Here is a 72,089-nt window from a genome sequence, read left to right as displayed (position 1 = left end):
TCAATAAATATAATATAAAATGGGGTTTAAAATCCTATGTATGGAAAATATATGTCCTTCTGATCATCTCCAAATTTAATCAGATTTTTCCAAAGCAGAAAAGTATTTTTCCATGTTGGAATACCAATTCTGACTCCACAAATGGGCAGGTTATTTAATTAGGAGAATAATCACAAAAATAATTTTTTTGTGGTTTTGAAATATAAAGATAGGTAAAAATCCGATTACCAAATATGAGTAGAAGCACTGCTTACTATCAAGGCCATGTAATGCAACTCAAGGTGGTTTTACTTTGGTCAGCAATAAGCAAGGGTTTTTGGAAAACAATAAAATACCAAAGGACTCTAGGGTTTTAATTCCTCACATGATGAAGCATACAAGCAATAAATGTCAATCATGGCACTCATTAGTTTTGAAAAAGTTTTAACAAGCTCAGAATTTCACAATACAGACAAGTGATAGCAAAAATAGGGTGTGACAGCGGAACTCTGTGGCACCGAAATTTTAGTATCCGTGACACCGACAGTGAGGGGTACTTATATCCGCGGACCCGGCATTTTGAAATTCCATCCTCAAACGTCAAGTCCCCAACCCAAAACTGCCGCACGAGGACCCCTTGGTCATCGCCATTGCGTCCCAGAGCTCCTTCGCTGTTGGGAATCTCCGCCACCGATGGAATTTTCACCGCCATCGCCGCCTAGCGGATTCATCACCAAGCTAGGGTATGAATCCGACCCCTTGTGCGCTCCTCTATACAATTCATGCGCATTAGGCTACTTCTATCTACAATCCACAGTCTGAAATCCTTCTATGCCACAAGAATATTCCATAGAATAGAGGACAAAGAATTTATGGATCTGATCTCCCGCAACATGCATCTCGGTGACACCGAGTTGATAAAACCGGTTCCACCGATTTAGTTTTTAGGGTTTCTAAGAACCAGTCCGGTGAGACCGAGTAGTCCTTTTCGGTTACACTCAAAAGGCTTCCCAAGTTTCTGTTACTCCAACCCGGTGCTACCAAAATACATTCTGCAGTAGATCATACCCAAAGTTTCTAACTTCAAATTTTGAAAAACTTCTATAATTTTGTGATGCTTATCTTTTCAAGCTCTTCCATATCTTTTCACACGGACAGCCAGTCTGTGTGTTATGTTGTCTTCTTGGATTGCAAGATGTCACATTCCGATTATAGTCAGAACAACTTCAGTGAGCCCCATGCTGAGTCTGATTCAGGCACTAGTCCTGAGAGGACCCCTTCTGATCCAGGTACCCCCAACTCCCATGGCATGCCCAAGGCAGCTACCAGGTCTAGGAAGAAGCTGAATTCTGATGAGGAAGATTTTGATTTTGCTCCTCAGGTTCTTGCTCCCTAGAAGCAGAAAGAGAAGGTTTCTCTTAGGAACGTTGTGCAAAAGGAGTACACCAAACCTTCTAAGGTAAAGCTTACTAAGAAGCAAGGTGCGAAGAGAGCTAGGAAGAGAACTATTCATGTCATTGGTAGACAAACCTCCATGTATGAAGATCGAGTAGAAACTGTTGTTGATGTTGAGGAAGAGGAAGAAGAAGTACCAGCTAAGGCCCCTCCTCCAAAAAAGAAGAAGCTTATGGCAGATGCTATGAAGCCTTCTGCTCCAAATCCTTCAACAACTAAGAAGCATGTAGCTCCCAAGAGGACTACAAAGGACATACTTGTACCTGCTAAAGAGAAAGGCACTGCTTCCAGAGCCTTTACTGCGGAGGAAGATGAGGATGCACCTACTCTCATGAAGCTAAGACCTCATTTCCCACTTTGCAATGAGGCTCCTCCAATTGCTGAAGACATAAAGAAGAGAAGAGATGCATGGTTAAGGAAGTGGAGAGCTATTGATCCCTATGCTGTGAGGAGAAGAACTGTTGTTGATCCCCGGTTTCACACAAGGGAAAAACAAGACTTCTATGAGACAGTTCTGTTTGACAAGAGTCCAACAGTCAGTGACATGAGATATGTCGACTTGAAATACATCAAAGCTAATGAAGATTTCTTTCCCCGTGTGAGAGAAAACATGAATCTTGATGACATTGAAGAGTTTGTTGGCAGAGAGATGATTGCATGGAATGATGAGATGATTATGCAATTCTACTCAACAGTTTATTTCTATGCAGATGGCACAATTGTGTGGATGACTGATGGTCATAGATATGAAGCAACAATTGAAGAATGGGCTACTATCATTGGTGCTCCAAAGTCACGAGCATAGGACTTGGATGTGTATTCAGAACCTAAGAAGAATCACAACTCCATGGCCAAGATGTACAAGCCAGTGCCAAATGACAATCTACTCTCTCACAAGCTTGGGTCTGTCTATTTCTTGCAAGATGGAATAACCACTACCAACACTATCTTGAGGCATACTCTGATGCCCAAATTAGATGATGACAAAATTATTAGAGTCTATGCCATCAATATGACGCATCATTTAGACACCACACTCGCTTGACAGTCATGGACTTTATTGCTGAGACTGTTAGGAGAACTTCTGCACACAAGAAGAGATCTTGCGGATATGCACCATACATTCAGATTCTCATCAATGTCAAGATTAGTAAGAATGCATATCAGCTTGATCATCCTCATTTGACACTTTAGCTAGAATTTGAGGATAATTAAGTTGTGATGGATGACACTCATCCAAGCTCAGCTACAGCTAGAGAGGCTATAGAGGTAGCAGCTATAGAGGCTGTTAGGAATGCTCCAGCTCCACCACCCCAACTCAAAACTAGAGATGGAGAGACGTCTTTATCGGTCAGCACCATCTGAGGGATGGAGAAGAATATTTCAGAGATTTTGCTAAACCAGAATAGCCTAGGGAGGATCATGGAAAAAATTCCATGACCTGGATGTGAAGGTGACAGAGTTGACCACCATTGTTGAGCAGCTTCAACATGAAGTTGACTGAGTGAAGATTCCATGCTCAGATGATGAAAATGATGATGATGATGATTCACCACTTCGTACTACCACATGGTTCATGACACAGACTAGGTCAGTAGTTGTACCGGTACTAGAAGATAGACCGTCTTCATCAGCTCAAACTTCAGCTCCTGCTACAGCGCCTCCAGTGTCTACACCTCCAGCTCCTGCTCCTGCGACATCAGTTGAAGCCTTCGTCGATGCTCTCTTTTCTACTCCAACTTCTGCTACCGGAGGAGATCGTGCCTAGAGAGACGCTTAGATTAGACCTTTGAACTTTTTCATACTTTTTGCGAAAAGGGGAGAAGTGTATAGATCATAGGGCTTCGAGAGAGGGTGAGCTTTTGACTTTATTTGCTATCATTTGTTTTTCAAAACTTTATTTGGTCTTTTAGACGACATTATCAGTTTACCTGTGTGTTTGATAATATGCTTTGATTGTTTGATGCTACCATGTTATTATCTTTGAGCTATCAACATCATGATCATTCACTTTTAGCACCAACAAGCAGGTGCTATGTGCTTGCTATTCATTCTTATCATTTATGCGCACCACCAAGTTATATGTGACATGGAAGAGTAACCCGTGATCCTAATCGATTGTGCATTTGCATTCATATGCAATTTTAAAATAATGCACAAATTTAGGGGATGCTCTTGCTTTTCATATACCTCTCGAAGCGTCGATGCTAATAATTGATTATATCTTTTGTCGAGGCTTTGATCTGTATGTTGTCATCAATTTCCAAAAAGGGGGAGATTGAAAGCACAATTGCTCCCTAAGGTGATTTTGGTAATTAATCACAACATATGCTTCATTGGACTAATGAATTTATCCATGTACATTTCAAAAAAGTTCAAAGATGCTTTGGATATAGGATTGTGTGGAGATGTCCCTTTGATGTAAGGAAGGAATAGGGTTGACTAAATCTTCAAGCAAGAAGACTCTTCATTTTACACCTTGTGAAAATCAATCCATAGGAAAGTCAATACTATTAAAAGGGATGAGGTACTATGATGAATTAGTTTCTCAAGTGCTTGGAGATGGCCACCAAAAATACTCAGCCACATTCCCACAAAATATATCTGTCCCAAGCCAAATATGCAAAATCGGTGCCACCAACATTTCCCACTCGTTATACCGATTTTACACTTAAACAAATCCTATGTCAATCCCATCATCTCGGTATAACTAACATTCCTATCGGTTCCATCGAGGTTGGGTGACCAACATTCTGTTGAGCTAACTTCACGTTTCGGAATTTCCGAGTCTGAAGTCGGTCTCACTGAGTTTGGAAACTAGTCGAGGTCATCATATCAATACCAGCAAGATTCTGATATCGGTCTCACCGAGAATTCAAAGTTTCCACATTTAGTTCAACTTGGTACCACCAAGATTAACATTTTGGTGTCACCGAGTTGGGAAATAATGTTGTAACGGTTGGATTTTGGGAGATGCCTATATATGTTGGGGAACGTTGCATGGGAAACAAAAAAATTCCTACGTGCAAACACGATCTAGCCATGGTGATGACCATCTACGAGAGGAGAGATTGAATCTACATACCCTTGTAGATCGCTTAGCAGAAGCATTCAAGAACGCGGTTGATGTAGTGGTACGTCTTCGCTATCCAATCACCGAGTTGGGTAATAATGTTGTAACGATTGGATTTTGGGAGATGCCTATATATACCCCTCCACCTACCTCTCACTCGCAGAGGAAGCACTGAGAACACACTTACACTTGCCAGATCCATTTTTCTGAGAGAGAGCCACCTACTCATGTGCTGAGATCAACAGATTCCATTCCAACCATTTGAACCTTGATTTGCAGCCTTCCCAAGTTGCTTTCCACAAGATCAATCTCTCCTACCCCTGCCAAATCTGAGAGAGAGTGCTTGAGTGTTGAGGGACTATATTTAGAAGCACAAGAGCAAGGAGTTCATTGTTCTACCACATCTATTACCTTTTGGAGGGTGGTGCCTCCTAGATTGGTTAGGTGTCACTTGGGAGCCTCGTACTTCGTGTTGTAGAGTTGAACCAAGATGTTTGTAAGAGCAAGGAGATCGCCTGCTTTGTGAAGATCTACCATGAGTGAGGCTAGTCGTATGTGGACGGAAGCCTTGGTAGAATAGACAAAGGCCGCTTCTTTGTGGACCCCTTATGGGTGGAGCCCTCCGTGTACCTCCGCACCTGTTACCCTCCGTGGGTTGAAGTCTCCACTAACATGGATGTACGATAGCACCACCTATCGGAACCATGCCAAATATTGTCGTGTCAAACTTTGAGTTTGATCTCCCTACCTTATCCTCTACATTACACTTGTATGTTTTACTTTCCGCTGCAATACACTTAGATATGCATGTGTAAGGTGTACTTGACAAGTCATTGTTGCAAAAACTGGCCCACACTATAAATTGGGAAAATACTAAGTTTTCATCTTGTTAAGTAGTCTAATCACCCCCCCTATAGACATACTTTCGATCCTACATCCTCTATCCTCTTTCTCGCTCACCTAGGCTTTGGGTTGTGGTCCGGAATTGGGGATTTTTATATGGAAATTGATTTGAGCAATTTATTTCTCTTGTAGCTCTCTAGGACCATCACTTATAAGGAATGGTGGGGTAACTAAAGGTGTGCCTGAGTGTTGTCAACATCAAACTCCATGCATGAAGTTAGTTGCTTTTGAATATGAGAACAGCGGGAGGAAGTTTGTGGTACGTGAAAAGAAGGTCAAACCCAGTCTCATTGTTAGAAATCATTTGTTATATTAGATGTGATGCACACACTTTCCGTCTTCTACTTCATTCTAGATGTGACTAAGATATTGTTAGTGCTCTAGGTACGTGAGGGGATATTTTCATTAATGTCATCATATCTATGTTATAATATTATGGATTTAACTAATGGCAGTGCAATTTTAGTTGATATCATAAGTTCTGTGTTATAAAAATTGTGCATGTACATACCTCTTAGTATTAATTTGATGTAATTCCAACACCGCGATGTGCATCCTATACTACAAATACTTTTGCATTTATATTTAGCTTCCTCATAAAATTAGCAATTTCTTCTTGCACATTACAGAACACAGGGGATGGGTGAGAACCAGGGCATCCTACTACAAAGATTCTTCGACGAGAACCATGGCATGTCCGATCAAGAAATTGACATGACACCTTCTAAGAATACAACAGACACATTTGAAGTGCGCAAGTACGAGATTGTAGAGCCATTTCTTGTTGGTGAATACTTTGTTGAGTGCGGTTCCAGTTCCCGCAAGTTCCATAAATATTGATGGAGAAACAGTCAGAAGGTAATAACATTCTGCAAGTCCGCCACAACAGCAAGCCTTTCTGTCACCTACCGGGTACCATCACTGTGGAATTCGAGGACTTTCATCTCTTCTTCAACTTCGATGTGCTCTCTGCCACTCTTCTTAAAACTTTTATGTTGTGAGTACTACACAAACTATCACAAACATACAATTTTGTTTGTAAATTATTATATTAGTGAGCATTCATGAATCATGGTTATTTCAAGAAATTTTAAATGATGAGGAATTTTTGGATCGTCGAACTTCAATAAAGGGCAAGAACCATGAAAATGCATTCAATGTTTCAAAAATGTTCCGCTCGAAGTTCTAAGACTTTTGGCAATGGTTGTGTGTAAAACAAAAATTTGCGAACATTTGTAAGGAATAATTTTGGGCATTTAAAATTAAACCATATTGCATTTCAATTGAATTTATATTCATACGATTAGAATATAATTGCAAAACTCCCTAAAATAATTTATGTGCATTTGGCTAGGTCCATTTTGCCAATAGAAATATTTCTGAGAACCATTTGGCATTGTTTTTTAGTTCGTTTTTGAATTTGTCAACTATCAAAAATTAAATAAAATAGAAAATAGTACATCAAATTATAAGGGAATAGAAAGCTCACGTGGGCCCAGCTAGTGGCCGAGGCCACCCCGACGCCTTCTTCAACCTCGTGCGAACAGGCATGAGGGCATGGCGCACGCGCACGACGTTAAGCTACCTCCTGTGTGCCACCTTCCAAGCATCCCCGTCCAAATCTGCATGCTAGGTGAATCCCCTTGACCCCCGCTCAGTTCACCTCACTCTGCTTGCTCTGGACCTCTCCACCTCTCGATTTTCAGCAAAACGAAGAGTTGTTGGAATCGGGGCTATTGGTACCCAAGAGGCTTGAACTCTGGGTGCGCAGGCTCTACTGTCCTACTCTACCATGAAACAAGCATGGGACACTCCGATGTGTCCGAGCTAAGGAGGAAGAACGGAGGACACAGTAGTTACCCAGGTTTGGGTCACCTTGCAGTGTAAGACCCTACTCCTTGTTGTCTTGATTTTTCAAGGGTGAGAGAGAGTACAAATGTGTGTTCTTGCTAGCTCTCGGACGATCCCATTCTACGGCAGCCGCCAGCCCTATCTTGTATTGGCCCTGGTCCTCTTCCCCTAAAAACACAAGGCGGAAAGGGATGACACAACGGCCAGTTTAAAGGGGGACAGGATCGAAGTCTACCCTAGCAAAAGGAGTTGCCACCTGCAAAAGCTTCCTCTGTGACGCGTAGATAGGCTCAGGTATGACCTACGGCCCTGGCAATCTTCCCATCCTGGTCTTCTTGCACCCAAAAGGAAAACCTTTGGGTGTTGCTTTGGGAACAGGCAGTGGCCCTGCTCCCTTAGCGCAATAGGGGAAAACCTTCTAACCCACGCCATCCTATGTGCCTCCTAGCTCCGCCTGGCATGGTGCGCATCAGCCATGTGACACCGTAGGGTCGTTCGACCCGCCAGGCCTCCTTTGCCCGGCCCGCCCCCCGAGAGTACCGAGGGAAGACTCGAGGGGTCTTCTCGCGAGGCGGGGCTTGATGTGGCGCCCATCATCATCAGCGGGGGTTCTCCTCACGAGGTGGGTCCCTCACGAGGGTTCTGGTCACGAAGCCCGAAAACGGTTCATGGTGGTCCTTGGAATGGTTTGTTCCTCGACGTACAGGCAGACGAGTCAGGATACCCCTGGTTCGACAGGCCCGACAAGAGTGACCAAAGAGTGTCTTTGTTGCAACCATTGCCACCTCTCACCCCCACACTTCACTTCCTTTTCCTGATGCTTCGTGAAGCTTGTTCTTGTCTGCACGCCGAAGGTCTGAAGGCCGGGGATGATACTTATGATCCGCGTTGGGTTTTCCGCAAAGAGGAGCGGGCGATGCAACACAGTATAGATAAGTATTTCCCTTGGTGGGTACCAAGGTTATCGAACAAATAGGAGTATCACACAACCCCCATCTTCAGTGACTACACACAAAGAAGCAAACACTTGCACCCAACGCGGGTAAGAGGGTTCTCAATCCCCTTAGACTCGTTACATTCAAGCAAATGAAGTGTGTAGATGATAGTTGATAAATATAAATTGAAAATACATAAAAATTATATAAAAGCAGCGAGGAAATAAAGTTTTTATAAATATAATAGTTGATATACCTGGGAGGCATAGTTTTCTCTAGTGGCATCTCTCTCGAAGTAAGGTTACGGTGGGTAAACAAATTACTGTTGGGCAATTGATAGAAAAGCGCATAGTTATGCAATCTTTATTCACGACAATGATCATGTGTATATAGGCATCATGTCCATAAGAAAATAGGCCGACTCCTTCCAGCACCTATTACTATTACTCCATCTATTGACCGCTACCCAGCATGCATCTAGAGTATTAAGTAAAACAAAGTAATGCTTAAGGAGCAATGACATGATGTAGACAAAGATTACTCGATTAATGTGAATCAGCCCCATCATTTTATCTTTAGTGACAACAATTCAAAGATGTGTCTTGTCACTTTCTTTCACTGGAATATAGAGCCCCGTCATGTTGAACCCACTACAATGCATACCTCTCTTTTAAGATAGATTAATCTAGTTCGTCAAACTACGTCAATAGATCGAAGATATTTACGAAGCTATAATAATCATGCAAATAAGAATCCTATAATTCAGATAAGACCCTAATTTTTTATCATGAATAATGTGAACATAAGCTCACAATTCATGAGATCCCTACAAACGCACCGCACAAAGTGATTACATCGACTAGATTACCGCGAAGATGTGGTGAAGTTTGTATTGAAGATCAAGAGAGAGAGATAACCATCTAGCTACTAACTACGGACCTGTAGGTCTGAGGTGAACTACTCACACATCACCATGGAACCTACAAGGTTGGTATAGACACCCTCCATGATCGATCCCCCTCCGGAATAGGGCTCCATATTAGACATGGCTGAACAAAGACTTGCAGCGGTGAAAAAAGTGTTTTGAGATGCTCCCTAGGGTTTTTGTGATGTATTGGAATTTATAGGCTAGAGACAGGCGTCGAGAGATCCTAGGGGAGCTAGCACACAACAGGGCGCGGCCACGCCCTAGGCGCTCCCTGATGTGTGTTGCCTCCATCATGCGGCCCCCGGTATCCTCCCAAAGCTTTGAGGTCTTCTTTTGGTCCAGAAAAATCATCAAAAAGTTTCGTGGCCATTGGACTTAGTTTGGTACAATAAACCTGAAAAGCCAAAACACGGATAAACCAACAATTGGCACTAGGCATTGGGTTAATAGGTTAGTTCTCAAAAATAATATGAATCAGCAAATATATGCCGAAAAGAATCATAAAATGATAATATTATAGCATGGAATAATAATAAAACATTGATACATTGGAGACGTATCCGCATCCCCAAGCTTAATCTTGCTCGTCCTCGAGTAGGTATGTGATAAAATAGAATTTTGATGTGACATGCTACCCAACATGTAACCCATTGCACGTATGATCATTGAGAAATGATGAATTAATAAACATCAACATTGTAATAATCATAAACATAAGTAACATAATCATCAAGTTTTAGAGTATACGATCCTTAAAGAATGTTTACCCCTATTCATTTTATCATATTAGCATGGCATGGCTCCATATTCACCACATAAATACAAATGTCAAGAACCACGGTGTTAAGTCGAGCAATTGGATCATACTTTTTAACGCGCTTAAGATTTTTATTACCACTCAATACATGATCATGAACCATGGATATAGCATATAGATGGAATAGAATATGGTGGTAGGTTTCAAAGGTTTAAAGTAGCGAAGAAAGTCTCACATTAACTTGTGGTATCAACGTGCTATGGAGATGCCCATTAATATATATCAATGTGAGGAGTAGGGATTGACATTTAACGGATGCACCAGAGCTATAAGTATATGAAATCTCAACTAAAGTTAAGTGGGTGTGCATCCAACTTGCTTTCTCATGAACACCTCAGGCATTTGAGGAAGCTCATCATCCGAATATACAAGCCAAGTTCTATAATGAAAAGTTCTCACTAGCATATTGAAGTGACAAAACAAGAGACTCTCTATACAAAGAACATGGTGCCACTTTGAGGCACAAATGTGGAAAAAGAGGTTGTGGCATTGTCACTTCTCACTTTTCTCTCATTTTACTTTGATATCTCTTTTTTATTTCTTTATTTCTTTATTTCTTTTTTTCGTTTTTTCCTTTATTTTTTCTTAGGAGTCACATCAGGACTTGTGGGGGAATCATTGTCTCCATCATCCTTTCCTCACTGAGATAGTGCCCTTATAATGATGATCATCACACTTTTATTTAGTTACAACCCAATATGAAAAGCTATAGTATGACTCTATATGAATGCCTCTAGTAGTGTACCAGGATGTGCAATGATCTAGCGTAACATGTATGATAATGATGAACGGTGGCTTTGCCACAAATACTATGTCAGGTACATGATCATGCAAAGCAATATGACGATGGGTGTACAAGTCATAAGATGTGACGGTGGAAGTTGCATGCCAATAGATCTCGGAATGGCTACGAAAATGCCATGATAGGTAGGTATGGTGGCTGTTTTGAGGAATATATAAGGTTGGCTTATCTGCAATGGAGTGTATCAACTCACGTGGTTTGGATGAATCGGTGAAGTATCCACCAGTCCTCGAGGTGAGAATGGGCAATGCATGGTACCGAAGAGGTTAGCAAAATATGTGGAGGTGAGAGTGCATACATCCATGGATTCTCGTTATTCATAAAGAACTCACATACTTATTGTAAGATTTTATTAGCTCTCTTGAAGTAAAGTACTACTTGCGTGCCCCTAGAGAGGAGGTTGGTAGGATCTAACCATCGCGCACCCCGACCTAAACAACACTAGGATTTCAATAAGGAATAACAATGCTCACACATCATCCCCATGCCATCAAAATATATTCAGATGAACAGCAAGTTAAAACCCTCTAATTTATGATATTTTTACTCAAAAATGATCATGCACTCATGCCTTTTCATATTACCACATTAATATCATTAACTCCCAATTTCTCTTTTATGTGCTACATGAAGGTTTTAATTTTGCACTCCTTGAATACCTATTATTTTTGGACTAGTCTTGTAATACATATAAATTATCGTCACTATTTATTAACTCTCAACCAAATATAAGTGAAAAATGAGAGTGAAATTGTTTCTATAAAATATACATGCCACTTTGCTCTAAAAATATATAAGTGAAGTACTAGAGCAACTACTTCGCTCAAAAGATATAAGTGAAGCACAAAGAGTATTCTAATAAATCATGGCGAATATGTGTCTCTCCCAAGTGGGTGTGTTAAGCAAACAATGATTTTGAAAAGAAAAAAGCAAATTAAGATACATGACTCTTCAAGCAAAACTCAAATCATATTATAAATAAAAATATAGCTCCAAGTGACATAATGATGGATTGAGACGATAGAAGGGGATGCCTTCCAGGGCATCCCCAAGCTTAGACATTTGAGTATTCCTAGAATATTATCTTGGGGTACCTTGGGCATCCCCAAGCTTAGCATCTTGTCGCTCCTTATTCCTTCATCCATCGTGATAGCACCCAAAACATGAAAAATTCAACACAAAAACTCAACAGAAACCTTCGTGAGATCCGTTAATATAATAAACATATCAAATACTTTAGGTACTATTATAAATTAATTATTATTTTATTTTTGCATAAGGTACTATATTCTAACTTCTCCGTGGCTTATACCCCCCTCCTGCGAGCGTGATAAAATCCGTAGCATCATCACAAAAAGCAAACTATGCAAGCAAAAAAAGAATTTCTCTAAAACAAAACAGTCTATAATGATATGTAAAGAAACTATACTTATATAACTCCAAAAGTTCTGAAAATTAAAGAAAACCTGAGGAATTTTTAATACAATAATGTGTAATAAATTGAGATCAGAAAAATATTCTAGTAAAATCAGATAAATTATGCACTCAACATTAAAAATTTTGTTTTTGCACCATATCAATCTATTATATAGTTAAGACAAGAGTCAAATAAGCCATGGCGTTTATCCACAGAGATTAAACGGAGCCACTACACAGCGGCGCGCATGACACTTTCCTGTGCGGCGGTTTTTCCAACATGCATGCAAACTAGTACATTTGCAAAGATTCTTCTAATGTTGAATTTTTAAAAAGTTTTATCTCTTAAACAATAAATCCAATTAACGATCTGTTTCTACCATTAGCTTTCTCGCAACAAGATTTTCAAAACTAGATCCCATGTCGACATGTTTCGGTAACATTTTTTTTCGTCGATAGTTGCCAGATTACTATTATTAATTGTTATATTATGAGACACTTAACCATATTTAATTAACTTAGTTGTCAACTTGGCAACCGTGTGTATAGATTTTTGGCAACTACGCTTGCTTAAACCTGACGACCATGTTTGACAAATGATTGTTGTCTTGTAGCAATTTTCATTATACATGATATAAACGCATGTCATAGGTTTGGTTTGTCAATTTAAATATGTCAACTTGTCATATTTACGTACATTTTTGCTAGATTTTTTTTTGTGTGCTTGCTAGTTTAACTGTACCGACTTGTCATATTTACTAACAATTTCCAAAATAAAAAAGATTTCTTGTGGTCGTTGGTTTTAAATATGATGAATTGTCATATTTTTGCACGGTATCGTCTCAAAAAAGTTGTTTGTGCTTGTCCGTTCGATTATATCGAGATGTCATATTTATGCGCAATTTCCAAAAAATATGGTGACTAAGTTATTTTTTACGAGACAAATAAGTACTTACTAATATGACAAGTAAGTGCAACAAATGTGGTAAGTACGAGCAAAAAAAATGTTGTCGAAACATATCGACATGAGATCTAGTTTTGAAGAATTCGTCGAAACAAAGTTAACGGCAAAAACGGATCATCGATCGAATTAACGGTTTAAGAGATAAATGTTTTCGAATTCTGATCATAGAAACGAAATCTAACGTGAGTCCGCTGCATGGAAGCCTCCGTGTACGCACGCTTCTCTTTAGATTTTTCCTAGATTAAATTATATTGATTGTTGATTTTACATATATAATGGTTGAGATGGAAAGATGTAGCGTTACACAAACATATGTACACATACAATCAATTTGGCATGTCATGTAAGAATATTAATTCTACACATGTCTTTTAGTCATATGCCTTTTCTATTAGACTAGTAAATGTGTACGTGCACGCACGTATATCCATATAACAAAGTGTGTCTATGTTTTTCGGTTTGAGAAAAAAAATATCACATAGGAAAGTAGATCTCACATGTTCAACATGTTGACGGCTCAAAATATATAAGGTGGCAATGCCTTCACATTTATGCATGCCTCGGTGGGTAGCTGGGTACCGAATTTAACAAACCAAATGCAAGGGTCAACTCAAAAGTACATGTAATATATAAAAATAGGCAACGTTACCTCTTTATTGCCAATCTAATGCGTGTTTAATTTCTAAAGTCTAAATCCTTGTCTACATCCTTGGAGCACAATACCACACCATTCATCAACAATTGTCAAAAGTTCTAAAACCATCCAAATTACATTAGACATGTATAATGTGTCAAATCAAGTCATGAATGCTAGCATTGGCAGTAACACTTAGAAAGTATCTTATGGAACTATTAGCAGTTGTACCTCATTTAAGAAAATACCATAGTGTTGCGCATCTTCACGAACCCTGATTAAAGCAAGAGAAAACAAACTAAAAGTATTGATAGATGCACTGCAGATAGACAAAATCACCATATATCTTAACCTGTTTATAGCACTCCATCACTAAGAACTCAAAACTGCAGGGAATACATTGTCCAATACAAGAAAAATATAAAGCTTGCATCTGCCTTTCCAATAATGCGTTGTCAAACATCCAGTAGAATATCAAAGTCTCCTCGTGTTGCCTTATCAACCTCACATGAAGTATCACCAGCTAGTCAATGATGCTAATGTGAACTGTAGCATTAGTGGAACATGGAAGTATATAAGTTGTTTGCAACAAAAACAAAAAAAGATAAAAGCAAAGATATGTCCAGTTGTATCAAGATCTGCATTAAAACCCAATATTTGGAATAGAATATTGGTGAGATAATCACCATAAAAGCAGACCTATACTATAAGAGGTACAATATGTTACTACTAATTAATATAAATGTCACACTTTGAATCAAAAATTCCCAATGCATTTTCTTACTACCTATGGCCAGCAATAACCCCAACTCTTGATAATGTACTCAAAGCCACTTGCGTGCCAAAAGAAATGACAACTATATCCATTATTGGTCGTCAGCGGCTGTGCCGCCAACTATTGTTCGTCCTCGACAGTGCGGCCGGATTATACATATGAGATATCACGGTGAGGACCTCCATTACTGACCAGCCGAGCAACTAAAAATATCAAAAAAAAATGCACTGCATCTTGTGTGAAAGAAAAACAGATCAGAAAGATATATGTAATCCTCTATTGGGAAGTTTGAAGCCCTTTGTTTTATGGGAAGCAACAACGGAAGATTTGTATATCACTGTTGTACATTAGTTAATTATCATGTGGTACCATACTGTTATATGCAAGATAAATTTATACCTTACATCTGCATGAAAATTGCCCATCTCCCTTGGTTGCGTGATGGTGTCACTTTTTGCTTGACAAATTCATGGTGTTGTATGGGTATGTGTTGTATGGGTATCGTAGAGTCGTGTTAGATATTTGATTGATGAAATGGTATTTCACAAGATGCCGATTACGATAACAGAAGCTACTCAAGCCAATTCAGCATCATCATCCAAATATGGCTGCATGTGTATATCTTCTAAGGACATGCCATCTCAGGAACTGCATACTGAACCCTCTTTTGAAGTCTGAACTATTATTCCAATTTTGATTTGTTGTCATACAAAATATACATAAAATTTGAAGCATAATGCTCATGAAAATGCACTCACCCAAATAGCTCTTCTCGCAGACTTAAGGGGAAACTTGTACTTATCATTCTTAATCAGAGTCTCCCATTAGAGAGACCCAGATGAATCAACTACGTTTCCTTGACAATATTAATATTTCCAATATGAATCTCCTGTAAAATAAATCAATAAAGGAACAATTCAATATATTTCTAAAATTGACATTCTCAGTAGCTTTGCGCATAATACAACAGGGGCTTGTTTTTCCCAATCGCTGACAATTATTTGCATCATTAATTTATACAACCTACAAAGGAGTGCCTACATACAAATTCAGCAGAATATTGACTATATCAAGCGATAAAGACCATGGATAAAATAACACATCTGCCGTAACAGTGATACAAACTAACATTACCAAACCATTCATTGCTTTTGGTGAAGTGAGTGCCAAGAATTAGATTTGATGATTCACGCCCAACTTCTCCCAATGCAGCGATGACCTGATATCCTGAATTTGTCCTGGACGACAGCAACAGAGCCGGGGATGGATGGACCTCCTCTTGCCGAGTCCAGAGAAATGACGACGGTGCAATGGATATCTCGGCCACTTTGTCGCCTCCGCGGTCCGCGCTCGTCCTCCTGGACGGCCCCATGGGAAGGAGGAGGGAGGCGGCGCAGAGGAGCGGTGATTGTCTTTACGGAGGAATCGCCGGGGCATGAGTTATAACCCCCCTCGTGCGACGACGGCACTGTCAGCATAGGCGGCGGGGAAAAGTTTGTTTTCCAACGTGGATGGGGTGAGCGTGCGCCATACGCCGGGCAGCCTACCGACCCGCCGGGGTCGCCGCCTTGCCGGACAGAGAAACAGCCCGCGGAAATGGGACCTGATGCCAGCAAAAGGGAATCGTGGCGGACCGCACGACATTCCCGGCTGTGTAGGCACGATGGCAGAAGGCGCCGGCGGGCAGGGATGCGACCACACCTAGGCTTCGTCCAATCAGAAGAAGAGCAGATGGGCGGCTGGTTGGTTTGTCCAGTCTTGATCGCTGTGAGAATTGAGAGGTGGCCACAAAATACGTTTGGACGGAACACGTATTTGGCGGACTAATTTTTGGCAGAGCACGGCCAGGCGGAGTAAAATTGCTAAATGCAAACCTGGTATTGGATTAGATCAATACAGGCTGTTAGATCTAATTAGGTGGGATAATCTGATGGTGCTTAGCAATCTGGGTACATCTAGCTGGGTGCATATAGGGATGAATATGTTGGCTTGTTTAACAGTAGTATAGAAAAGTCTGTCCGAGCCATCCATCACACGTAATCGTAAGTTAGCAAGTAAAAAATTATCCCGAGTAAAAAAAAAACAAGTCAAGATATAAAACGTGGATTAGCCTACTATAGTACGGTTGCCAACCAGAAGGAAGAGTCCGAGTACCCCACAAAAAGGAAGAGTCCCAACAGATTACTACATGATGATGTCATCTATGATTTTAGCATATTAATCAATCTGTATTTCTTCGATGCTAAACAAGATCAATGTAGACTCCAACAATAGTGCTTCACGTCGTCATAACAAACTTTTCTTTATCCAATGTACAAACCATCCAAATGAAAAAAGTAGACGGGTATAAGTACATAGGATAGGATGGGGTGAACCAATCCGTGGTTGGATGGCTAGAGGGCTATGGTATCACAGCCCATCAGTATTCAAGTCGCGGTGCTCGCATTTATTTCTAAATTTATTTCAGGATTTTTTGCGATGCACATTCAGTGGAAAAAGACATTCTCGTCGATGACGAGGTGTCTACGGTGACTTCGTAAATTTCAATACGATATGCCGGCTCAGTCTCTCGGAAATGCTCATAGGAGTAGGTTGTGCGCGTGTACGTTCATAAGGATGAGTGTATGCGTGTGTACATGAGCGTTTGCATGTAAACTGGGTTAAACAAATAGGATGGGACAAATAAATCACCAATATTTTTTAATACTGATGTATTCTTCTTCTTTTTTACGAGTGAATAATGATGTATTGTCACAATAGGATGTTAGCGGCAATAATAATGAATGGACAACTAAGACTCAAAATACATGAATATCTAGGTGTCAAAAATATAAATATTTATATTCACGCAAAAAATATACAAATGAATCATGTCGTGTATTCTAATTACAATGGTTTATAGTCTGAATATCGACAGAAAGAAATAGATCGTGGGGATGCTTCAGTATAAAATAACAATTTTTCACACAAATGGTCATTAAAGAACAACATGACATCATATTATAGACACTAATATAGGGAAAATTTGATGGATTGGGCATGTAAGTATAACAACATTTCCTCAAATATTTTAGGATATATATCTTTTGGCTATTTTTTGACCACTTATAAATAAAAATCTCAAGCTAAAATCCTGCAAAAAGAGTGTATGGTATAGTTTGGAACAAGGAGAACTTATGTAACGATCATGAATGCTCGATTGAGTTTGAATCGAGTTTGTATTAGAATAGGCCTTAATGGAAGTTCATCCGATTTAGTCGTGTTATATGGTTGTTGTGACAGATATACTGATGTTAATATTAAATCCTAAATAGTATTATGGAATATGTCACATACTGACATGCAATCGAGAGGAAGCAGTCCGTACTACTGGATTGGACAAGATAGAAATGTGTTAGAAATCAAAATACAGTTGGCAGGATTTACAATCGTGACTATATTATTATACTATCAACAGTTGAAAAGGAACGACATAATATCCATAACTACTTCATCAGTAGAAAACATTTGCGCACACGAGTCATAATGATCAAGTTCTGGACTACAGTTTTTTTTATCATATATATAATCTCACACATATGTTGAGTAAATAGGCAATTTTCCGAGTGTATTAATCCACGAGATAATAACTAGCATGACATTGACTAGACTACTGATATACTGATCATGAACTAACCTAGCACATACTACACATATAGTTGATACATCTATGCTTGCAAGTAGTACTACTAGGATCAAAACGAGTATGAGGATAAACGAGTTATACCCTCCAATAGGCCAGTTGGCCGTAGCAGCAGTGTTGGCGGTGGACGCGGCCGTAGCAGCAGCATCCTCTGCCCTCTTCTTCTCAGCTTCAAGGCCGAGATGATCGGGCTCGGATGGTGAAGAGATGGCGAAGACGAGGGCGACGCGGACGTAGACGAAGCAGACAGACGGAGGCAAGCAGTCGCGTGGTCGCTCCCCAAAAACCTAATCGCCATCTCCCGTACAGGAACCGGAGAGGCGGGGTTTCAGAGGCCTGCTCTCCCGTCGGCCGTGTACGCGGTAAACGGGACGGAGTCGCCGGCGACAGCAGCAGCAAAGGAACGAACGCGTGAGGCAGATGTGAAGCGTGTAGGTATGAGCTCGGCTCGTCTCATTCCCGCAACCCGCGGCGCGGCGTGACGAGGCGTGGCGAGGCGGGTGGCAGAGGAGGAGTGCGCAAGGGCACCTTCTCTTCTCACTCTTCAATAGCATGTGGAAGAGAGACCCTTATAAAGGGGTCCAACTTCTTCTCCACTAGCGGGGTGGGACTAAACTTCCCACCACCACCTTGTCATGCCACCACCTACATGGGCCCTTGGAGATTTTCTGAAATTCTCTTATGGGCCTAAGGCCCACTACTAATTTCAACAATCCCCCACCAGATCTCAAGGGCACATCGTGTTCCCTCGTTCCAATCACTGTTTTAATATACTAGCATGTCAATGAAGACCTGTTAAGGTTGAGCTTCACCTAGAGCAAGTAGCTACACCCCTTTACAACTGAACAATGGACTATGCCTTGAATTGTCAGTTTGGCGAAAAGAAGCTTCACCACAAGTCTTACTAGTACTAGGCTACCGAAGACTGACCCCTCGGGTGGAGCATATAGGTCATACTCCTGGCCTATTCATGAGTTTACTAGAGATCACCCCAATCTCATAGACTGTGACCAGCAGTCAGACTCATATAGGTGGGTTCCTCCAAAGATCGCTCTGTAGGACAGCATCTTGCTTACAAATAAGCATTAGAACACATTAAGACAGTAGTCATCCTACCATACAGTATCCGAGAGTATTGCATCTCCAACGGAGTGGGTTAGTAATGTTACTCTCCTCAGTTCACCACTGGCTTGTTTTCCCAGGTCTTACTTCACGGGATCTCCGATCATATAGGTTGGGTTACTGCCATGGCAACTCATGTGGGTCTCATACCCATCTCCCTCCATGCACTATCTATCACAACACATGATAGCCCTTTAGTAAAGGGATCTGCCAGATTCTTGCCGTTTGGATGTAAGCCAACGCTATCACTCCAGAGTTGCTCAAACGTCTGACACTTCATTCTCATTATTATATGTTTGTTGGACTTCATATTATCCTTTGAACACTTCACTTTAACAATAATTGTTTGATTATCACAGTTCAAAAGGATAGCCGGAGCCGGCTTCTCAACCACAGGTAAGTCCATCAAGAGATCTCGAAGAAATTCTGCTTCGACACCAGATGTGTCTAATGCTGTTAATTCTGCTTCCATTGTTGATCTTGTTAAGATCGTTTGCTTGCAAGACTTCTAGGAAACAGCACCACCTCCAAGAGTAAACATATACCCAGTAGTGGCCTTCATCTCATCAGCATCAGAGATCCTATTTGCATCACTATACCCTTCAAGTACCGATGGGTATCCCGTATAGTGAAGTTCGTGGTTGACAGTACCTTTCAAGTAGCGCATAATTCTTTCAACACCACGCCAATGAACATCGCCCGGGTTTGCAACAAACCGGCTAAGTTTGCTCACACCAAACGCGATGTCAGGCCTCGTTGCGCTAGCTAGGTACATAAGCGAACCGATAATTTGAAAGAATCTCAATTTATCTATAGATGTGCCTTTAAACTTTCGAATAAGCACACTAGGATCATATGGTGTTTGAGAAATTTTGCACTCTGAATATCCAAAGCGACTCAAAATCTTCTCAACATAGTGGGATTGCAGAAGTGTAATTCCACCCTCATCATCTCTCAAAAGCTTGATGTTCAAGATAACATCAGCCACCCCAAGGTCCTTCATCTCAAAGTTTTGAGACAGAAAAGACTTAACCTCCTCAATTACTTTGAGGTTGGTTCCAAATATCAGTATGTCATCAACATACAAGCACAATATAACTCCTTCGCCCCCACCATGGCGATAGTATACACATTTGTCGGCCTCATTAACAACGAAGCCAACAGATGTCCGAGTTGTATTATACTTCTCATGCCATTGCTTAGGTGCTTGTCTCAGACCATATAAAGATTTCAGCAACTTACACACCTTTCCTTCCTGACCTTCTATCACAAAGCCATCTGGCTGTTGCATATAGATTTCCTCATTTGGCTCTCCATTCAGAAAAGCCGTCTTAACGTCCATTTGATGAACAAGAAGACCATGAGAGGCCGCCAATGAGAGTAGTACTCGAATGATGGTCAGTCTAGCCACAGGTGAATAAGTATCGAAGAAATCTTTTTCTTCTTTCTTGGCATAGCCCTTGGCCTCAAGCCTAGCCTTGTACTTTTCAATCGTACCATCGGGCCTAAGCTTCTTTTTGAACACCCACTTGCATCTCAATGGTTTGCAACCAGATGGGCGATCAGTAATTTCCCATGTCCCATATCCTCAATTTGGCACGAAGGCCTCGTCAGGGATAGAAGCGCATCTCGTCGTGTCGCAAGAATGGATATCGTTACAAGTACATGTACTGAAAAGAAGAGATACATAGAATTGGCTTACACTCGCCACAAGCTACATCAGAGTCACATCAGTACATTACATAACCATCAAGAGTAAGAGCAGGGTCCGACTACGGACGAAACAAACGACAAAAGAAGAACGACGTCCATCCTTGCTATCCCAGGCTCCCGGCCTGGAACCCATCCTAGATCGATGAAGAAGAAGAAGAAGAAGAAGAAGCAACTCCAAATGTACAATCAACGCGCTCGCGTCAAGTAACCTTTACCTGTACCTGCAACTGGTGTTGTAGTAATCTGTGAGCCACACGGGACTCAACAATCTCATTTCCAAAGGTATCAAGACTAGAAAATCTTAATGGGTGAGGTAAGGTTAAGTGGTGAGGTTGCAGCAGCGGCTAAGCATATATTTGGTGGCTAAACTTACGAGTACAAGAAATAAGAGGGGGAAGATCTACGCATAACGGACGTGAACTACGGTTGATCTAATGGATGATCCTGAACACCTACCTACGTCAAACACAACCCCATCGCGTCCTCGGTCGGAGAAGGAACTCACGAAAGAGACAGTCACAGTTACGCACACAGTAGTCATGTTTTTAATTAATTAACTTCAAGTTATCTAGAACCAGTCTTAAACAAAGTTTCCACGTTGCCACATAACCGCGGGCACGGCTTTCCGAAAGATTTAACCCTGCAGGGGTGCTCCAACTAGTCCATCACAAATTACCACAAGCCGCATAGAAATCCTCAATCACGAAGCTCGCGATCTCGCCGGATTCCCTAGTGGAAAACCTCAACTCTGAGATTACCCAAAGCATCACTAGAATCCCGATGCACAAGATATCTCGTCAAAGGTAAAACTAATCCAGCAAGGCCGCCCGACGTGTCGACGATCCCGATAGGAGTCGCGTACCTCGTTCTCAGGACACGACGGATGAGCTAGACGTCGGCATCGCTAAACCTCCGGGTGACCAGAGGGGCGCGGGACATCGCTCAGGTGGGACCAACACTCATGAGGAGCACTGGCTCGGGGGTTGATTAAATTATCCTCGGGGTCCGGAAATGTGACATCCTTGACTTTTGGTACAGTAAATGTTGTAATTAAGCTACAGTGATCACCCGGTAATGATGCCACGTCATCGAATTCCCATCTCGGACCCGCGTTGATTCAAGTCCATCCGGATTCAAAACTTGAAAACAAAAGTAAAGTATTATTATAAATTCATGATAAACATTAAAAGAAAAATAAATAAAAGAAAGTATTAAAAAGAATAATGATAAAATAAAGCATAAAAGAAATATATAAACTTAAATAATAATAAATAGTAAAGTGGAAAAAAAACCGAGCCCCCTTGGCCGACTGGGCCAAAGTGGCCCAGCCGGCCACGAGCCCCAAACCCTAGCAAGGGCCAGCCCCGCTCCAGCCTCCCTTCCCTCCCTCCTTTCCCTCCACCGAGCCGCCGCCAGGGGCTCTCGCCTCGGTCGCCACCACCCCTCGTGGGGTGGCCCTCCCCACGATCTCCTGTCTCCCTCTCGTTCCCTTCCCACACCCCACGACCCTCCCCTCTCGCTAACCTCCCCTCACCCCCACGAGAGAATCCCCCTCTCGGTTCCCTCCCTCTCTCTCACAGATCCCCCGCCGAGCTCTCTCCTTCCCCAGATCCACTCTCTCCCTTCCCTCGCATCTCCCTTCACCGCCGGCTCCCCCACCAGCCGGCGAGCCTCCTCATCTCGGCCTACCCCTCCCACCGCCCCTTCCACCCGAGCTCTCACCCTACCGGCCACCCTTCCCCACCAACGGCCTCCACCCCAACCGAACCACCCCGCCGGCCCACTCACCTCCGCCGGCCTCTCCCTCTACCCCGCCGGCCACCAACTCCGGCGACCACCATGACCGGCCGGCCTCCCTCCCCTTGAGGCCGGGCCAAACCTCGCCGGATCCGGCCGGCCCCTTCTTGACCGGAGGGCTCTCCTCTCCGGCCACGACTCCGGGAGGCCCTCTCCAACGACCGACCTCGCCGGCACGTCCTCACCGACATCACCACCACCGTGCCACCACCGGCACCGCATCGTCTTCCTCCTCTCCATCACCTCCGCCTTCCCGCAAACTCCGGCTTCACCGGGTCGTCTCATCAACGTTGGTGAGCCCCTCCTCGGGCTCCTCCCACGATCTCGTTCCCCTCGACGTCCCGGTTCCGTTCCGACGAACGGCACTCCGATCCGGCACCGTTAGTTTCATGTAGGAGTTCGTGGAGATGTAGCTCTCTCTCTCTCTCTCTGTGAAGTTTTGTGTGTTAACAGAGAGGTGGGAGTTGTGAGAGTTAAAAAAAATAAAAATAATGTTTTTATTAAATAAATAAATAGCTATATTAGTTAAACTAATTAATTGGATAATTAGAATAATTAGAGTATGACACGTGGGTCCCCCACTAAATTAATCTGATTAATTAATATTTACTCTTAATTAAAACTTGTGCCTATGACGTGCGGGACCCGCTGGTCAGTTGACCAGTCAACTCTTGATGTGAGCATGACATCATGCTAATGTCATAGTAGTTTTTTATTAAATTATTTAAATATGTTTTTAATTCCTAATTATTGAATAAAACTTTAAAAATTAATATTAAATAATCCGTAAGTCAGATCAAAATATTTTCAACATGAAAGTTGATCAGCAGAACGAGACGAACCCGGATACACGGCCCGTTCGTTTGTCATGCGTCCCTAGCTTAGCAAACATGGAACATTACCATCGTTTCAAGTATGACCGGTACTAGCCCGAGACCCGGAAAATATTGTTAGATATTCTTCCGACCCATCTATGACGGATGTTGCTGCGTTAGCTCATGTCTAGCCTGCATCTTGCCATGTCATGCTTTTTGTTGCACCGTTGCTATTATTTATTGTTTCTTCCCCCTCCTCTTACCGGTAGACCCCGAGACTGACGTTGCTGCCGGGTACATCTACGACCCTGCCGATCAGTCCTTTGCCGCAGAGCAGCCAGGGAAGCAAACCCCCCTTGATCATTCCTATATCGCCTATGTCTTTCTTCCTACTGCTTGCATTAGTATTTTGCTACTGTTGTAGTTAGCTCCTATATCTGATGCATAACCTATTTTTGATGAACTGCTACTTTCAGTCCTATACCTTTAATCTGCTTAGTATAGGTGGAGCAGTCATCCCCTCTGACCCCGTAGTCCAGTTGCCCCGCTTGTTTTCAAATCTCGATCACTGATCGACGAGCCAGACCCGACACAGCACATACACCCCCCTTCATTGTATGACGCTACAGAGATACTATCGGGTACCGAGGGTGACACCTCGCTAAGTACTCCTGATGGTATCTCTGTAGTATAGCTAGTCGGTCATGGTTATCGAGGGTGATTCCTCTTTTACCATTCCCGATGACGCCTCTGTCGTGCAACCCCTCAAGTGTGGGACCCCCGAGGGTGAGTCCTCTAAGCCCACCTTGACGGGTACATCGTTCGGAATCCAACGAGGGTGATACCTCGGATTCCCCCCGATGTTACAACCACACAGTTACTCGACCATGGTACTGGGATCGTTGATGTTTAGTTGTAAGATGGGTGGATTCCCGTGAGACTGTGGTGTTGGCCTAATTAAAATGTTAATGGATTTGGGTATTTGATCTGGGTTGGTCGGAGACCTTTTCGCATTAACCGGCTACGCGGAAGAATTATGGGTACTCGCTGTCGCGGTATCAGCCGAAGCTTTTCAGATGCCAGCAATGTAGCGTCGCGCGCCCGAGTGGTCCTGAGACGCATCGCTCTTGGGTATTAAGGGATGCTAGGACTGACGTCGGCCGCCCACGCCACATGCAGGAGCGCGAAGGGGAACTGGGCCCACGAACCCTTTGTGCTTAGGAGTTCGACCGACGTGCTGGCCTCTCTGATTAGTCTTACGTGGGGCTGCGACGTGTCGATATTCCGAGGCTAGGCAGGACCGAGAAAAGTATGTCCGGCCAGAGTGTTATCGAGCGAGACGGGACAAGTGGTGCACCCCTGCAGGGATGAAAATTAACTATTCCGATAGCCGTGTCCACAGTTACAGGATGACTTGGAGTTGTGCCCCGATCTTATACAACTACAATTGTTACTTAACTGGATCATTAGTTTGCCTCGGGATTGCTTCCTCGCAGGGAGTCGAGGGAGGATCTTTAGGCGTGACCTCACTTTAATATTGCTGCAACAATATGACTATTAATGTGTTACCCCTGTTCTACTCTCGTCTATTGCTGCAAGACCCTAAAGATTCTAGTCTTCGATAGGACTAGGCCTTCTCTCTCTATTCTCGCATTTCTGCAGTCAGTCCACATATAACCACCCCTTCTTTGATACTGATGCATAATTAGAATAGTTCTGATGTACGACTTGCGAGTACTTTGGATGAGTACTCACCGCTGCTTTGCTCCCCCTTTGTCCCCTTGATCCGTTTGCTGCGACCAGATGATGGAGCCCAGGAGATGGAGGTCCCCGCCACCGACGACTGCTACCCCGACGGTGCCTACTACTATGTGGAGGCCGCTGATGATGAGGAGTAGTTAGGAGGTTCCCAGGCAGGAGGCCTCGCCTCGTTCGATCGTTGTATCTTTTGTGCTAGCCTTCTCTAAGGCACCCCATGTTTTATGTCTGTACTCAGATATTTGTTGCTTCTGTTGACTCGTGTGTTTATCGAGCTTTCGTATTCTAGCCCTCGAGGCCCCTGGCTTGGAATATGAAGCTGATGTTATTTTATTTGTGTCTAGAGTTGTGTTGTGATATATTCCCGTGAGTCCTTGGGTTTGGTCGTACGCATTTGCGTGTATGATTAGCGTACGATTAAACCGAGGGCGTCACAGGAAAGTCCCTATGCAATTTTATTAGGTGTTTAGGCAAATGTAGTACCAAAGTTGGGCCTTGCCAGACCAGCTTTAATCTAAAACGAATTATCAAGGGGGTTCCCATAACAACCCCGATCGTGTTAGGAGAGCTCAATTATGGAAAATAACACCAGTAGCCGAAAACTAAGGGGGCAAAGGTGGAACAAAACACCAGGCTAGAAAAGGGCCGAGCCTTCCACCTTTTACCAAGTATATAGGTGCATTAAATTAAATAGAATTTAAATATGGTGATATAACAAGGAACCCATGTTTTTACATGGAAGCAACTGCACCTGCAACTAGCAACGCTACACAGGGTTAAGCAAGCAGTAACATAGCCAATCAGTGGTTTGCTAGGTCGAACAGGTTGAAGGTCAACATGGCATTGTTGAGAGGCTGAAATTTAACATGTGGTAGGAAACGAGACATAACGTTAGAAGCGGTAAAACTAGCATGGCAATGATAGTAATGGTATCTGGGGAAATGGTCATCTTGCCTGAGATCCCGCTTGGAAGAAGAATGCCTCCGTGAAGCAGACGAACCGACGTAGTCAAACGGGTCCTCACAATCCGACATGCTTGCGGAACTCTATCGAGACGAAGCAAACCGGAAACACAAATCAACACACGGAATTCACCACACGACGCACAACACATATGATGCGTGAGCAGCTGAAAACATGCAAGACACGGCATGACAATTCACACAATCAAACACTACACATTAAGTGAAGTTCAATATGCAACGAGTTGCATATTGACAAAACTTCACGTTAATTATTTAGTTCTATCCCGATTAGATATACGACAATATTAAATATGATCAAACATGAAAAGAGGTGAAGCGCAAATTAAAATACCTAGCTATACATTTTAAATGAGGTCGGAAATGACTTATAGCACCTCCGAGACGACCTCACATGTTAATTTACAATTCTGTCCAGATCTGAACTAACACATTTAATTAGTTGTTAAACAGCAAAACAAATAGGTTCACATGATTCTATGCGTCAAGACAAGCAATCTACACATAGAGAACATCTCCAACGGAGCTACGGTTCAAAAGATACAAGCACCGCAAGATATGATGGCATGAATGCAATATGTGTGCAACGACGGTCACGAGCACTTCAAAACATACAACCAGCAAGACAAAATGAAACTACACAAGATTCTAAGCAAGTTTCATATAGGACACGATCAAAACGGAGCTACTGTTCAAAAACTACGAGTAAAACAAGATAACAATACAAACTGCCAAAAACAGCCACATAGCATTTTCTACGCCCCACAACTACGGCTACACAACTCCGATAAACTCAAGCAAGGCATGGCACGAAAGAGGGAAAGAAGCACTACTACAAAAATATAACAACAACTAGCATGGCCTCAAGGAGCACTAGGAAAAGAAGACACAAAATGCATCTCACACACTATTTCAGGCTTTGTGAAAATTACACCTCATGAAAGTGCAGTTTTCAATCTGAAGCTATATTGACAGCAGAAAAACCTATATCTACAGGACTCCAAATGGCATGAAAATTTACAGCATGGTAGAGAAACACAAGGGGTAAAACTAACTCCATTGGACCAACCTCAAAAGAGCTACAGATCACAAGATAGAAGCAAAACAAAACAGCAACAAAAAAATAACAGATTCCAGACATAGAAATATTTCAGCACGTCCAAAACAGCACTATTTCTAGCAACTTGAGAGCAAGCAAACAAATCCTAAACATGCCTTTCTATTGTGAAGAAAAATACCCGGGGCTAGACTAAACACCCAACAACAACTCTCTAGTTGACAACTCCATCAAACGAAGCACGGAACAAATCTTACGAATTAAACAAAAGGGCATCACGGCAAAATATCGCGCGAACTAACTTGCTCAAAAGCTAAAACTAATTGCACAGAAAAATCCCATGGATTTTCTCTACCCTGAAAACATATAAAATATGTGGGGTTGCAACACGAAAATATTGCCACACGTAAATGCGAGAAAATAACCTATACACGGCAAAATAAACTAGCGTCAATCCCTACACGCAAAAATATCAATGACTGCTCTAAAATACGTGAGCAAAGGTGTCCCTAAAACATGTGAATTTCTAATACGGCATTCGGGCTATACGAACACGCGCGGAAAAATAATACGGGCTATATTCTATTTGGACAACACACTAATCTATACATTCGGCACGCAAGACTACATCAAACAACTATGCAAGTTGTAAATTCATGATCTACGCGAAAAGTTACACAAGATACATATGCTACACGTCGCGATCCGACACACGAGTTGGAATCTACGGACGTTTAAATATTTACCTATTTTCTGGAATTTAATATATTCCGAAAATCCCTAAAAAGGAAAAAAATACTACTGGGCCTAATTTACCTAATGCTACACAGTCGGGGAAGAGGCTCACCTTCGGTAGCTTGCAGAGGGCTGAGGCGAGGCAGGCCGGCCTGGCACTGAGCCACGTGCGGGCGCGCAGTGCTGGGCCGCGTGGGGAGCTGCGGGAGCGGCCCAAGAGCGGTTGGCGCTAGCCTGGGGACCGGATCTGGGCCGTCGGAGCCCAGCGTGGGTCAACGGGGCGATGCAGGAGGTGCCCCGTCCTCGATCGGATCTGGAGCCCGCGGTGGCGGCGTGACGGTCACCGGCGGCTGCTGCACCCGCGGCGGCGCCGACGGGGACCCGCGACCGGCGGGGATGGGAAGGAGGCGGCGCGGGCGGGTGATGGGGCCCGACAGCGCGACAACGGGCGGCTGGCGGCGGCGCAAGGAGCTGCTCGGTCCGGCGGCTGGCGGCTGCAGGCCTCGGGAGCCAAGGCGGCGCGGCTCCCTGGCAGAGGCCCGCGGTGGGGTAGGCGGCGCGGTGACGCGGAGGCGGCCGGGAAGCGCTCCAGCGAGGAGGCAGCGGCGCGAGGAATGGCCGGCGGCGCTGGGCATGGGAGGCAGGAGCGCGGGCGCATGGAGAGTGGGGCGGTGGCGCGATGGCCTCGGCGGTCCGGTTGCGGGTCCGGTGGCTGGTGGGTGGTGGGAGAGAGAGAGTGAGGGCTAGGGTTAGCTACGCACGGATTTCGAGGGAGAGAGGGGTGTGTCTAAAAATATGGTGGAGGGGTATTTATAGAGAAAAGAGGGGCTCCGTTAACCGGAATCGCTTTCTGGATCCAACCGTGCGGTCGGATTCGGACGATTCCGCATGCGGGAATGGGTACGTGGCCGTGTAGGGTGGTGTACCGGAGACGAGAGGGAGAACGGGCGGCGCGGCAACGAATATTAAAACACCGACAGACGTCCGACGGTAGTCCGAAGACGGTGCCACTACGGTCGACCGTTTGGGTACCAGACGAACTTCGATCGCGACGAAATTTGACAGGCGGCCTACCTATATTAAAATAACACCGCACGTCAAATCTCAACCCAATGAGAGAAAGTTTTACGCACACTTTAAAAACAGGGTTTCGACGATGTCGCGGGCGCGTGCGAGTGCGGTCGGGCTCAGAACGGACAACGATGTGAACCGGCAACTAACAACGGATGCAAGTTTGAAAACTGGCGGCCACGGAGATGCCGATGCAATGCAGATGATGCGAATGATGCGATGATGATGCGACAAAAGAAAATAGACACACGACGAAAACGGAAAGAGAGGGGAATCTTCTGGAACGTCGGCATCGGGCTGTCACAACTCTCCTACACTACAAGAGGATCTCGCCCCGAGATCCAAGAATGAAAGGGGGAGAGGATGAGAAAGAACAAGAGGTAAAAACTTAGTCGCTTCTTTGACAAACGAGTGACACCAACAATCCTTGAAGGTAGCAAAGCTATGAGGAAAGATATGAGAAGAAGCAAGAATTCAAGGAAAATTTCGGCAGCACTTCGGTACGAAAATGGGACAAAAATTCGATAAGATGGAAGAAATAGACAATATTCATAACAAACAACTAAATAGAACAAGGGAACACCATGATCTTGATAGAACAACAAGATTGACCCAAAGAGCAACATCACAAAGCCTCCGGAACAATAGAATAGGAACTAGCTCATACGGAAGAGAGAATGAAGAAATCAATGACAACTACTAACTCCAATGAGCTTGTCAAGCATCCTTGCAAGAAGAATTGGACGGAGTTGTTGGAAAAAACAACAACGAAAAGAACAAGATAGTAGTGGACTTATGAAAATCATCTCAACATCTATGAGGTGACAACCAACCACTACAAGAACCAAGGATAGATGAAAACAAAGACATGAAAACTTCTTACACCAAGAGGATACGTTGAGAACTTGGACTAATGACAGCACCATGATAGCACCATCCATAGGAAAAGCTTTAGGTGAAATCCAAACCAAGATAGATCAATGAAGAAATCATGGGTTGAAAATATCTCATGACCATAGCATTGGTGGGTTTAATTATCTCATTCCTGAAAGAAAATCTCTTCGAGACTCCTACACTAACAAGAATGCTATAATACCACCTCAAAGGATAAAGAAGAACAATTGCACATAGAAATGGAAGAGAAAGAATAGTTGAGGTACTCCAACAGAAATCTTGAAGAACACATGAGAATGAATCACATCCTTGAAGAACCAGCATGACGAGCCTCCGTATCAAAATGAATGACGCAACGACATGAAGGTAGAAAAGAATAAGATTATGGCCTTGCCAAGATTTAGATGAAGCTTCACAAAGAGATACTTCAAAGAACTAGGAACTCCGGAAAAGAAATATAAGCACCTGAGAAAAGAATCGATATCATGAGCCACTCCGAAAGAAGAATTGAGATTACTATGAACAAGAATAAGAATTATGTTATGCTCATCCTTCATCAAATTAAATTGATGACAAACAACGGATTTAGCATATAACTTATTATTCTTGAAAGAAACTAGAAGAGATAGAGAGATAAGCACCACTTGAGGCAAAATTGAAGGAAGCACCGGTAAGAATTCACAATTGAATGGGAACACCACGAATTAATGGAGATACATGATAAAGAAGAGATCATGAGCCACGTGAGAGAAGAAAACTTAAACACGGCACCGGATAATCGAGAGACGAACGAAGAGAGAAACATTGAGAATAATTGAGGATGAAAGCTGAAAGCTGAGAATGAAGAATCTTCCAAAATGATGGCCTTCGGAGGATCGAGAAATAAAAACAACTTAGAAATGCACCGGATAGCAAGAAATAGATTACTCCTGATTGGAACAATTCAAGATGGTAACACGAAGCTCAGATGACGATCTTCACAAGAATGGAAAAGACTGAGAGAAACACTCCTTCGAATTTTCAATGGAGAGAATGACGAGAAGAACATCACCAAGAATACCGAGACACTCCGGAATAATGAAGAATGAAAGGATCAGCCAAATATGAGAATGAATTCAAATAGAACTTGAAGAAGGAATATGACTGATGAAATTCATACTTACGTCATAGTTGAAAAGAATTAAAGATCTCCAAAAAAATTAGAAGAGACAAATATGATCCTGGGAAAAACCTGTGGATTATGGGCCCACTCAAAGAAACCACCGTTAGAAAAGATTGCTTAGAAGAGAGATAATACACCAGAAATGAAAACTTGATGAAGTTAGCACCTCGAAATAATTAAAGATCTGAAAAAAGAAACTCTGAGATATCTTCAGCACTCCGGATAGGAAGAGAAGAATGAATAACAAGATAGGCTGAAAAGAATTTTCAACATGAGAAAGAATTACAAGGATAAATAGGATATAATGAACACGGATAGCTGAATTAAATTCACCGAGAAAGATGACAAGATTGAATAAAGATGAACACGAAGCTCCTGAGAATCTTCACAATGAATCACCGGGTAAGAGAGAAAAGAACGGACAATGTAAGCACAATGAAAAGAATAACTCTTGGATGAAAATTGAATGACTGAAGAAAAGGGTGGGAGGGCGGGAAAAAAACAAAGACAACTTGAGCTAGATGAGAAGAACTCCGGAAAGAATTTAGAGAATGATCTTGCAAAAATTGGAGAGGATTGAATCCACTTGGAGAGAAACACACAGGTTGAATGGAATTGATATGATGAATCCGGTTGAAAAGGAAATGACATGACAAATGAACAAACAAAAGAAGTTGCATTCTCACATGAAAATATGAGAACACCTCTTCGGAGAGATCTGAAATCACCACTTGACATCGAAGCAACTTGAATTACCATATTAAAACAAAACAAAGGGTGAGGCTTACGAAACAAGACACAACAAACTCATGAGAAAGCAACTAGATGTCGAACCCCAACCTAACATCATGTATTTGTTGGAAGACTGTCCTATAAGCAACTACTTGAATTCTCACCTATGAATTCCCGAAATAACTGGTCATGCAATCTGGTACACGGATACAAGGAGTATTTCACACAACTCCTAAACTAACCCGTCACTTGTATCACATCCGTCAACACACGACCAGAATCTCGGACCTTCATCTACCACAGACCCTCGTGATCACAACGATACAAAGTATGGCAGTACTCCTGAACAATCTGCACCAGTACTGGGGACATCGGGGTTATCTCGTCACTACCAGTATTAAAGCAATTACGAACATCCTTCGTTCTGAGATACTAAGAAATCTGAATGATAACGATGTGCTCAAGTATCACCTGGAGCTCAACTCCCCTGAGACTTAGAGCAGATAGGAGGCACCAAGACAGAACTCCGTCACATCGGCATCATATAGATTCCAAAAATATCCGCGTGATCCTAAAAAAAATTTGAGTGGGAAGAAGAGTAGAATAAAATTATTACGTCAAGATTCCTCACCAGAGCATAGAAGAGGAGAAAAAATAATCCTACTCTCCGATATATAACTAGACTCAAATTAGTTTTTCTCTAGACTCGACTCGGCCAAGTTCGATCAATCAAGGGGGCTCCTAGGTCAGTACTGCTCTGATACCAACTTGTCACGCCCAAGATGCGGCCCTATCCTCAATTTGGCATGAAGGCCTCGTCAGGCATAGAAGCGCATCTCGTCGTGTCGCAAGAATGGATATCGTTACAAGTACATGTACTGAAAAGAAGAGATACATAGAATTGGCTTACACTCGCCACAAGCTACATCAGAGTCAAATCAGTACATTACGTAACCATCAAGAGTAAGAGCAGGGTCCGACTACGGAGAAACAAATGACAAAAGAAGAACGACGTCCATCCTTGCTATCCCAGGCTGCCGGCCTAGAACCCATCCTAGATCGATGAAGAAGAAGAAGGAGAAGCAACTCCAAATGTACAATCAACGCGCTCGCGTCAAGTAACCTTTACCTGTAACTGCAACTGGTGTTGTAGTAATCTATGAGCCAGAGGGGACTCAGCAATCTCATTTCCAAAGGTATCAAGACTAGCAAAGCTTAATGGGTGAGGTAAGGTTAAGTGGTGAGGTTGCAGCAGCGGCTAAGCATATATTTGGTGGCTAAACTTACGAGTACAAGAAATAAGAGGGGGAAGATCTACGCATAACGGACGTGAACTACGGTTGATCTAATGAATGATCCTGAACATCTACCTACGTCAGAGATAACCCCACCATGTCCTCGATCGGAGAAGGAACTCACGAAAGAGACAGTCACGGTTACGCACACAGTAGGCATGTTTTTAATAAATTAACTTCAAGTTATCTAGAACCAGTCTTGAACAAAGTTTCCACGTTGCAACATAACCGCGGGCACGACTTTCCGAAAGATTTAACCCTGCAGGGGTGCTCCAACTAGTCCATCACAAATTACCACAAGCCGCATAGAAATCCTCAATCACGAAGCTCGCGATCTAGGGCCAGTTCTTTTCAGGCAGGATTCTACAGAATCAAGATTCTGGTAAATTTTCCCAGAATCTGCTTCTCCCAGAATCTATCGTCATGTTCTTTTTAGAGATTATAGTTTGAGATTCTGGAAAGTGTTGGGTGTTGAAATGTCTGTATTACCCTAAAAAAGAAAGAACAGAGACTTGGAAGAGAGAGGATGGCTTCGACGGAGAGAACGGGCCGGCGACAGCGAGTTCTAGGACGGCGGCGAGGTGGGGCCGACGGCGGACAGACAGGGTCGCGGAGAAGGAACTTGGGAAGCGGCAAGGTGGGTTCACGGAGGAGGAACTAGGGCCGACGAAGGCGAGGTCCTAGCTGATGGAGGTGACGCGGGGCCGGCGGAGGCGAGGTCCTAGCTGATGGAGGCGACGCGGGGCCGGCGGAGGCGAGGTCCAGGCCGACGGCAATGATTTCCGGGCCGGTGGCGCGAGGTGGGGCTGGCGGCGGGGTTGAGTCGTGCAGGACCGCGGGGTGGCATTCTTGACGTAATAACGAACTGGAACAGGGGTACTCTATTAACTCCAAACGTTTTCTTTTAAGGGACTAGCCAGAATCCCAGATTCTGGGAAAATCCAACTATTTTGAAGATTTTGGATTGCACTAGGACTCTGCAGAATCCTCTACAGATTTTGGAGAGGTAACCGAGTTCTTTTGGGCAAAGATTTTCCAGACCGAGATTCTTCATAATCTGCTCAAAAGAACTGGCCCCTAGTCGGATTCCCTAGTGGAAAACCTCAACTCTGAGATTACCCAAAGCATCACCGGAATCCCGATGCACAAGATATCTCATCAAAGGTAAAACTAATCCAGCAAGGCCGCCCGACGTGTCGACGACCCCGATAGGAGTCGCGTACCTCGTTCTCAGGACACGGCGGATGAGCTAGACGTCGGGATCTCTAAACCTTCGGTTGACCAGAGGGGCGTCGGACATCGCTCAGGTGGGACCAACACTAATGAGGAGCACTGGCCCGGGGGTTGATTAAATTATCCTCGGCGTCCGGAAAGTCCCTATGCAATTTTATTAGGTGTTTAGGCAAATGTAGTACCAAAGTTGGGCCTTGCCAGACCAGCTTTAATCTAAAACGAATTATCAAGGGGGTCCCCATAACAACCCCGATCGTGTTAGGAGCGCTCAATTATGGAACATAACACCGGTAGCCGAAAACTAAGGGGGCAAAGGTGGAACAAAACACCAGGCTAGAAAAGGGCCGAGCCTTCCACCTTTTACCAAGTATATAGGTGCATTAAATGAAATAGCATTTAAATATGGTGATATAACAAGGAACCCATGTTTTCACATGGAAGCAACTACACCTGCAACTAGCAACGCTACATAGGGTTAAGCAAGCAGTAACATAGCCAATTAGTGGTTTGCTAGGTCGAACAGGTTGAAGGTTAACATGGCATTGTTCAGAGGCTGAAATTTAACATGTGGCAGGCAACGAGACATAACGTTAGAAGCGGTAAAACTAGCATGGCAATTATAGTAATGGTATCTGGGAAATGGTCATCTTGCTTGAGATCCTGCTTGGAAGAAGAATGCCTCCGTGAAGCAGACGAACCGACGTAGTCGAACGGGTCCTCACAATCCGACACACTTGCGGAACTCACCACACGATGCACAACACAAACGAGACAAAGAAAACCGGAAACACAAATCAACACACGAAATTCACCACACGATGCACAACACATATGATGCGTGAGCAGCTGAAAACATGCAAGACACTGCTTGACAATTCACACAATCAAACACTACACATTAAGTGAAGTTCAATATGCAACGAGTTGCATATTGACGAAACTTCACGTTAATTATTTAGTTCTATCCTGATTAGATACACGACAATATTAAATATGATCAAACATGGCAAGAGGAGAATCGCAAATTAAACTACCTATCTAGACATTTTAAATGAGGTCGGAAATGACTTATAGCACCTCCGAGACGACCTCACATATTAATTTACAATTCTGTCCAGATCTGAACTAACACATTTAATTAGTTGTTAAACAGAAAAACAAATAGGTTCACGTGATTCTACGAGTCAAGACAAGCAATCTACACATAGAGAACATCTCCAACGGAGCTACGGTTCAAAAGATACAAGCACCGCAAGATATGATGGCATGAATGCAATATGTGTGCAACAACGGTCACGAGCACTTCAAAACATACAACCAGCAAGATAAAATGAAACTACACGAGATTCTAAGCAAGTTTCATGTAGGACACGATCAAAACGGAGCTACGGTTCAAAAACTACGAGCAAAACAAGATAACACTACAAACTGCCAAAATTAGCCATATAGCATTTTCTACGACCCACAACTACGACTACACAACTCCGATAAACTCAAGCAAGGCATGGCACGAAAGAGGGCAAGAAGCACTAATAAAAACATCTAACAACAACTAGCATGGCCTCAAGGAGCACTAGGAAAAGAAGACACAAAATGGCATCTCATACACTATTTCAGGCTTAGTGAAAATTACACCTCATGAAAGTGCAGTTTTCAATCTGAAGCTATATTGACAGCAGCAAAACCTATAGGTAAAGGACTCCAAATGGCATAAAAATTTAGAGCATGCTAGAAAACACAAGGGGTACAACTAACTCCATTGGACCAACCTCAAAAGAGCTACAGATCACAAGATAGAAGCAAAACAAAACAGCAACAAAAAATAACAGATTCCAGACTTAGAAATATTTCAGCACGTCCAAAACAGCACTATTTCTAGCAACTTGAGAGCAAGCAAACACTCCTAAACATGCCTTTCTATTGTGAACAAAAATACCCGGGGCTAGACTAAACAACCAAGAACAACTCTCTAGTTGACAACTCCATCAAACAAAGCACGGAACAAATCCTACGAATTAAACAAAAGGGCATCACGGCAAAATATCGCGCGGACTAACTTGCTCAAAAGCTAAAACTAATTGCACAGAAAAATCCCATGGATTTTATCTACCCCGAAAACATATAAAATATGTGGGGTTGCAACACGAAAATATTGCCACACGTAAATGCGAGAAAATAACCTATACACGGCAAAATAAACTAGTGTCAATCCCTACACGCAAAAATATCAATGACCGCTCTAAAATACGTGGCAAAGGTGTCCCTAGAACATGGGCATTTCTAATACGACATTCGGGCTATACGAACACGCGCGGAAAAATAATACGGGCTATATTCTATTTGGACGGCACACTAATCTATGCATTCGGCACGCAAGACTACATCAAACAACTATGCAAGTTGTAAATTCGTGATCTATGCGAAAAGTTACACAAGATACATATGCTACACGTCGCGATCCGACACACGAGTTGGAAACTACGGACGTTTAAATATTTACCTATCTTCTGGAATTTAATATATTCCGAAAATCCCTAAAAAGGAAAAAATACTACTAGGCCTAATTTACCTAATGCTACACAGGGGGAAGAGGCTCACCTTGGGCCGGTTGGAGAGGGCTGAGGCGTGGCAGGCCGGCCTGGCACTTGGCCACGTGGGGGCGCGCAGTGCTGGGCCGCGTGGGGAGCTACGGGAGCGGCCCAGGAGCGGTTGACGCTGGCCTCGGGACCGGATCTGGGCCGTCGGGGCCCACGTGCGGGTCAACGGGGCGATGCAGGAGGTGCCCCGTCCTCGATCGGATCTGAATCCCGCAGTGGCGGCGCGACAGTCGCCGGCGGCTGCTGCACCCGCGGCGGCGCCGACGGGGACCTGGGACCGGCGGGGATGGGAAGGAGGCGGCGCGGGCGGTTGATGGGGCCCGGCAGCGTGACGGCGGGCGGCTGGCGGCGGCGCAAGGAGCTGCTCGGTCCGGCGGCTGGCGGCTGCAGGCCTCGGGAGCCAAGGCGGCGCGGCTCCCTGGCAGAGGCCGGTGGCGGCGTAGGCGGCGCGGCGACGCGGAGGCGGCCGGGAAGCGCTCCGGCGAGGAGGCAGCAGCGCGAGGAATGGCCGACGGCGTTGGGCACGGGAGGCAGGAGCGCGGGCGCATGGAGAGTGGGGCGGCGGCACGATGGGCTTGGCGGGCCGTTTGCGGGCTCGGCGGGCCCGGCGGCTGGTGGGTGGTGGGAGAGAGAGAGTGGGGGCTAGGGTTAGCTACGCACGGATTTCGAGGGAGAGAGAGGGGGCTGTCTAAAAATATGGTGGAGGGGTATTTATAGAGAAAAGAGGGGCTCGGTTAACCGGAATCGCGTTCCGGATCCAATTGTGCGGTCGGATTCGGACGATTCCGCATGTGGGAATGGGTATGTGGCCGTGTAGGGTGGTGTACCGTAGACGAGACGGAGAACGGGCGGCGCAGCAACGAATATTAAAACACTGACAGACGTCCGATAGTAGACCAAAGACGGTGCCGCTACGGTCGACCGTTCGGGTACCAGACGAACTTCGATCGCGACGAAATTTGACAGGCGGCCTACCTATATTAAAATAACACCGCACGTCAAATTTCAACCCAATCAGAGAAAGTTTTACGCACACTTTAAAAACAGGGTTTCGACGATGCCGCAGGCGCGCGCGAGTGCGGTCGGGCTCAGAACGGACAACGACGTGAACCGGCAACTAACAACGGATGCAAGTTTGAAAACTGGCGGGCACGGAGATGTTGATGCAATGCAGATGATGCGAATGATGCGACAAAAGAAAATAGACACACGACGAAAACAGAAAGAGAGGGGAATCTTCTGGAACGTCGGCATCGGGCTGTCACATCCCATTAGCCATGATGGAATCCATCTCGCCACGGACCGCAACTTTCCAGTAATCAACATCTGGACAAGCATACGCTTCTGAAATAGAAGTGGGATTATCATCCACAAGGTATAAGAAGAAATCATCACCAAAGGTCTTTGCAGTCCTTTGTCTCTTGCCCCTACCAAATGTTTCCTCGTCATCCTCCTCGGGATTATCATCATGTGTTTGTTCATAGTATTCCATAGGTATGGCAGGCTCAGGGACCTTATTCAGGACATGACACGCAGTCAAGACAGCCTCCCCCCACCATGCCTTGGATAAATCCGATGTATATAACATGGCGTTAACCAAATCAGTTAGAGTACGGTTTTTCCGCTCGGCAACCCCGTTTGACTGGGGTGAATAGGGAGGCGTCCTCTCATGAATAATGTCGTGTTCCGCACAAAAGGGATCAAACTTCTGCCTTATAGATTTTAAAGTAGTGTAGAGCCTCGTCTTTAGTATTTAACAGATACACATAGCAATATCTAGTGGAATCATCTATCATTGTCATGAAATATTTCTTTCCACCTTTAGTCAACACACCATTCATCTCACAAAGATCAGAATGTATGAGTTCTAATGGTGCCAAGTGTCTCTCCTCTACAGCCTTGTGAGGCTTGCGAGGTTGCTTTGCTTGCACACACGAATGGCACTTAGAACCTTTGGCTAAAGTGAAAGTCGGGATTAAATTTCAGTTTTGCTAGCCGCGACATAACACCGAAACTTATGTGACAAAGACGTGAATGCCAAACTTCAGATTCATTAACACTCGAATGAATATAGTTCATGACTTTAGTACAAAAATCTACAAGGGAAAGGCGGAACAGACCTCCGCATTCATAACCTTTTCCAACAAAAAGTCCATATTTCGTAACTACTACTTTATTAGACTCGAATACCAACTTAAACCCTTCTCTACACAGAAGGGAACAACTAACGAGGTTCTTCTTGATGACGGGGGCATGTTGCACGTTCTTCAGTTGCACGATCCTTCCCGAAGTAAACTTCAGATCGACCGTGCCAAGACCAAGAACAGAAGCACTCACGCCACTCCCCATTAATACGGACCCGCGACCGATGGCCTGATAAGAAGAGAACAATGATATGTCAGCACACACATGAATATTTGCACCCGTGTCCACCCACCAGTCGGTGGACTGACACACTGAAAATACAACAAGTAAATTACCGTACCCAGATGCACCACTTTCATTGTTGCCCACAATCATATTGGCAGACTTGGAGTCCTGCGCCGGCTTCTTGTACTTGTGTGGGCATTTATTCGCCCAATGTTCCTCTGAACCACAAGTATAGCAGCCATCTCCCTTCTTATTCTTCTTGAAGGTCTTATTTCCCTTCTTTTTGAAGTCGGTATTCTCTTGGACATAATTCTTTCCCTTGGGCTTCTGGGAATTGAAGTTCCTCTGATGTACCATATTGGCAACAGAAGAGCTTTCCACCACTTTTCCATTGGAGTTCTTTGCTCTCCAGTTCTGCTCAACACTGAGATGGCCAATGATGTCCTCTACTGAGAACTCACGCCTCTGATGTTTCAGAGTAGTAGCAAAGTTTCTCGAGAAATTAGGGAGCTTAGAAATTATACAGCCCGCGATAAACTTGCCCGGCAAATTGCACTTAAGAACCTCAAGTTTTTTAGCTATGCATATTATCTCATGAGCCTGTTCCAATACAGAACGGTTGTCAACCATTTTGTAATCGTGGAACTGCTCCATAACATACATCTCACTTCCAGCAACGGTGGCCCCGAATTTAGATTCGAGCGCCTCCCACAGGTCTTTGGGAACATGCATATGTAAATATGCATCGACCAACTTATCTCCGATCACGCTTATGACTGCTCCAAGGAATAGGACGGTGGCCTCCGCGAACATCTTCTCCTGTTCAGGAGGGATCGTTCCTGTTGGAGTGACACCGGCTACCCAGAACACATTCATAGCCGTGAGCCATAAGGTGGTTCTCGTTTGCAAACGCTTGAAATAAGTACCGGTAAACTTGTCCAGTTTCAGTGGAGCAGCAAAACCAATACTCGAAAAATTCCTACACACATTAGGTTTTTGGATTGTTGAGTAAATAGGCAATTTTCTGAGTGTATTAATCCACGATATAATAACTAGCATGGCATTGACTAGACTAATGATATACTGATCAGGAACTAACCTAGCACATACTACGCATATAGTTCATACATCTATGCTTGCAAGTAGTACTGCTAGGATCAAAACGAGCATGAGGATAAACGAGTTATACCCTCCAATAGGCAGTTGGCCGTAGCAGCAGCATCCTCTGCCCTCTTCTTCTCAGCTTCAAGGGCGAGACGATTGGGCTCGGATGGTGAAGGCATGGCGATGGTGAGGGCTACGCGGACGTAGACAAAGTAGACGGACGGAGGCGAGCAGTCGCGTGATCGCTCCCCAAAAACCTAATCGCCCCTCTTCCGTACAGGAACCGGAGAGGCGGGGTTTCGGAGCCTGCTCTCCCGTCGACCGTGTACTCGTGGCGGGACGTGGCGAGGCGGGCGACGGAGGAGGAGTGCGCGAGGGCACCTTCTCTTCTCACTCTCCAATAGCATGTGGAAGAGAGACCCTTATAAAGGGGTCCAACTTCTTCTCCACTAGCGAGCTGGGACTAAACTTCCCACCACCACCTTGTCATGGCACGACCTACATGGGCCCTTGGAGATTTTCTGAAATTCTCTTATCGGCCTAAGGCCCACTACTAATTTCAACAACATATGGACAAAATATATGTGCATCAGAATATCTATGAAATCCTTACCTAATCAGTACGCAAATGGCACATAGAGTGACAATGGGCAACTTCCAAGGCGCGCATAGAACCAGATGACCACTACAAACGATGCCCATGTAATAACGTATCTTGGAAAAAAATGATCACATAATTTAGTGCTATGGAATACATTTATTTTAGAGTATATGAAATAAACATTTATTAATTTTATTTTAACACGTAAAGTATGAAAATTATATTTTTTGGATAATAAGGAGTAAAACATCAATGTACGTACATACGCACAAAAACTGTCACACACACAATGTCCAATGAGTAAGGTTTACGTTTGTCTCACCATCGATCGAAAAAACGTCTCTGATAGAGTAAATAATCTATCTTCATATGAAATAAAGAAATCTAGAGTTTAATCTGCTAGGAGTGCAACAACCTCTGCTAGCAGCACAACATACGATTTATTCTACAAAACTACAAAATTATTGTGGCTACATTCATTATTATGTCTTGACAGTTTTCAGTAACATACACAAATAATTATAAATTCTTACACGAGAAAGCACAGACATAATTAAGTTAAAATGAGAAGAAACTCTAATGCATATAGAGGCATATGCTCGTAAAAAGGGAAAACAATAGGAATACAAAGAAACTATATAGTAAATCTAGCCGCGCAAATGCGCAGGACACACCGCTAGTTCTACTTATCATGCAAGTCATTCCAAAGGCTTTACTTGACACAAAAACTAATTCAAACATAAAAACACATCATTACAGTAGAAATAATCATGTTATCACACACAAACACAAAGTAAAAGAAAGAAAAAAGATAACTATTAGGTAGCCACCTAACTAGTGTTATTATTTTACGCCCCTAGCTAGGCATAATGCATTTGATTCAAGTGTTGTCATCTTGGACTCTTCACCCATAAAAAGACTTCATTATATATTCGTAAGGTGGTTTGATTCTCTTTCTATGGAAGTATCTCATCCCTTTTTAATGGAAATTTGAACATTATGTTTTCCTCTTTCATATCAATTATTGCACATATAGTTTGTAAAAAAGGTATCCCAAGTAATATTAGACAAGATGTGTTGCACTCAATATCAAGAACCATGATATCTAAAGGCACATATTTATATTAGCAATTATGATAACATCATTTATTCTTCCCGAAGGTTTCTTGATAGTAGAGTGTGCAAGATGTAAATTAATGGAACAATCATGCATATAGGTGAGACCAATTACATCGCATAAATATTTAGGTATAGTTGAGACACTAGCACCTAGGTCACACAAAGCATTGCACTCATATTCTTTGATCTTAATTTTAATAGTAGGTTCCCACTCATCATGCAATTTTGAATAAAATGTTTAGCTCTATTATATGTTTAGTAAAAGATTTGGTTTGTTCCTAAGCATTGGGTGAGATAATAATGGATTGCAGCAAGTAAATACATTCTACTAAATAGAAACTTTCATAATTAAAATCGCGGTGATCCAAAATAGTGGGACATCACTATTTAAAGTTCTGACCTCTCGAAACCCACTTTTTCAGTTTTATTGTTATTACCTTCACCCTCCAAGTAATTGTGATGCCTTATAGCTAAAGTTCACTCATATCCACTCCCTTTATCATCTATTTCAAAATTAGTAAAAAAATCAATAGGTGAAGTACGAATCATTTTAAGATCATCATGATTACGATAAAAACGGGTGGAAGAGCCTTTTCCAAGATTTCTTGTTTAGCTCTCAACCTTGCGGTCCTCTCCTTACTCTCATTAATAGATATTTGAATGCATTTAATGTACTCACTGATATCATTCTTTGGTGGAAATTTTTTATTTTTAAGTGCTTATACCTAGCCATATCATCCACTTTATGCAACTTTTCCTCTCCCATAGTATTGAAAACATTTTGAAAAATAATGAATTATTTAATGGTCTTATAAAGGTTAGTGGATAATTTTTTATAATTTGTAGAGGAATTTCCATAAGAATTGCCATAAGAGTTGCCATAACTATTAGAGGAGTTACCGGGATATGGCCTAGCATTGAAGTTACCTCTATACACATTGTTATTGAAATTGTTCGGTAGATAAAATTCGCATCAACGGTGTTACCATTTTACTCAATCAAAGTGACCAAACCAACAAGACCATTCACTTTTTCACTCAAAGTACTGGTTTCCTCAATAGAATTTACCTTCTTACTAGTTGGAGGTCTTTCGGTATGCCATTGAGAATGTTTTGTCATGATGTTGGCCAGAAGTTTGGTGGCCTCTCCTAATGCTACCTCCAAGAAGGTACCACCTGCGGCAGAATCTAGAATATTTTTAGATACAAATTTCAGTCCAACATAAAAAAATTGGATGATCATCCACAAGTTAAAACCATGAGTAGGGAAATTTGTAATCATCAATTTTATCCTCTCCCAAGCTTGTGCAATATGTTCTTGGTCATGTTGCTTAAAATTCATAATTTGATTTCTAAGGGAGATGATCTTAGTAGGAGGAAAAAACTTGGCAATAAAACCATATTTACACTTATCCCATGTTTGAATACTATTACATGGTAAATATGAAAACCAAGCCTTAGCTCCATCTCATAGAGAAAAAAGGAAATGATTTTAATTTCACAGCATCATTATCCATGCCATTTTTATTTTGCATATCACATAATTCGACAAAGGTATTAAGATGAGCAGCGGGATCCTCATTAGGACTTCTCAAAAATTGTTCTTTGATCAGTAGATTCAGCAAAGCATCATTTATACCATAAAACTCTGCACTAGTGGAGGATGGTATAGGAGTACTAATAAAATCATTCTTATTTGTATTTGAGAAGTCACACAACTTAGTAGTATCTTGAGACATGGTGAGCGAGCAAGCAAAGTAACAAGGACAACGAGTAAACTAGCAACTAAAGCAAGCAAAGAAGTAAACTAGCAACTAGCAAAGATAAATATCTTTTTATATTTATGAAGCAAGAAAAATATAACAACAAATAAAGAGTAAGACAAGTGAAAGATAATTTTGTGAAGGTACTTGATCGTAGGTCGGTGATACTCCCCGGCAATGGCGCCGGAAATCCTTCCTAATTCTTGTCATTTGCGTTGGGTTTTCCGCGAAGAGGGGCGGGTGATGAAGCACAGTATAGATAAGTATTTCCCTTGGTGGATACCAATGTTATCGAACCAATAGGAGTAGCAAGCAGCCCTTGTCTTCAGCGACTGCACAAAAAGAAGCAAACACTTGCACCCAACATAGGCAAGAGGGTTGCCAATCCCCTTGGAGTCGTTACTTGCAAGCAAATGAAGTGTGTAGATGATAGTTGATACATATAAATTGCAAAATAAATAAAAAGTAAATAAAGTCAACAATAAAATAATTTTTTTATAAGTATAATAGTGGATAGACCATAGGGTCATAGTTTACTCTAGTGGCATCTCTCTTGAAGTAAGCATACGGTGGCTAAACAAATTACTGTTGGGCAATTGATAGAGAAGTGCATAGTATGCAATCTTGATTCACGGGAATGATAATGTGTATATATGCATCAAGTCCATAAGAAAATAGGTCAACTCCTGCCTGCACCTATTACTATTACTCCATCCATCGACCGCTATCCAGCATGCAGCAAGAGTATTATGTAAAAAGAGTACTGCTTGGAGAACAATGACATGATGTAGACAAAGATAACTCAACTAATATGAATCAGCCCATTGTTTTATCCTTAGTGGCAACAATGCAAAGATGTGTCTTGTCCATTTTCCTCACTCGGATTTAGAGCACCGCCAGATTGAACACACTACAACACACCCTCTCACTTAATATAGATTAATCTAGTTGGCCAAACTACATCAATAGATCGGAGAGATTTACAAAGCTATAATAATCGTGCAAATAAGAATCATATAATTCAGAGAAGACTCAAATCTTTTATCATAAATAATCTGAACATAAACCCACAATTCATTGGATACCAACAAACGCATTGCACAAAGTGATTACATCGAATAGATCACCGCGAAGATGCGATGAACTTCGTATTGAAGATTAAGAGAGAGAGAGAGAGAGAGAGAGAGAAAGAGATCCATCTAGGTACTAACTACGGACCCGTAGGTCTAAGGTGAACTACTCACACATCACCATGGGAGCAGCAAGGTTGATGTAGAGGCCCTCTATGATCGATCCCCCATCTAGCTGGGCACCGGAATAGGACTCCAAATGGGCATACGGCGGAACAGAGACTTTCGGCGGCGGAAAAAGTGTTTCGGGATGCTCCCTAGGGTTTTTGGGATATATTGGAATTTGTAGGCCACACAGGGGGGCGTCGGGAGACGGCACAAGGAGCCAGTACACAACAGGGAGCGGCCATCCCCCTGGGCGCGTCTTGATGTGTGCCGCCTCCCTCGTGCGGCCTCTAGTATCCTCTCGAAGCTTCCAGGTCTTCTTTTGGTCTAGAAAAATAATCAAAAAGCTTCATGGCAATTCGACTTCATTTGGTACTGCATACGTGAAAAGCTAAATACACGCAGAAAACAGGAACTCGCAATAGGCACTGGGTTAATAAGTTAGTGCTCAAAAATAATATAAATTAGCACATAAATGCCCAAAAAGTATCCTAGAATGATAATATTATAGCATGGAACGATTTAAAAATATAGATATGTTGGAGACGTATCAAGGTAATTGCATCGCCGTCCCCGCAATAGTCTTCTACCGCAGGCATCGCACATTGTCACCATCACCATGTCACCTCCAAAGGGCATCCCGTGACCTCGTGACATGCTCATTGCCTTCCCCGTGAGCCCTTCCCTCTTTCCCCTCCTTCCATGTAGTCGTTCCTTTGCTCTAACCATGATCGTCACTGGACCCGAGAGCTCATGCCGCCGTTGCTCATCACCGTTGTGGCCATTGCTCCCCAAGCTCTCGTCCGGGCATGTTGACATGTTCCTATCGTCCTTAGGTGTTGGGACCCTGACTCATAAGTCGTGATCACCGAATGGATATGTACAGTGATCCGAGAGATCAATGCTTGTTGGACACACAGAAGCTGGATAACAAGAGCCTTACATCCATACATACCATCTTACACAAATAAAGACTGTTAAGATCAAGTCTTATATAGATAGGGCCATAAAGGTCAAAAATCAAACACGAATAGCATTAGAAATATTGAACTAAAGATTGAACCCATGCTATATGCCTTAACCCTACATGCATTCTGATAGGGAAGCGTACTAGTTCGCATGTTCATCACCAACGTACTCGTCACCATAATAATGTTCTTCGATGCTAGGACAATTAAATAATCAGCGACAAGCCAATGAGTACTTTGAATGTACTTGTAAGCAATCCATGTTTGAAACAAGTCAATAACAATGCATGATATAGCACTAAGTGGGTAAGTTGGATAAAGCTAATTTTGAGAGAAATGACATGATCAATCAACAAGTAGAACTATGCATCATCAGGTTGAAGATATCCATATGAACAAGTTACAGATATCATTATAAGCAGGGGTTGAACATCTCATGTTCAATTATCATGTTAGGTTATCTGACTCAACTCAAGTGTCATCTTTCTCACCCCCCACACGCACACCGAGTTTTATTGAAAACATCCGGACATATGCTTAGCAGGACCACCAACTTTCCATGACCGTGGACATGGCTGTTCGAATAGTTTTACACTTCGTAGGGGTTGAGCGCTTTACACATAAGACTCGGGGAACTTCTGTGTCATCCCTGACTCATGGTATATTACATACCCGAGGTAAGCAAACGAACAATGTATTTTCCCTGGCGACACTAAACAAAGAGTCCACTCGTTAGTCCATGTCCTCATGATGTACATCATACGAGACTCGCTCAAGATCGTACCATCCGTGAGGCGACACAACGACGTGTCGGGTGTCTGTAAAAACAACACATGGTCGCCCTACCTGGCACGACTCCGTATCGAGAGAGTAACTCTGGCCATCTCACCACTAGTAATGTGGGTTCTCTACTCATATCGACCAAGGTAATGAACAAGGCCCCATCCCATAAGGGGTATCATGGTTGCACATGTAAGGTTGTGTGGGCACCCCAACTCATAAGTCGTGATCACCGAATGCGCGTGTATTGTGACCCTAGAGATCAATGCTCACTGAACACACGGAAGCTGGATAACAAGAGTCTTACATCCATACATACCATCTTACACAAATTATGACCATTACGGTCGAGTCTTAGATAGATAGGGTCATGAAGGCAAAATACTAAACACAACTAGCAGTGGAAATCCTTAACGAAAGTGTGAACTGATGCCAGCTCCCTTAAACCTATAAGTATTCTTACTCGGAAGCGTTCTAGTTCGCATGTTTTTCACCAATGTACTCTTCACCGTATTCCCGCTCTTCCATGTTTGGCCAATTATATAACCAGTGGCAAGCCAACGAGTACTTTGAATGTACTCACAAGCAACCCATGTTTTGGAACAAGGCAATAATAATACATGATATAACACTAAGTAGGTAAGTGGCAGAAAGCTGATTTTAAGTGCAATGACATGATCAAACATCTTGTAAAGGCATGCATCACGAGGTTCCATATATCCATCTGAACAAGTTACAGATATCAATATAAATAGTTGTTGAACATCTCATGTTCAATCTTCATGTCAAGTTGATACGTATCAAACGTATTGACTTTTCCAAACACTTATGCTATTGTTTTGGCCTCATTCTTGCATGATTTGAATGAAACTAACCCGGACTGACGTTGTTTTCAGCAGAGTTTTTTCCTTGGTTTTCTTGTGCACAGGAAAATGGATATTTAGACGTCCCAGAAAGTTCCCATAAAAATAGAGAAAATCCACGCACCGGGAGGAACCATGGGCCAGAAGATGGGCCAGAGGGGAGGCACAGGGCCCACCCCCTCTGGTGCCCTGCTTTGGCTCCTATTTTTACCTATGATGCAGAAATCACAAAACAGAAGTCGTTTTGCAAGTTCTCGACGCGGAGGCGCCGCCATCCTCGGTTCTTCTTCGGGAGAGCTAATCTGGAGGCTATTTTGGCCTCCGGAGAGGGGAAATCGTCACCATCGTCATCACCATCACCACTCCATCATCCTTCCATGGGTTCTCCCATGATGTGTGGGTAATTCCCTGTTGTAGGTGAAGGGGATGGGAGAGATTGGATGAGTTAGATCATGTAATAGTTCATCGGATTGTTAGGGGCATGTTGCCTATCATCTACTATGGTGTTTATCATCTTTGCGACTACTTGTTACTCTTAATGCTTGTCACTTTGGGCCCAATTGCCATGATTTCAGATCTGAATAACTTATGTTTTCATGAATATAATTGTGTTCTAGATCCTATCTATGAGTAGTATGCACATATTATAGTCTGGAACCGGCAATCCCAATGGTGACAGCTTGGGACACCAAAAGGGATAGACTATAGTTTGAGGATTCCATGTATGCATTGATTCTTAATGCTTTGTTTTGGTGCTCTTTGACAGGAGCACCTTAATCTCCATAAGTTCCTTTTGGACTTGTTTATAGTGGGATGGTAGGACAAAAGATGTTGTGCAAGTTCTTATTGCAAGCACGCACGACTACCTCGGGATACATGCCTAATGTTTGATATATGCCTAGATGATCATTACTTTTCTATGTGCCTTGCCCCAAGTTAAATACATGATATCTCTCATCCATGACCAACCATCCATCTCCTTAGCCTACATTGTTTTAATCCTGCTGGTCACAAGTTGATTTACTTTCGCTATTTTACTTTCGTTGCTTTGCCACTATTATTTTCATTGCCACCATCACCTCCATATCACCGTTGCTACTAATATTTCGTTGCCAAGAAAGTATCTTTCAGGTGCGGTTTAATTGACAAGTCAAGTGTTAAATCTTATAAATATTCTTTGGCTCCCCTTGTGTCAAATCAATAAATTGGGTTAACTTACCCACGAAAACTGTTGTGATCCCCTACAACTGTGGGTTATCAAGAAGACCATTTTCTGCCGCCGTTGCAGGGGAGCATAATTTATTTACAAGTCTACTTGGAGTTATTTTGCTTGCTGCGATTTATTCACTATGGGTAAGAAAGGATACCCCAAGGTTCCAATTTTACCATCCACTACGAGAAAAGGTACGGTTCCTAGCACTAGTGGTACGCTTGATTCAACTTCCGTTATGAGTAAGTTTGCTTCACCACCATCACATGCTGCTTCTACCGAGTCTGTATCTATGCCTGATACTTTTGATGATGCTTCCACTACTATTGATGAGCCTGGTTTACTTGGTTATTTTATTGACTCTTAGATTGCTAAGGCTACTAAGCAGTCTGGAATTGAACTTCCTGTTACACGCTACCCCATTGGTAGATCTTTTGGTTACCCATACTTGAGTAGTCTCAAGGAAAGAATTATTGATGATGATTATATTGAACTTGATGATGATTTATGTAGGGAATTTATAGAGTGTGATGACTCTAACCCTTCTTCTGTTAAGAAGCTGCTTGAAAAGCATTTTATGAAGAACAAGTTCACTCTTGATCCTAAGTTTGCTTCATCTCCTCTTTGCATTGAGGATGCTGATTTTGATTTCTCTGTCGATCTTTCACTTATGTCCATAGTTGAATCTGACCCCTTTTATGGCAGAGAAGATGATGATGCTATTGCACACCTTACCAAACTCACTGAGTTGGGTGGCTTATTCACTACAGAGGACACGAAGAGAAATTATTATGTTACTAAGCTACTTCCTTTCTCTTTGAAGGAAGATGCTAAAGCATGGTATGATGCACTACCATGTGGTTCCATTAAGAGTCCTCAAGATTTATCTCAATCTTTTGTTGCTAAATATTTTCCTTCTCATAAGCAACATGCTTCTTTACAAAGAATTTATAACTTTAAGCAGTTGCATGATGAGCACCTCCCTAAAGCTTGGGGGAGGTATTGCACTTTGCTTAAGTCTAGACCGGTACATGGAATCCCTAAGAATGAATTGCTTGATATATTTTATGCTGGTCTAACCTATGAATCTATAACCTATCTTGATAGTTGTGTTGGTTGTGTTTTCAGGGAAAGAACATCGGGCGATGCCGAAGAATTAATGGGAAAGATAGCTAAGAATCATGATGATTGGTCCGTTCTTGAACCACCTCCATCACCCAAGAAGAGAGGTATGTTTTTCTTGAGCCCATAAGTTATGCAAGAAGCCAAGAAGTCTATGAAAGAGAGAGGTCTTAAAACTGAAGATGTGAAGAATCTACCTCCTATTGAGAAATTATGTGAGCCTACCACTCACCCACCTATGGTAGAGGTACACTCTCTTTTAGAATTCAATGCAAGTGACGTCCCTCATGGTAAGCCTCCTGATCAATGTTTAGATGAGCTTGATAATTTCATTGTCAAGCAAAATCACTTTAATGAGCGGATTCAAAGCCAACTGCATGATAATTCCCTTACTATCAAAAGTTTGCTTGCTGTTTTAAGTAGAACTGTTAATGATGTTAAAGGTCTTGTTAAGCATTTTCATATGGTTCAAACTCAGCTTGAACAAATTTCTAATGTGCAAAAAGATGTGCTTTCTAACAATGCCAAACAAGTTGATACGCACGCATATGGTATAAAGACCCGAGGAGGTACACATACCTAGGACCCCTTTATCCGGAGGGGCATCCAAAGATGATGAAGCAAGATTCTCAATTGCAGGAAGAAGACATTGTCAGCTCCCGAATAAGAAGAAGAAACACAAGGAGGCTGACAACTCCAATGATCCCATAATTGATGAAGAACCTATTGTTGATCCTAATAGTATATCTATTTACGATGCTGAAACTGAAGATGGTGCTGAACCAGATAAAGATAATGAGAAGATTGATCCTCATGAGATACGAGAAGAAGAAGCACCCGACAAGCGCAAGAGGTATACTAGAGAAGATTTTGTTGCAAGAAAACATGGGAAGGAAAGGGAACCATGGGTACAAAAATCAATGCCCTTCCCAGGTAAGTCTTTCAAAACTAAGAAGCGGAGCATTACAATAAATCTTGTGAATGGATCAAACCTCTTTTTTCAAATTCCTTTGACCGGCACTATTAAGTTGCCTCCGTACTCGAGTGGCAAGATTCCTGAGAAGCTTGGTGACCCAGGTATTCCCACCATTCCTTGCTCCATAAAAATTAATTATGTCAGAACTGCTTTATGTGATCTTGCTGCAGGAGTGAGTGTTTTGACTTTCTCTCTTTACAAAAGGCTTTGTCTAGATAAATTAATCCCTACAGATATCTCTCTTCAAATAGCTGATAAGTCAACAGCCGTTCATGTAGGTATTTGTGAGGATGTTCCCGTTGAAGTTGTTGATTGCTTGATCTTTACTGACTTTGTTGTGCTTGACATGCCCGAGGATGGAAGCATGTCTATTATTCTTGGTTGACCTTTTGTTAACACCGTAGGTGCTATTATTGATTGCAATAAAGGAAAGGTGACCTTCAATGTTAATGAGAAGGAGCACACGGTATATTTTCTGAAGAAGATTGATAAAAGGCATGGCCTTAATTCTATTGAGAATATTGAGACCGTGAAGTTTGGAGAGTGGGATTGTCCTTTACATGTGCACCACAAATACAAAACCATTATGGTGGAGACAATATCCATTGAAATAAAGGTACCATGATTGCTTTATAAGAAGTGAAACTTTTTGCTCAGTATAACACATGTTTGGTAGTGAGACTTGATCAACCTTGCTAACAAATATGTTTTATATGAGTTAAAAGATAAGCTTATTATGTTTTCATTTCCTTTATCTTTCATGCTCCTTGTTGTACCAAAGTTTTATGTTTTTGAAGCTTCATATGTTTAACCATTGTTTCGAGCTTTCCGAAAGTTTTGCAACTTTCAATATTTCGAACAAAAATCAAAATTGAAGTTGTCAGAAAAATTCCAGAAAAATAAAAAGAAAAATTTCCATCAAAAAAGAAACGCAGGGGAACCTGGAGCCAGCTAGGGGGGCACCCTTGGTCCAGGCGGCCACGTGGTGCGGCATGCCCCCTGGTTGCGCCCACAGGTCGCCTGGGCCCACCTAGGGTCCTTTCCACGCTATTCTTCCTCCCTTCTCTCTCACTCCGAAAATCCCGATTTTTCCCCTCGAGCTCGAATTTTTGCTGTTCTTGGTGGAAAATTTCGATCTCTCTCTATAGCCCATCATTTGCATTGAGAACTTGAGCATTTCCTCCCTGGTATATGACTCCTCCACTCCTCCAATTAAAATTTTGATTGGTGGTCTTTTATGTGAGTATTTAGGATCTCTTGGTGTTGTTCATATGAGCTTGCATACATGCTTAGAAACTTATTTGTGAAGTTTTGTTGGAAGCTTATGCATTAAGGAAGTGAGTAGAATAGTTTGCTCCAACTCATGTGTGCTTAAACCTCCATCTTTTTGATGAACCAAACTTTTCAGAAATGATCTTGTTTGTGAAAGCAAAAGGATCGCTTGGGAAGAAGAGACCCAAGCCTACTGATAGATTAACTAGAGTTGCAGCTTCATCCTCTACTGTGCGGACAAGTTACAATGATGATATTCTGCCACCGAAGATGTTCCACTAGACGGACACGACACATGCCATTGCATACCCACGTTCAGATTTCCTTATGGCGGCAGGTATTAAGGATGATTTTGATAACCTCTGTGCAGCTGCAGGTTTGACACATCTTGTAACACGACGTGTGCAACAATATTGAAAACTCACCTATTATTTTGTCAATTGGTTTAGATATAATGATAAAACTTCCATGATTGAATTCAGATTATATGAGGATGTCCTTACCATGTTTTTGGCAGAATTTTGTGATGTTATAGGTGTGCGGAATTTCAGGAAGACAACCAAAATGAACGTTAGCGGTACGAGCTGAAATCCGTATTCGCTTCCCTTTGCAGTAAGGACCCGCGGGAAATTCACCGAGGGAAGATCTCTAGCATCTTGTTTCCCCACATCAGGTATTTTGCATACTATATTGCTCGAGGGGTGCAAGCTCGTGACAACACGAGTAACATTTCGGCTCCGGATCTCGCTATCTTGGCAGTCGCCCTCCTAGGAGATGACACGTATAATATTGGTGCTTTAATTGCTCGTCGCTAACAGCAGTAAAGGGCCTCACTTTGCTGGCATTTATGCTACTCTTATCCTCAAGCACCTCGGGCGCACAGTACGCATGGATGATACGCCTTTTTCATTCATAAGCTTTGATCTTACCTCTATGAAGAGGCATGAGTTGTTACTAGGACTTCCGAGTTTGGTAACCTTGTTTATATTATGAGGTTTGGCGAGCTTAGTACTCGCGAGATCCGTCTACCTGCACCACTTTTGTTTGATTACACTAGTAGGATCGGGTGGTCTTTCACCTCGATTGAGCTGGACGAGTTCGTGATCCAGCAGCAGTTATGCAACCCCATGGAGGAGGTTGTTCCTGAGGAAGAAGAGCCTTCTCCTTGGGAGGCCAGCCGGGAATCAGTTTACGCGCCCGTGGCCTCGTATGATTCTTGGAGCCACCAGTCGCACTTCGAAGCCGGAAGTAGCTCCTGGAGCCTGCAGTAGCCGAGCTCAACTTAGGCCATAAGCCTAAGCTTGGGGGAGTATGTATCCTTCTCCCCTTTAATTGTATCATCCGTAGTATCCTTTGTAAGTCTTTTTAGAGTTTTTGTCTGTTCTTCTTTGTTCTTTCTTTGCAAAAACAACAAAAAGATTTCTCTTTTCTTTTGCTTTCATTTAACCTTTGGAAAACCCGAAAGGATTTCTTTTCTTTCTTTAGATTGCTTTGTTTGCAGAGTTCAGCTCACTACATTGGTTGCAATTGCACTTGATTATATCTTTTTACGTTCGATCATGCAAGTAACGATGCAATAATGACGAATATCGATGGAAGGAATGCAACAAGGAAAGCCGATATGAACTATATTTGTTTCTACTTTTGTACATATGCATGTACTTATGATCTAGAGACCATCTTGTAGCGACAGAGTGCTATGATTATAATGCTTTCCCAATAGCTCGTGCTTTCTTTGTGACTAGTCTCAAATAGTTGGAGTGCATAATGTCTTATTGACATGTTTAGCATGCATTGCATTGTTCATGGTTTGGCATATTATAGTGGTATTTCTCTTCGGAGAGTTTTTGGATTGACTTGGCACATGCTTACACATGTTTATGATTAGAAGTCTATCAAGCCTTGATGATCTTTTGTTTCAGAATAGTTATATCGCTTTCATGCCCATTCAATGTTGCTTTGTCGCTCTACATGATTATGACCATTATTGCTCTCTAGTTGGTCGCTTCCCTGTCTTTTGCTAGCCTTCACCTGTAGTAAGCACACTAATTGCTTGTGCGTCCAAAATCCTTGAAACCAGTTGTGCCATATGAGTCCACCATATCTACCTATATGTGGTATTCATGTGCCATCCTAAGTAAATTTGCATGTGCCATGTTCTAAATTTTCAAATAAATATTTTGTTTTGTATGCCTGAATCGCTCATGTAGTGACTAGGGGCTATCAGTATCTTCCATGTTGAGTAGGTTATTCTCAAGATATGTGTTGATTCACTATCATTCATGAGAAAGTGGCTGGTAACCTGGATGCCCAGTTCCATGCTCGGAGTCAAATCAAATTTAATGAAACAAAACTCCCCCAGGATTGTTGCTTGTATGAACGGTACCCGTGGATTCGGCCTGCCGTGGAGTGTGATCGATTGGTGGAGGGGGAGTTAAAACTTTACTTTTCTATTTGGGAACCGCCTATAATGTATTTAGCATGGAAGATATTGAGATCTCTTAGTTGTTATGTTCACAATGAAAGCATACCACCCAAAATTTTGATTTATCTCTGTTTTAAAGCTCAGACTCTGGCACCTCTGCAAATCAATGCTTCCCTCTGCGAAGGGCCTATCTATTTTACTTTTCTGTTGACTCGTCCTCTTCGTATAAAAAGCACCAACTATAGAGAGCATAATTGTCATTCTGAGTGTAATGTGCATTGTCCCAAAGCACCACATTGTATTCTGCATGATTGTGATATTGCTTATTCTGAAATATTTATTTCTGATCTCCTTCAATACTCTGAAGGAGCATCTGCATTTATGTTTTGCTTCACTCTTGGGGGCTAGCGAGATACCACTCTAGTATATCCAAGTCATGTGCATTGTGATATCATTATGATTTTCAGATACGTATTGTTCATTCTTAGTTGTTTGAAACTCTTCAAATGATCGAAGGATCGCTTCGTGCATTGTCTTTGTAGCATTACTTCAATACTTGTTGGACTTGTTCGTAGTGCATGCTTATATACATCTGATGAAGCAAAAGAGTTTGTCAAAGTTTTCTTTGTCGCATTTAGTTAGTTGAACGGAATTGCTTGAGGACAAGCAATATGCTAAGCTTGGGGGAGTTGATACGTCTCAAATGTGTCGACTTTTCCAAACACTTTTGCTAATGTATGGGCCTCATTCTTGCATGATTTGAATGAAACTAACCCGGACTGACGTTGTTTTCAGCAGAGCTGTTTGTTCGGTTTTCTTGTGCGCAGGAAAATGGATATTTAGACGTCCCGGAAAATTCCCTTAAAAATAGAGAAAATCCACACACCGGGAGGAACCATGGGCCAGAAGATGGGCTAGAAGGGAGCCACAGGGCCCCCAGGCGACCTGCTCGCGCGAGCTAGCCCTGGCCGCGCCCGGAGGACACCTGGGTGGGGCCCACCCCTATGGTGCCCTACTTTGGCTCCTATTTTTACCCGTGATGCAGAAATCTCAGAACAAAAGTTGATTTACAAGTTCTCGACGCGGAGCCGCCGCCATCCTCGGTTCTTCTTCAGGAGAGCTAATATGCAGGCTGTTTTGGCCTCGGAGAGGGGAAATCGTCGCCATCGTCATCACCATCACCACTCCATCATCCTTCCATGGCTTCTCCCATCATGCGTGAGTAATTTCCTGTTGTAGGTGAAGGGGATGTGAGAGATTGAATGAGTTAGATCATGTAATAGTTCGTCGGATTGTTAGGGGCATGTTGCCTATCATCTACTATGGTGCTTATCATCTTTTCTACTACTTGTTACTCTTAATGCTTGTCACTTTGGGCCCGAGTGCCATGATTTCAGATCTGAATACCTTATGTTTTCATCAATATATTTGTGTTCTAGATCCTATCTATGAGTACTATGCACCTATTATAGTCTGGAACCGACAATCCCAATGGTCACAGCTTGGGACACCAAAGGGGATAGACTATAGTTTGAGGATTCCATGTATCCATTGACTGTTAATGCTTTGTTCCAGTGCTCTTTGACACGAGAACCTTAATCACCATATGTTCCGTTTGGCCCCTTTGATAGCGGGATGGTAGGACAAAAGATGTTGTGCAAATTCTTATTGCAAGCACGCACGACTACCTCGGGATACATGCCCAATGTTTGATGTATGCCTAGATGATCATTACTTTTCTATGTACCTTGCCCCAAGTTAAATACATGATATCTCTCATCCATGACCAACCATCCATCTCCTAAGCCTATAGTGTTTTAATCCTGCTAATCACAAGTTGCTTTACTTTCAATTTTTTACTTTTGTTGCTTTGCCACTATTATTTTCATTGCCACCATCACCTCCATATCACCGTTGCTACTAATATTTCGTTGCCAAGCAAGTATCTTTCAGGTGCGGTTCAATTGACAACTCAACTGTTAAAACTTATAAATAGTCTTGGGCTCCCGTTGTGTCGAATCAATAAATTGGGTTAACTTACCCGCAAAAACTGTTGCGATCCCCTACACTTGTGGGTTGTCACAAGTCATCTGACTTAGCTCAAGTATCAACTTTCTCCCATGCACACACACACACCAAGTTTTTGTGAAAACATCGGACATAGTTTAAGCAGGACCACCAACTGTCCATGCCCAAGGGCATGGATATTTGAATAGTTATACATTCTTTAGAGGTTGTGCACTTTACCCACAAGACTCGGGGAATTTCCGTGTCATCCACGACTCATGGTATATTACATACCAAAGGAAAGCACCCGAACAATGCCTTCCCCCTCGCAAAACTAAACAAAGAGTCCACTCATTGGCCTATCTGCTCATGATGTACATCATAAAAGACTCACTCAAGATCATACCATCCCTGAGGGGACGCAACGGTCTGCCCCGTGTATATAAAAAACCATGGTCTCCCTACCTGGCATGACCCCATATTGAGAGAGTGACTCGGCTCTCCTGCCCCTAGTAATGCGGGCTCTCTGCTAGCATCGACCAAGGTAATCAACAAAGTTCTATCCCATAAAGTGGTACCTTGGTCGCACATGTAAGGTTTGGATGGTCAATAGGTCGTAAATCTCTCTGTTTTCGAAAACACACACACGATCTGCTTCTGTACACAACTTCTTTCTCAAGTGATTACCTAGCTCAACACCATCTCCCTGAGGCATTAGTGGCACCCGATGGGTTTTTGAAAAGTCTTTGACATCATTTTTTGTCTCCGACTCCATTCAATCCCATCCCGCTTGCGTAGCAACTACTTAGCATCCTAACTACTTCTCACACGAGCAACCCTCATAGGAAGGTCGGGTAATGCATGGTGCAAGTATCAACAAGGAAAGTAACATAGGCAATCCTCCAGGGTGGTCACCAATTCATCATAATTCAAATGCAACAAAATAAATTGCCATATAAAATCCATAAAATATGGTTTATTAGACATGGTGAAAGGACTGCTTGCCTGGCTCAACAAAGTCTTCGGGTCTTGAACTTCTTGTCCAAGCCCTTCATCAACAATGCAATCTATTCGTTGCAATATAATAGGCAAAAATAAGGTTACAGCAAAAATAGGGAAAATATAACACTCATAAAAATGACAAACCATATTTGTAAAATAGTAGGGTGAATACTGGCATTGTATTAGGCTTTGGTTTTCAAGTGCCACAAATAAAAAAAAGTATTTTAACTTAGACTTTTAATATTCAAAACATGGTTTTAAATATAAACAGTGCATAAAATATTTTTGGTCATGGATGAAAATCATACCATTAAATAGGTCAAAATTTTAGAGGAATTTGGAATTTGAATCATTGCATTTAGATAAGTATTCAACCTTGTGGAATTTTTGGAAGTTTCTCGAAAAAGAAAAAGGCAAAACATTACTATGTACCTTGGCCAAATCTTGGCACGACTGCGTGGCCCGGCAGAATTTCAACCCGACCAGACCATCAACACGAAAGGTGTATTAGAAAAATACGCATCCACTTAAAGCAACAAACCATTTAGTGTGGCGGACTGGTTTTCAAATTTGACGAGTGGGACCCACCCATCTATGGAACAGAGGCGATGCATGGGATGACACGTGGGGGCCACCTGTCATCTCCAACCCTTGGCTAGAGCTAGAGAGGAGCTCGCCGTCGGTGATGTGGGGGCAGTGATGGGATACCTGAGGGTACCCGGCGGTTTGTCGGGTTGGTGCGCGTCTCAGAGGGGTGGAGATGGTCGCCGGGGTTGAGGAATTCGTAGTTGGTGAGGGATTCGTGTGGTCGGCCGAGGAGGTCGAGGTTGGATAGATCGATCCTCCTAGCAACGCACATAATTAAGATGGGGTTAGGTTCCTCAGATCGAGGGGAAACCCAGGGAGGAACAATGGAGGTCGATGGGGCTTTGTATCGTTCGGTTGATACCAACCTACCATGGCAGAGATCCTACTCATAGTCGAGCACAAAGGGAGTGGAGGATGAATGGGTAGAGCGGGCTTCCGATTCAGGGTTGTATTGATAGAACGGAGCCGAGTGAAGGGTTGGGGAGTGGCTTTTATAGATGGCCAACGGAGCACCGTGAGCGGAGCTCACGGGTGTCTACGGTGATGGTCGTAGTGGCTAAGGAAGGGGGCAAGGATGGCTTGGGGCGTTCGTAGAGGCGGTTCAAGACCAAGAGATGAGAGAGGGAGAGCGGGGCTCGGCCAGGGGCTCGGCGTGAGAAGTTCCCGGTTGGCCGAGCTGGCGGCCCTCATCACGCTTGGAAGCAGGAGAGAGAGAGAAGAAGATATAGAAGGGGTACAGGGGCATGCCATGTCCCAGACGTCGATGGCGTCATATAGGTGAGAGAGAGGGCCCGAGGCAGTCGAGGGCCTTCGGATGGTTGTGGATACAGTGCGAGCGTGCACTATAGCATGCTCTAGAGCGCGGTTATCATCATCGTTGGCATAAAAAATGGACAAAACCACATCCACTTGCATCTTGGAGGTCTGGAGATGCCCATGAGTGCCTAAGAGTTAATGCAGAAGCACGGCTGGACCAATGGATAGGGGAGAAGTAAAATATTGTTGTCCATGTTGTCCAGGGGTAGAAATGGGGTTTTCACCTCCAATTATTGACCTGCTGAGGAGAGGGAGTTACTAGGGGTAGAAGGTGACTGGATGGAGTTGTGCTAAAAAGATGGGGCGAATGAGAATAGTGGAAAAGGTGAAAATATTTTTTTTACCAAATCACGAGAAGGTGTTTGATGTTGTCTTGGGCAAGATAATTTTACGGCTAGCTGTGATATTTAACACGGTCAAATGATGAGTAAAAAAGAGTGATCACAAGGTTTGAGACCTTTTGAAGAAAGTTCCCAATATAGTCTTGGTAAACCCTATAAATGGGCAGAAGTAGGTTTATTTAAATCTAGCTAGGCAAAACTATTCTCTCTACTGCACCACTTAGTGTGGTCGCATTATTTGGTGATTAGAGCATGCCCACGGATCAAAAGAAGAAACTTGATAATGGAAACTTGCCCAAGTTTGGATGCGGGTAGAGAGGGTTTTGGAATATTTTGGTGAATGAAATCAATATTTGTGACTTCCTAGAATTTTCCTGAAATTATTTGAGAATATTTGTTATGGAAATATCTCAAATGCTTCAAATAGGCAGAAAGGGTTTTGAAGGGTTTTGTCCAATGTTGTGAACATGGTCATTTATTGAAACTCTTATATATGGAAAAATATGTCGAGTGAGTTTCCCTAAATGTTCTCAAGTATTTTTGAAGTATAAAAAATAATTTTTCCTTGTAAAAGACCATTTATAGCCTTAGAAAAAAGTATTTAAATAAAATAGGAAAATAACTTTTAAAATAATTGTTTTGTGGTTTTGGGAAGTCTTTTTAATAATAGGATCCAAATAAAATAATTGGGGCAAAACATATTCCATAATTTTAGGACTTGTAGTACAAACCTCATTTCACGGGTTTTTGAAACTTTAAATTAAATAAATAAGTTGGTAAAAATAATATTTTGTAAAAATAGTTTTACGTCCTATACATATGGTATGGTCTTTGGGCAAAGGTTTTGAGCAATAAGATTAGTCTTGAGAGAAGGACATTTTTTGTGATTTAAAACCAAAACAAGCAATTTACAATCAATTCAAATATCACAAGCACTCAAGAAGTTTTAATTGGTCCAAAATTTTATAAACTCATAGCATAGAAAACTAATACAAACACACGGTGTGATAGACCTACCCCCTTTACAACAATCTCGTCCCCAAGATTCCTAAGCTAGGTGCTAAAGAGATACGGGAACTCGGATCTAAGGTAGTGTTCACGCTCCGAGGATGCTTCTGCTTCAGCGTGGTTACTCCACTAGACCTTGAAGTACTTGATGGTGCGGCTTCGGGTGCAACCCTCAGTTATGTCCAAGATGTAAACTGACCTCTCATGATAAGTGAGGTTTGGCTGAAGGTCGGTGGTTTGATTATCGATGTCCTTGTAGAGATCACGGCAATTGGGAAATTGGAGGCACTTCCTGAGCTACAACACGTGGAAAACGTTGTGCACATCGGAAAGCTCGAAAGGTATCTATAACTGGTAGATCTTGAAAAGGCCAATATATCTTGGGGTGAGCTTTATGTTGACATGGAAGCGCTTGTTTCCCTTGAGAGGTGTGACTCGTAGATAAACATGATCTCCGACGTAGAAGTTCACTTCTTGGTGGTGTGACTCGGCGTAATTGTTCTGTCTTGACTTGGTGGTCTCTAGCCACTCTCCGACGAGTTGAACTTGCTCTTCGGGTTAACGTATAACTTCTGGTCCGAAGACTAGTCCTTCTCCGGTCTCAACTGAGGGTAGTGCAACATTTGCGTCTGTACTACACCTCAAATGGTGCCATCTGAAGACTGGACTGGTAGCTTTTTTTGTAGGAGTACTCGGAAAAAGGTAAGCAATCTTCCCATTTGGCTCCATACGCCAAAACTCAAGCACGAAGTATATCTTCGATTATCTGATTTACTCGTTTCGCCAGTCCGTCTGTCTCAAGGTGAAAAGCAGTGATGAAGGATAGCTTATTTCCTATGGCTTCTTGAAACTTCTTCCATAAACATGAGGTAAACTGAGTGCCTCGGTCTGACCTGGTCTCCTTTGGAACTCCGTGGAGGCTCACAATTTGCTCTATGTAAAGGCTGGCTAGCTTGGGTCCATCGTAAATGGTCTTAACGGGAATGAAGGGGACTACCTTGGTCAGGTGATCGACAATGACCCAGATGGAATAATGCCCTTTGCTTGATCTAGGAAATCCGATGATGGAGTCCATCCCAACCTTGTCCCACTTCCATTCAGGCACTCTGAGAGGTTGTAACAATACAGCGGGTCACTAATGCTAAGTTTTGACTCTTTGCCATATGTCACACTTAGCTACAAAATAGGCTATTTCTCTCTTCATTCCATGCCACCAGAATCTTGCTTTGAGGCATTGGTACATCTTGGTTTCTCCATGATGGATGGAATACAAAGTGGCATGGGCTTCTTGCAAGATTACATTCTTGGGCTCAACTTTTTTGGGAACGCAAATGTGATTCCCAAACCATACGACTCCTTGTCCATCCACTAAGAATCCTGGGGCCTTGCCTTTCTTGATCTCCCTCTTGATGCCTTCAATCATGTCCTGACCTTTCTAAGCCTCCTTAATATCATCCAAGAAGGTGGGATTTGCTTTGATGTTGTCCTGAAATACGGGTACAACTAGAATCAACCCAGAGCTTTCAAGCTCTTCATACAAGGTTGGTAGTCTTTCCTTAATCATAGCATTCAAGGAACAAGCCTTTCTGCTCAAGGCATTCGCTACCACATAGGTATTTCCAGGGTGGTATTAAACACTGAGGTCATGCTCCTTGATCAACTCCAACCATCTTCGCTGCCTCATGTTCAATTCCCTGTGGTCTATGTATATCTCACATCTATTTCCGAGAAGGTAATGTCACCATGTCTTGAAGGCACTAACCACAACTGCTAACTCAAGATCATGAGTGGCGTGGTTCTCCTCATGACGACATAGTTGTGTGGGTAGATATTCTATGACTCTGCCTTCTCGCAGCAAAACACCACCAAGCCCTGTTCTTGACGCATCACAATATATCAGAAACTCTTTGTGAATATAAGGCGTGGTCAAAACTTGGGCTGTTGTCACTCTCTTCTTGAGGTCTTAGAACCTTTCTTCGCACTACAATATCCACTTGAATTTCTTGTACTTCTTCAAGAGCTGAGTCATGGGTCGGGCAATGCTCGAGAATCCTTCAACAAACTTGCGGTAGTATCCCACAAGTCCGAGGAAGCTTCTGACTTCCTTCACATTGCTTGGAGAATGCCATTCAGTCACGCCTTCAATCTTGGCAAGATCGAATGACAATCCTTCTACCGTCAACAGATGACCCAAGAATTCAACTTCATGGAGCCAGAATTCACACTTATTGAATTTAGTATAAAGCAGGTGCTCTCGAAGCTCATCCAGGACCATCTCAAGTGTTTCTCATGCTCTTCTTCAGACTTGGAGAAGACGAGTATGTCATCAATGAAGACAATGACAAACATGTCCAAATACTCGAGGAAGACTTTGTTCATCAGGTACATGAAGTAAGTTGGGGCATTGGTTAACCAAAATGACAGGACCGTGTACTCATACAGGCCATATCGGGTCACAAATGATGTCTTCGAAATATCTTGGGGTTGATCTTCAACTGATAGTATCCAGACATGAGATCGATCTTGGAAAACACCTTGGCACCATTAAACTAATCGAACAGGTCTTCAATCTTGGGGAATGAGTACTTGTTCTTTATTGTGACCTCATTGAGAGAATAGTAATCGACACAAAGTCGGATAGTTCCGTCCATCTTTGACACAAATAGAACGGGTGATCCCCAAGGAGAGGCGCTAGGGGAAATAAATCCTTTTTTGAGCTGCTCAGCTAATTACTTCTTCAGTTCAGCCAACTCTTCAGATCCCATTCTACAGGGCTTGTTATAGATGGGTCCTGCTCTGGGCAATAGCTCAATAATCAACTCAATGTCATGATGAGGAGGCATTCTAGACAGCTCATTAGGAAAGACATTTGGGTATTCACATACCACTCACAGTTGACCTGAGGGGCTTGAGAGGAGGTAGGGTTGGGAACATACTTGAATTCAACTCCTTAGCTATTGGTCATGGTAATATTCCACTTGGCACAGTCTAACAAGCCTTAATGCTTGGTTAACTAATTCATGCCAAGGATGACGTCCAAGCCCGGCGAATCCAAAACTAGGAAGTCTACCACGTTAATGTTGATCCCAACTCCTTTGCATCCTATCTTCGAGATTAAAATTGAACCCGGGGTTTGCAACAACATATGACTACCCAGGGGTGTAGGCTTCATACCACTCTCTTGGGAAAACTTCTGGATAACAGAAGAATGTGAAGCACCACAATCAAATAGAATGGTTGTCGGGGTTGAGTTGACAAGGCATGTATCCAGTTTCACATCCGGGTCTTCCTAGGCTTACTCATCAGTGACGTGATTCACACGACCCTTGCCATTGTTGGGCTGGTTGCGGGGAGTTGGGTTCCTTGGTGGCGCTCCACGGCCTTGACCTTGATTTGGCACATTATGGCATTGTGTATCATCCTTCTTGTTAGGGAACGGCCTCGAGTAGTGCCATGGCTAACCACAACGAAAGCATGTAGCCTAGTCGGGGTTGTTGACCTTGCCACTAGTGTTGTTATTAGGGTTGTTGTATGTTGGCCTAGGGTTGGCATACTGCTGAGGCTGGTAGCTCGGACGAGGTGCTAGAGTCGTGGCCTGCTGAGGCTAGCTGATAGGTTCGCTTGGCTAAAGCTGGCTGCCAGGAGCAAAGCTTCTAGTTGCTGGAACTTTCCTTGTTGATCATCTTGTGCTTGCAAGTATCTTCCGTGGCACGACGCTTGTCTTCGAGAATGACAGCCTTGTTCACTAGGTCAAAGAAAGTCTAGCAGTCATAGACAACGAGATGATACTGCAGGGCTTGCTAGAGTCCTTCCATGAAGCGTTTTATCTTGGCAGCCTCAATGCTAACATCTTCACAGGCATACCTCCACAAGAGGTTGAACTTCTGCATGTACCCCTTGATAGAGTCATATCTTTGCTTCAGCGCTCGGAATTCCCGCTTATCGATAGCCATGATTCCCTAAGGAATGTGGGCCATGTGGAATCCTTCCTTGAAATTAGGCGAGGTGATCACAGGATTGCCTTGCATGACCTTCAATTAATCCCACCAAGCTCTGGCGGTACCTCCGAGGCAGTGGGAGGCATAAAGAACCTTCTCATGGTCTTTGATGGTGTGGATCCAGTCAACGGCATCCAAGGGTTTGACAGTCTCAATGCAGGTGGGGCGAATTCCTCATGAATTCCGAGAGAGTGGAGGGGCCATTGTGGTTCCTCCCTTGTTGCTAGTTGCTCATGAGGACTTTAGCCATCTAATGCATAGTAGAAGAGTTGTCTTGGCTTTCCTCCCGGAGAACTTGAAGAAATTCTGCTATGGTCATGTTTTTCGATGGAGGGAAGGCGGGGGAATGTCGCCTTCTGGATGCTCTTGGTGATCTCCAACCTGAGAAGACCCACCAGTCCCTGGCTGATGGCTAGAGTTGTCGGTGTTGGGGTTGCCAAAAGTGCTCGTGCATGTTACCCTCACTATCCTGTTGGAGCAGCCAAGTCAAACAACTCGAATGGGAAAGAGGGAAACAAAATAAGAGGACAACACGGCTAAGAGGGTTTGTATAGTGAAAGTGTGATGAAAAAAAGGTCGAAGACCAAACACATAACATTAATATAAGATGGGTGATGTAGTCGCTTATATGTTTCCTAAGGCAAAAAAAATGACTAGAATAGAAACACAAACAACAAGCATACATGGTTTCATATGAACCATTACACAGACTCGACTTCGCATGAGGGATACATGACTATTCTACCCTAGGGGTTCTTAGACTCAAGTGGTGGAGTGCTCGATCTCGTACTCACGCTCCTCTGGGTATTCCTCCTTATCATCCTTCGCCTGGGTGTCGTTTCTGGTTGAAGGGGTCTGAGAACGAGGAGTCCCATCCCGACGACGCTTTACTGGTGGGTTGGTGAAGAGCGCACAATAACCCTTCACATTCATCCGACATCACAGAGATGTCCCTCAAGCGGGTGCATCTCTAGCTTGGGGTAATCTTCCTCTATAAGTGATAGCTAGTCGTCCCTTGGGGTTCCATCCTTCTTGATCCTGTCTGGCTTTGTCTTGGCTTGTCAAAGTAGTTCGCGGATTTGGTGAAGTTCCTTGCGGATCTTCATGGACTCCTTAATCAGGTTGTGAACTAGACTGTCGGGGAGAGGCTGAAGTAGGTCTGGGATTTGAGTGGTGTTCCATCCTCCTTGGATGGGACCAACATCCAACTCTCGCCAATATCATCATTCCTAAAATGTAGGTGGCGAGTAGCTGGCTCATCAACCATCTCTGGGATGATGTCTCGAAGGTGGATGAGTGCCTTCCGTGCAACTGCATCGACTGTCATCACCAAGGTCTCCATTTGTGGTCCTTCAAAGAACCAACTTGTCTGGGAGTCGTTTGCCTTCACGACCACATCAACGTGGTACTCCTCCATGGCGGCATCGACCCAATGTTGTGGTAGAGGAAAATGGCGGATCATAAAAACTAGCACTTCTTGAGGCTATCCTCAAGGAGTAGGGGAAAGCGACATGGTAGGATATCTTCGGGTACAATGGTCATCTACAAGGTTAAAGGGGAGGGTGTCAGCAAGGTTTGAATGTAGAGTAGAAGAGGTAAGAAGTGCAGAAACTCCTAAGTATAGGTACTAGGTATGGTTTTAGAAAGGCGTTTTATCCCAACTAACGCCCATGCTAACTAAGGCTTCATTCAGTCATGATGACTCTCATACCAGCTCTGTGGTGACCGTGACACATAAGTCATGATCAAAGAATGCACGTGTACTATGATCCCAGAGATCAGTGCTTAGTGAACGCATAAAAGTTGGCTAACAAGAGACTTACATCCATATATAGCTTCTTACACAAAGTATGGCCATTACGGCCAAGTCTTGTATAGATGGGGCCATGAACGCCAAATACCAAACACAACTAGCAGCAGAAATCTTCAACGAAAGTGTGAACCCATGCCATCTTACTTAACCCTACAGCCATTCTAAATGGGAAGAATCCTAGTTTGCATGTTTATCACAAATGTACTCTTCACCATATTCTTTCTCTTCCATGCCTAGCCAAATAAATAATGTGTGGCAAGCCAATGAGTACTTTGAATGTACTCGCAAGCAACCCATTTTTTGGAACAAGGCAATAATAAGGCAAGATATAGCACTAAGTAGGAAAGTGGCAGAAAGCTAATTTTAACTTCAATGACATGATCAAACATCTTGTAAAGACATGCATCACGAGTTTGAGGATATTGTTGGAAATATGCCCTAGAGTCAACAATAAAATAGTTATTATTATATTTCCATGTTCAAGATAATCGTTTATTACCCATGCTAGAATTGTGTTGAATGGAAATTCCGATACATGTGTGGATACATAGACAACACATTGTCCCTCGTAAGCCTCTAGTTGGCTAGCTCATTGACCAAAGATGGTTAAGGTTTCCTAGACATAGACAAGTGTTGTGACTTGATAATGGGATCACATCATTAGGAGAATGATGTGATGGACAAGACCCAAACTATGAACGTAGCATGTGATTGTGTCATTTTATTGCTATTGTTTTTCTGCATGTCAAGTATATGTTCCTATGACCATGAGATCATGTAACTCACTGACACCAGAGGAATACCTTGTGTGTATCAAACGACACGACATAACTAGGTGACTATAAATGTGATCTACAGGTATCTCCAAAGTTGTCCGTTGAGTTAGCATGGATCGAGACTAGGATTTGTCACTCCGTATGACGGAGAGGTATCTCGGGGCCCACTCGGTAATCCAACATGACAACAAGACTTGCAAGAAATTTGAATAAAGAGTTAGCCATGGTATTTTATATTACGGAATGTGTAAAGGGACTTGCCGGTAATGAGATTCAAATAGGTAAAGAGATACTAACGATCGAATATTGGGCAAGTAACATACCGAAGGACAAATGGAGTATTATACGGGATTAACTGAATCCTTGACATAGAGGTTCGACTGATAAAGATCTCCGTAGAATATGTAGGAACTAATATGGACATATGGGTTCCGCTATTGGTTATTGATCGGAGAATGTCTCGGTCATGTCTACATAGTTTTCAAACCCGCAGGGTCTGCACACTTAAGGTTTGGTGATGTTTCGGTATAGTTGAATTATGTATGTTGGTAACTGAATGGTGTTTGGAGCCCCGGATGAGATCCCGGACATCATGAGGAGTTCAGGAATGGTCCGGAGATGAAGATTGATAGATAGGAAGGGTACATTTGGCTACCGGAAGGATTTCGAGCATTACCGGTAAAGTATCGGGATTGACGAATGGGTTCCGGGGTTCCGTCGGGAAGGGCCACCCACCCGGAGAGGGACCAGATAAGCCCAAGGGTGGCGCACCATCCCCTAGTGGGCTGGGTGTCCAGCACAAGTAGGCCTACTTCGGCCAAAGATAGAAAGGGAGAGGAGGTGGGCCAAACCAACTAGGAGGAGGACTCATCCACCAAACTGATGTGGAGGAGGACTCCTACCTCCTCCTTGCACCAGTCAAACCCTAGGGTTTTTCCCTAGGGTGGCACCCCTCCCTCCCTCCTATATATAGTGGAGGGTAGAGAGGCATTTTGTACCTCAAGCCACGGCGCATCCCTCTCTCCTTCCACCACTTCCTGACACCCCATAGGTTATTTTGGTACGGCACGGCGAAGCCCTACTGCAGTAGCTCCACCATCATCTTCGTCATGCCGTCGTGCTGCTGGATAATTCAGCTACCACTTCGTCTCTCTTGCTGGATCAAGAAGGCGGAGATCATCATCGAGTTGCACGTGTGCTGAATGCGAAGGTGTTGTCCGTTCGGTGCTAGATCGTGATTGGATCGCGGGACGGCTTGTGATTCGAATCACGAAGACGTTCGACTACATCAACCGCGTTTCTTCACGCTTCCCGCTTAGCGATCTAGAAGGGTATGTGGATCCGATCTCTCCTCTCGTAGATGGTCATCACCATCGATAGATCTTATGTGTGCGTAGGAAAAATTTCGTTTCCCATGCAACGTTCCCGAAGAGTGGCATCCTGAGCTAGGTCTATGCGTAGATGACATCTCGAGTAGAACACAATGGAGTTTGTGGGCGTTGATATTCAGATTGCTTCCCTATGTAGTCTTTTCTTGATTTGGCGGTATTGTAGGATGAAGTGGCCCGGACCAACATTACTCGTACGCTTACAAGAGACTGGTTCCATCGACCAACATGTAACTTGTTGCATAAAGATCGCTGGCGGGTGTGTGTTTCTCTTACTTTAGTTGAATCGGATTTGACAGAGTTGGTCCTTGGAGAAGGTTAAATTGCAACTTGTATATCACCGTTGTGGTTTTGCGTAAGTAAGATGCGATCATGATAGATACCCATAGCAGCCACGCAAAACATGCAACTAGAAATTAGAGGATGTCGAACTTGTTTTTGCAGGGTATGATCTGATATGATTTGGCCAAAGACATGATATGATATATTTGATGTATGAGTTGATCATGTTGTAATAGTTAAATATCGACTTGGATGTCGATGCTACGGAAACCGGCAGGAGCCATAGGGTTGCATTTAATTATTTTGCACTTGGTGATGATTTGCTTTATCGCTAGTTCAGTAGCTTTAGTAGCAATAGCATACTTAGCGTGACAACCTCAATGGCAGCACAATGATGGAGATCATGGTGTGGTGCCGGTAACGATGGAGATCATGCGGGTGCTTTCAAGATGGAGATCAAAAGCACAAGTTCATGGCCATATCATGTCACTTATTATTTGCATGTGATGTTAATCCTATTATGCACCTTATTTTGCTTAGGATGACGGTAGCATTATAAGGTGATCCCTCATTAAAATTTCAAGATAAAATTGTGTTCTCCCCGAGTGTGCACCGTTGCGGAAGTTCGCCGTTTCGAGACACCATGTGATGATCGGGTGATAGACACTATGTTCACTTACCACGGGTGCAAAACAGTTGCACACGCGGAACACTCAGGTTAAACTTGACGAGCCTAGCATGTACGGACATGGCCTCGGAACACAAGAGACCGAAAGGTCGAACATGAGTCATATAGTAGATATAATCAACTTAGAGATGTTCACCATTGAAGCTAACTCAACTCACGTGATGATCGGACTTGAGTTAGTGAATTTGGATCAGGTGTCACTGGAATGACTAGAGGGATGTCAATTTGAGTGGGAGTTTATTAGTAATATAAGTAGCTAAACTCAGTATCTTGAACATATTCTAAGTAATCTTTTCAAATTTATGTTATAGATCAATGGCTCGCGCAGTAGCACCCTTGAATTTTAATGCGTTCCTTGAGAAAGTTAAGCTCAAAGAAGATGGAAGAACCTTTGTTGACTGGGCCCATAATCTGAGGCTTATCCTCACGGTTTCCGAAAAGCAATATGTCCTTGATGTGCCGTTAGGTGACATGCCAACCCAACCGGCAACCCAAGACGTTATGAACACTTGGCAGTCACGTCAGGATGACTACTCGGTAGTTCAATGTGCAGTTTTGTATGGCTTAGAACCGGGACTTCAAATATGTTTTGAACGACCTGGAGCATATGAAATGTCCCAGGAGTTGAAGTTTATCTTTGAGAAGAATGCCCGGATCGAGAGGTATGAAACCTTCGATAAGTTCTATGCTTGCAAATGGAGGAGAACGGGTTTGTGAGTGAACATGTGCTCAGAATGTCTAGGTAGTCTAACCGTCTTGTTGAGTTGGGAATTTCTCTCCCACCAGAAGCAATCACTGACAGAGTTCTTCAATCACTGCCACCTAGCTATAAAAACTTTGCGTTGAACCAGAAAATGCAAGGGATGAATAAATCACTCACTGAGCTGTTTGCGATGCTGAAAGTCGTTGAGTTAGAAATCCAGAAAGAACATCAAGTGTTGATGGTCAATAAGACCACCAGTTTCAAGAAAAACGGCAAGTACAAGAAGGGTAACTCCAAGAAGAGTGGAAAAATTTTTGCCCCTCCCACGAAGAAACCCAAGGCTGGACCCAAGCCGGAAACTAAGTGTTATCATTGCAAGGGGACAGGTCACTGGAAGCGGAACTGCCCTAAGTATCTGGCCAATAAGAAGGTGGCCAACGCCAAACAAGGTATATTTCATATACATGTTATTGATGTGTACCTCACCAACTCTCGTTGTAGTGCCTCGGTATTTGATACCGGTTTAGTTGCTCACATTTGCAACTTAAAGCAGGAACTACAAAATAGATGAAGGCTGGCAAAGGACGAAGTGAAGATGCGCGTGGGAAATGGTTCCAAGGTTGATGTGACCGCCGCGGCATGCTCTCACTTCAATTACCGTCGGGATTAGTGATGAACCTAAATAATTGTTATTTAGTGCCTGCGTTAAGCATGAACATTACATCTGGATCTTGTTTATTGCGAGAAGGTTACTCATTTAAATCAGAGAATAATGGTTGTTCTATTTATATGAGTAATATCTTTTATGGTCATGCACCCAATGTGAGGGGATTGTTCATGTTGAATCTCGATAGTGATGACACACATATCCATAACATTGACGCCAAAAGATGTAGAGTTGATAATGGTACTGCCACTTTCTTGTGGCACTGCTGCTTAGGTCATATCGGTATAAAATGCATGAAGAATCTCCATGCTGATGGAATTTCGGAGTCACTTGATTTTGAATCAATTGACACATGTGAACCATGCCCCATGGGCAAGATGACTAAGACGCCGTTCGTCGGAACAATGGAGCATGCAAGTGACTTGTTGGAGATCATACACATTGGTGTGTGCGAACCAATGAGCATAGAGGCGCATGGTGGTTATCGATATTTAATCACCTTCACAGATGATTTGAGTAGATATGGTCATATTTACTTGATGAAACACAAGTCTAAAAAATTTGAAAAATTCAAGCAATTTTAGAGTGAAGTTGAAAATCATCATAAGAAGAGGATCAAATTCCTATGATCTGATCGAGGAGGAGAATATCTGAGTTATGAGTTTGGCACTCACCTAAGACAATGTGTAATTGTTTCACGGTTGACACCGCGTGGAACACCACAGCGTAACAATGTGTACGAACATCATAATCGTACTTTATTAGATATGGTGCGTTCTTTGATGTCTTTTTCTGATTTGCCGTTATCATTTTGGGGTTATGCATTAGAGACAACTGCATTAACTTTAAATAGGGCACCATCAAAATCCGTTGAGATGACGCCATATGAACTGTGGTTTGGCAAGAAGACAAAGTTTTTGTTTCTTAAAGTTTGAGGATGTGATGCTTATGTCAAAAAGCTTGAGCCTGGAAATCTCGAACCCAAAGTGGAAAAGTGTGTCTTCATAGGATACCCAAAATAGATAGT

This window comes from Hordeum vulgare, chromosome 4H, assembly GCF_904849725.1.
Source record: "Hordeum vulgare subsp. vulgare chromosome 4H, MorexV3_pseudomolecules_assembly, whole genome shotgun sequence".
In the NCBI taxonomy this organism is placed as follows: Eukaryota; Viridiplantae; Streptophyta; class Magnoliopsida; order Poales; family Poaceae; genus Hordeum; species Hordeum vulgare.
This window is presented reverse-complemented; position numbering follows the sequence as displayed.